Genomic DNA, 72,089 nt, shown 5'->3' on the forward strand with positions numbered 1-72,089 from the left:
TAGGAATCCTTAATCAATAATAGGATTTCTTAAAGGGCAGATGAATATATTCTGATCACAGATAGCATTGTACCTTATGATGGCTTTTGCAAGATCCTTTCTGACAAGTAAGGCCACTCCATTCCCCTTGATTGTATAATTTTATGCATGGAAAATCATATGATTTTTCTGATTCAAAATTGCCAATACCAGTCAAATACCACTAGTACCTAGGATATTGATCTTCATATATTCGGTTTCATTTTTGACCACTTCCAGTTTTCCTAAATCCATACTTCACACATTCCAAGTTCCAATCATAAGAAGATTTTTGTAGCTGTTTCTCTTTACCTTGAGTCATGCCTCATCATCAAATAAAGACTGAAGGTTCCACTCCCATAGGATCTACTAGACTCATGTCATCACTTTCTACACTTCTCTAAGAAATGCCTTCCTCATCAGTCACATTTCAAGTGCCCTTGGACTTAAGGGGCCTCCTACCAGCAGTATCTCTGATAATATTTAGGTTTTAGTAAAGAGAAATTGATCAATGAATAACTTCTTAGAAAAATGAATGGAAAATCACTAACCTTTCTAAATCTCGATGCATCTCAATTCAAGACGGACTTTTAATGTCGACCCTAAAAGACTGCTTGAGTGTGTTGTGAGATGATGAATGTAAAACATCTAACACATTTCCTGGCACGTATGGGCTGGACTATTGATAATGATCTAAAGAGCTGCACCGACTTTCAGAATGCATAACGGAGTCAGACTTGCAAGTGATACACATCTTCCTAAACCCAGTTCCAAGCATCTTTATGTTGACTAGTTTGTGTAATGCAGGAGAAGGAAAGGGAGGAGGAATTGAGTACATAGGGACAGCAAGTATTAATTCAGCTAGTAGCTGATGCTGGCTGTTTTGGATGGCAGTCTTCCAGCTGGTGAATGGAAAATACATAATTTCCAACGTTTGAAAACACCCTGAGACTGATTAATTGCCAGTTGCTGACAGGCAATGAGGAGTGTCTGCCACTTTACACCTTGACCCTACACTCAAAATAACATACCCATTGATTTTCTCCTTCTCCCCCTCAACAGTTTTGTTGATATTGTGATTTTAGTAATGAGCATTTTTAAACACTTTAGAACTTAGAAAGCAAGGACACATATAGTAAGTTATTTGAGTCTCAGTCCTTCAGAATTTAGAAGGAGACTCAAGCCAGAAAATAGATGAATGTTTATTAGTCTAAAATTCTCTCTGTAATAAAGAAGAACAACAATTTTCCCATTTTATATATTTGGACAGAACTGTGTAAAGAAAAGAATACTTTCCTAGAACACATAACTTTGTTGTTGCTAGCTGCATTGCGTCGGCTACTGCTCATGGTCACCTTGAGTCGAACAGAACAGATTTTTTCCCTGGCCTTTGTCATCTTAGTGATAGTTGGTAATTTTGAATTCATTATTGTAGCTATTGTGTCAATCCAGCTCATTTAAAGTTTCCTTCATTTTTACACACTCTATTTTACCAGAGTATAATGTCCTTTTCTAAGAACTCATCTGTCCTTCTGATGTATTCAAAGTAATAAAGACAAAATCTACCCATGCCATTTCCAAAGTACATTTCTTTTGGGGTTTATATGTTTATTTTTTGTGAAAACTCACGATATATTCAATACTCTTTACCAACACAAGTTCAAATGCACTGATTCTTCAGAAGACACTTTGAATAAATTTCCAAAGTTCATCCTTTGGTCTGTATGCCATTGACAAAAATGTTTCCAGAGTATATGGTCTCCTTATTAATTCTTTAGATTAAATTTTTGGTTACATTAAGAGTTTAATTTAGTTAAACCACTAGCGTTTTGTTGTAGGTTGACTTTTCACTGAGGAAGATTGGGAAAACAACCTTTGCTTGTTTCAACCTTAGTATGTCAACCAGCAGCATCAGCATTAACTTGCTTTAAAATCTGATTTTGTCAGGTGTTATTGAGTCTCTTAAAGCTCATCGAGACCCTGTGTACGAGAGACAAAAGAGAAAACATTGATGGGTCATGGGTCATTCTCATATTGTTGTTATGTCTGAGCCGATTTTTGCAGCCTCTGTGTCAATCCATGTGGTTAAAGATCTTCTTTTGCATGGACCCTCTACGTCACCAATCATGGCATCCTCTTCCTGGGACTGTTCTCTCCTTCTGATCACATGTTCAAAGAGCAAGAGATGAAGTCTGATCATCCTTAAGGAGCATTCTACCTGCACTTCGTTCCACACATATTTTTTAATTCTTATGGCAGTCCATGAGATTTTCAATATACTTCACCAACACCATAATTAAAGTCAAAATTCGGCAGCCTTTTTACATTGACTAGCTTCCACATGCATATGAGGCGATTGAAAACACCATGGTTTGGGTCAGGTGCACTCAGTTCTCAAAAGAAGACCTTTACTCTTTAATACTTTGCAGAGGCTCCTGCAGCACATTTGCCCAAATCAATACATCTTTTGGTTTCTTGTCTGCTTTTCCACGAAGGCTGATTGTGGATCAGGGTAAGATAAAATACTTGACAAGTTTGATCTCTTCTTTATTTCTCATCTTATCATCTATTGATTGAGTTGTGAGGATTTTTATTTCTTTACATCAAGTTGCAATCCATATTGGTGGCTGTGGTTCTTGCTTTTCATCAGTATGTGCTTCAAGTCTTCCTCATTTTTGACAAGCAAGATTGTGTCTATGCATTTCGCATCCTTCTTTATATGGTTCAGGTTTTCATCTTCTTTTCTCAGTTTACACGTTGAATAAGTATGGTGAAGAATGTAACCTTGATGTTCACATCTTCTGATTTTACACCATGCAATATTTCCTTGTTCTGTTAGAACAATTTTCTCTTGGCCATGTATGTTTTCTGCAAGAGCACCATTAATTGTTCTGGAACCCCATCCTTTGTCTTACTGTGAAGAGCAAAATTTGGTAAAATACAAAATCTCAAATCCCATTCCAGCCTTCTGAATCAGAATTTGCATTTGAGTAAGAGCTTAGACGATATAGGTTCACATTAAAGTTGAGGTGCACTCTAATCTATGGCATCATATATATCAAATGGCTTGCTACTGTGCTTGATATATTTAAAAAATGCACTTGAAAGTTACTCTTTCACCTGACAAACACTTATTTGAGACCTACTAGGGACCAAGGAACTATCCTTAGCGTTGTGGATACTGTAGTAAAATGAAACTCTCAAGTGTCTAACCTCGTGCAGGTCTAGAGGAGGGAACAGGCAATAAAATGAGCAAATAATATATAAAGTAATTGCAAACATGTTATTATTAATGGAGTGGTATCAAGTAACAGGCAATAATGTTCGATTAAATTAAATAAATGTCTATTAATTAAGCATTATGTACATTGCACCTCATAAGGTATCTATAGGGGGAGGAAAAAGGCCAAATCACCTCCCTCTTAGAACAGAGCTCTTTCCAAACCTCCATGCTGATTTTTTACTTAATGTGACAAGTAAATAGTTTAATAAAGCCAGAAACAACAGGAAATCACTGATCCACTTTATAAATAACATTATAACATTACAATAAGGACACATCTGGAGACTCTGTTCAAGGAACCACAGGTTTACATCCTACCCATCACTGTGCACACCATCATTACTGATAAATGTATTCTTCTCCTCCAAATGTATGGCAATTACATAGTCTCCTAGGATGTGGCAGGATTAATAACAACTATAACTCATTCCCTGAGGGTTAAGCACTGGTAAGAGTCACTGAAGAGCACAAACAATTACTACTCAAAAAAATTGGTTGTTCAAACCCACCCAGAACTATATTGGAAGACAGATCTGGTGATCGACTTGCCAAAGATCACAGTGTTGAGACAGATATGGCGATCGACTTGCAAAAGATCAGTGTTGAAAGCCTATGGAGCTCTTCTACCTGCATATGTGAAAGTCTCTGAGTTCGAATCAACCCAACAGCAATGAACAAGAAGAATAGGGGAGGATTGCTGACCTACAAGTCTTGCTCACAACATTAATATCAAGTTATCCCTAGTGACTCTTGGCTGCATGGAAGTTACTGTGTGTCTGTGCTTTATTGACAAGAAAGATGTTTACCTATATTTTACTGACTGTAAAAAGTCTGACTGTGTAGATCATAACAAATTATGAGTACCCTTACCAAGAGTAGAAATTCTAGAAAATATAATTATGCTTATGCATAAATGGGGAGACAGTAGTTTGAACCGAACAAGGAGACACTCCTGGTTTGAAGTCAGGAAAGTTATGTCAACCTTGCATCCATTCACCGTATTATCAGTCTGCATGTTCAGTAAATCATCTGAGAACCTCGAACGTATATGAAGAAGAACATGGTATTAGATTTGGAAGAAGACTTATTAACAACTTGTGGCATGCAGATGACACAATCTTGTTTGTTGCTGATATCAGAGGAGATTTGAAGCATTTACTGACAAAGATCATAGATTATAGCCTTCAGTGTGGTTTATAACATAAATGAAACAAATTGATCACAATTAGACCAGCAGACATGTTATGGTAAATGTAGGAGTGTTGTAATTTTCAAGGATTTAATTTTACTGAGCTCCTTTGACTACACATATAAAAGCATACACACGCATGCACACATAAAGCACACAAGGAAATGCTCTGCTTTCGGTTATACGTTTAGGAAAAATGCACAAAGTAATTATTTAAAGAGAATCAAAATAAAACTCTTTTAGAAGAGTTTTGTCTTGGAATAAATTTTCAGGGTATGTGCTGATCTAGGAATGGGGAGCTTTGTCATCTTTAGTCTCTCTCTGATCCTATAGCATGGAAACTCACAAGGACTGTTCTGCCCTGTCCTACAGGCTTGCTAGGAGTTGGGACTAAAGTATGGAAACCAATAAGTAGAGGGCAACCATACTTTAACTTGAGAAAGGCAATATAGAAGAAGGAAAGGCAATGTGCCGTAAGAAGGAGGTCAGCACAATGTAACCATATGAAAGGAAGACACCAGGAAGTCCACAAGATTATAAGGCATCCAAAAAACCCAAACCAAATTCTGCCCCCGCCAATTCTATCAAACAAATCCACCCACATATGAATGACTCCAACCCCCAGTGACCCTATGTAATTATTTGAGACTGAAACTGCTTAAGGAATCAGATAGCATCATTTTTCACTTTGAAGTGGCTGGTGGATTTGATCTGTTGACCTTGGTTGCAGCCCAACCTCTAACACAGTTCTAAGTACTATTACATACACAATCCTACAATAACATTAATAACAAGTAGTTTCTATAAGTAGACACATAGATAAGACATGCAAGTTGAACAAAGGTGGAGAGATACGAATAGAAATACAGCCTTAAGTATTTATATTTTTTGGCAAAGGACATTTCTACTTACTTATTTGTATGTGCTGTAAATACATCGATCATATATACTCATGTATAAGCGAAGTTTTTCAGCACATTTTAAATGAAGTTTTTATGGTAAAATTAGGTGCCTGGGCTGATATTCCAATCAGCTTATACTCGAGTATATACAGTATGTTACAGCAGAACCTATAGGGGAAAAATACTCTGGGAGCTTCTTTGCCACAATCCAACACCTTGAAGAATGAGACGATGAGCTCAAAGACCAGACCACAGGGGGACGTATTGGCTAATGAGCATAACATAGTCTGCAGAGAAAATATCCTATGATGTGCTGCTATGGTGATTAGTAACAGGGGCTTACAAGTTTACAAAATCAGAGGTGCAACTGTCACTCTCTGCCGCCTGAATCAAAGAAGACTGAAGATATCCAAAGACTCCAGGGAACTTAGTCCAAAGGTCGAGGGGACCACGCAAATCACAGCTTTTGCTGACACCACAGGAACTGGAAGATACCCACCTACCACTACTGATAGCTCGCCTCAGGATCACACAAGAAAGTCTGGACAGAGAGGGAAGAGACTAAAACCAGAACAAATCTCAAAAGCATAAAGAAGGCTGGATTTCTTAGTGTGACAGAGAGGAGTGGATCCCCTGAAACTGTGGCCCTTGGACACTTCTCAAGGCTAGAACTCAACCCATCCATGTGGATCAGCTTTCAGTCAAATAATAGACAGGCCTATTAAGTGAATAATAACAAAGTGGGAAAATGTACTTCTCAAGATAACCAACCACACAAGACCAAACACCAGCATTTGCTTGAAAACAAAGCTGAGCTAGAAGGCAGGAAGAGGCAGATAAAAAGAACGAATGGAAAAGAGTTGCTCAGAGAGGACATGGGAAGAGTGCTGCTACATTAAGGGAATTGAAACAAATATTGCAAACACAATATGTGTAAATCATTGAATGGAAAACGAAATTGCTCTGTATACATTCACCCAAGCTACAATAAAAACTGTAAAGAAAACCTAATTTCATAGATGTGTAGTCTCACCACCAAATGTGTTTAGTTTGCTAGAGGAGTAGCCACTTTTAATAGCCTGTTTTCTTAGCAAAAGTTCAATGGGATTGAAAAAAATCATGGCTTATAAAGAACGTATCAGACAAACATTGGTAGTTGCACATAGTGTTAACTGCACATTGTATGCTCAAAGCCTGTGGACATTTTCTTGTCCTCCGTTTGTGCTTGTTCTAATGAAATCTCACACATAGTAAGTATTCTGAATAGCCTGTGGGTTTCAAGGTTAGAAGGGAATTTAAAAGTTATTAAATCTAACTCATTATCCATGCTTGGGTCTCTTCTGCAACTTTATTTGCAAGTAGTAGTCTAATTTATGCATGAACACCTTTAATGACAGGGTTTACAACCACCCCATTCTCAGGACTCCTGTTTTCTCTCTTCCCTATTCAAACAATGACACAATACATATCTTTTAAAATCATTTTATTCGGGGCTCATACAACTCTTATCACAATCCATCCATCCATCCATTGTATGTCAAGCACATTTGTACATTTGTTGCCCTCATCATTCCCAAAACATTTGCTTTCTACTTGAGCTCTTGCTATCAGCTCCCCATTTTCCCCTCCCTCCCACCTCCCTTCTCTCTTATGAACCCTTGATAATTTATAAATTATTATTATTTTGTCATATCTTACACTATCCGATGTCTTCCTTCACCCTCTTTTCTATTATCAATCCCCCACAGAGGAGGTTATACGTAGATCCTTATAATTGGTTCCCCCTATCTACCCGACTTTTCCTCCACCCTCCCGGTACCGCCACTCTCAGCACTGGTCCTGAATTCTCTGTGTTTCTGGTTCCTATCTGTACCAGTGTACATCCTCTGGTCTACTCAGATTTGTAAGGTAGAATTGGGATCATGATAGTGGGAAGGGATGAGTTGGGGATTGGGGAGGGAGGCAGCATTTAGGAACTAGAAGAAAGTTGTATGTTTCATCATTGCTACAATGCACCCAGACTGGCTCATCTCCTTCCTGCAACATTTCTGTAAGGAAATGTCCATTTGCCCACAATGGGCTTTGGGTCCCCAATCTGCATTCCCCCTCATTCATGATGATTTGATTTTTTTGTTCTTTGATGCTTGATACCTGATCCCTTTGGCACCTCTTGATCACACAGGCTGGTGTGCTTCTTGCGTGTGGTCTTTGTTACTTCTGAGCTAGATGGCCTCTGTTTACCTTCAAGTCTTCAAGACCCAAGGTGCTATATTTTTTTATAGCCAGGCACCATTAGCTTTTGTCACCACATTTGCTATGTACCCATTTGTCTTCAGCAATCCTATTGGGAAGGTGAGCACACTATGATATGATTTTTTTTTTGTTCTTTGATGCCTGATAAATAATCCCTTCAGCACCTTGTGATCACACAGGCTGGTGTGCTTCTTCCAAGTGGGCTTTGTTGCTTCTGAACTAGATGACCACTTGTTTATCTTCAAGTTTTTAAGACCCTAGATGCTATAACTTTTGATAGCTGGGCTCCATCAGCTTTGTTCATCACATTTGCTTATGCATCTACTTTGTCTTCAGCGATCACCCCACAAACACTTTCATGAAACAAAATATCAAAATGAAGCTATTACTTCTAGGCATATTCTCTTTCCAGATTTATGTACTTCAGAAGGCAATATCCATGTCTTAATCCTTCAACAAAGAATTGTATACTCCAAATATCCAAATGTGAAGCTATTACTTCTTGGCATATTCTCTTTCCAGATTTACGTACTTCAGAAGGCAATATCCATGTCTTAAGCCTACTACAAAAAACTGTATATTCCAATTTATGATCATTTTAACATCCTGGAGGGACTCAAATTGTGTACCTTTTAAATATTTTATTTTAGGAGAACTAAAAGAAGGCTGAAGGGGAAAGCCAGGGATTCAAGGTGGATGGGATAATGTTTCCCAATGAAATTTCTTTGGATATCCCTTGCTACCCTGGACTGAGCAGGTGCATTTGGAAGAAAATATAAACAACTTCGTAAGCACAACTTTCCTGGCTTTGTTTTAACCAATGGAAGTTTCAAATTAAAAAAAAATCTTCATAACAAATTTCTATATTTATTCTGTGTCTTTTGAGAAAATCTATCAACATTAGGAATCTCTCAAAAACAATTGTCAAAGTCTTCTAAACTGACCTTTCTGCCTTGAATTTAATTGGTCCATGTTTTCATTTGACTTTGGTTTCTGAAGGTACCTCATTGAGGCTGAAGATGCCTGATGGGGCTGTATGGAAATTATTGGGAAAGAATTCCAAGGTGGAGGGGTTCAAATCCACCAGTACCACCATGTGGAAAAGATCTGCACCTCTAAAGATTTATAACTAGGAAATGTTATATAGACTCACTATGAATTAGAATCAACTGATGGCAGTGAGTTCGATAACAAGACTAAGTCAAGTGCTTTACTTAGAAAACTTGTCTGTAGCTATCTACAGACTGCATAGATATGTTCAAACACCTTTTGTTTAGAATCAACCTGTGTATGTATGAATTGGGAGTCCCAGTAGCAATATATTCTTAAAATATAAAACACTTTCTGATCCTGCATCATCTTAATGATTATTGGTTTGTTTGAGTCCATTGTTTGAGCTGTATGTAGTGTTATTTAAACTAGAGGATTTATTTTTCAGCACAATATAAGATAATATTATTTTTGGATTGATAGATGTTTCACTGACTGGTTTTCAAAGTAGATTATCAGCCTTTTTTTCTAGGTTGTCTTATGCTGGAAGTTCTGCTGAAAATTTCCACCACAGGTGATCATATTGTATTTAAAATATCAGTGGCATGACTTTCAGAATTATAGAGGCATATGAGTATGTCTCTCAGTATGAAAAACTAGAAAAAATATATTTGTAAGGGTAAAGGATTTTTTCTTTTCTTTTTCAAGTGCTGTTTTTTACCCTTGAATTTCTGCTTAAAAGTCAGACTCCTTCATATATAAGTTATATTCAATAAAATTCACATCCTTTTATGTTGTTCAATTTGATGAATTCTGAGAAATATGAGCAGTACAGGTACAATGACAATATAAATATGGAATGAAAAAAAAATATGGAATGTTTCCATCTCCCTCCAAAAGAACTCTCACATCCTTCCATCTGTAGTTTCATAATTCTACCCAAACACATTAGAAAACTGGAAGCATACACCTTGTTCTTGTTTTTAGGGACCACAGAATTGTTTCCAACCCATAGTGATCCTATGCACCACAGAATGAAGCACTGCCCTGTCCTGAGCCATCCTCACAATTGTTCCTATGCTTGTTGAGCCCATTGTTGCAGCCAGGGTGTCACTACATCTCCTTGAGGGCCTTCCTGTCTTCTCTGCCCTTTTACTTTACCAAGCACGATGTCCTTGTCTAGGAACTATGCTCTGCTGACAATGTTTATAGTCTATAGGAAAACATCTCGCCATCCTTGCTTCTGAGGAGCACTATGACCTACTTCTTCTTAGACAACATGTCTTTTTTGGCAGTCTGTGGTACTTTCAATATTCTTCAATAGCACCACAATTCAGACACATTAATTCTTCTTTGGTCTGCTTTATTCCTGTGTTCAACCAACGCTTATGAAAACAGCAGTTAAGAGATCAATGGGCTTACAGGCCAGTGTGATCACGAGGTGCCCAAGGGACCAGGTATAAGGCATCATGCAAAAAAAAGATATAAGTGTGTGTATGTATGTGTATATATGTGTATAAGTATATATGCATGTATATATATGTATATATATATCATAGTAAATGAAGGGGGAAGTGCAGAGTGGAGACCCAAGGCCCAAGTGTCGACAAATGGAGATCCCCTCATAGAGGGGTTTAGGAGAGGAGATGGGTTAATTAGGGTGTGAGGTAGTATCGATGAAGAACACAGCTTTCCCCCGGATCCTGGATGCTTCCTCCCCCCAACTACCATGATCCTAATTCTACCTTGCAGGGCTGGATAGGACAGAGGCTGTACACTGGTGCATATGAGGGTTGGAGGTACAGGGAATCCAGGGTGGATGATACCTTCAGGACCAAGGGTGTGAGGGAGGATGCTGGGAGAGTGGAGGGTGAGTGGGTTGGAAAGGGGGAACTGATTACAAGGATCCACATGTGACCTCTTCCCTGGGAGAGGGACAGCAGAGAAGGGGGGAAGGGAGACTCCGGATAGGGCAAGATATGACAAAACAACGATGTATAAATTACCAATGGCATATGAGGGAGGGGGGAAGGGGGAGGGAGGAGGGGAAAAAAAAGAGGACCTGATGCAAGGGGCTTAAGTGGAGAGCAAATGCCTTGAGAATGATTGGGGCAGGGAATGTATGGATGTGCTTTATACAATTGATGTATGTATATGTATGGATTGTGGTAAGAGTTGTATGAGTCCCTAATAAAATGTAAAAGAAGAAAAGAGAAAAAAATGATTAGGGCAAAGAATGTACAGATGTGGTTTATACAATTGATGTATGTATATATATGAACTGTGAAAAGAATTGTATGAGCCCCAATAAATTGTTAAAATTAAAAAAAAAAGAGATCAATGGATGCATTGCATTAGATAAATCTGCTGCACATCCTTATTGAAATGCAAAGATGGTACTTTGAGGACTAAGGGTCACTTGATCCAAGCCATGGTATTTTTTTAAGTTATTTTATTTTATTTTTCAAGCCATGGTATTTTTAATTGCTTCATACACATGTGAAAGTTTGACATTTGAGTTTGCTTCATGTTTGGTTCATTATAAGTAAAACTATTTAACAGGTCCTTAAATAAATATTTTCATTTCCTTGAATAAAAATCTAGGAATGGGTCATGGCAAGCAAGTTTGGTGGTTGCTAAAAGGTCAGTGGTATGAACCTACTCAATGTCTCTGCCAGAAATCCTGGCAAGTGACTCCCATAAAGAAAGCAGCATAGGACATGCTATAGGGATGTGTGAAATCAACTCAAGGTAATCTGCCCCAAAACAGCAGCATATTTAACTTGAAAAAGAGAGAATGAAGACAATATGTGCTTGCTTTGTAAACTGGCAGAACCACTTTATATTTTCTCCACCATTCTGGACCCTCTACATCACCAGGAGCACATTATATCCCCCTGTCCCTCATGTTAGTAGATATGAAATGCTACCTCAGTTTGGTTTTCATTTGTGTCTACCTTATGAACATAGCTCACGCTCTTATTAAATGGGGGCAGGAGCTTTGTTTGTTTCATTCATTGATGCAAATTCAGTGATAAAAGCAGCACATATGCTTATTACTATGTAGTTAGAAACATATTTGTTAAAATAATAAATTCATGATCTGGAATTACTTGACCTCAAGAACTTTATAATTTCATCAAAGACACGGGACACGAGGTTGCGATAAATACAACTAAGACCAGGAGTCAGAGCTTGGTTCAAATACAGACATGATACCAACTGTTTTTTGTATGACCAGAGAAAGTACGTTATTCAACTTCTCACCATAATTTATTTTCTTTTTCTGTTGACTGAGAAAAATTACTTAGATGGGCTGTTATAGAAGTTTTAGGAAATAAGTCCGACTGAAAATCTACATGATATAAAAAGTAGTTGTTTTTATTTGGATAATAAAGATGATGATTAAGAGAATAATACCAATTAGACCAAAAGGTAAAACATTCCACAAATTAAAAGTGCATGGTAGTTTAAACAGATAACTTTGTGTGTTGATCAATTACTAATGAAAACTTCCTGGGAATTCAAAATTCATGCTAATTTTATTGAAAGAAAAAACTAGGTAAATTGGTGAAGAGCTTGCAACATGGCAGATTGTTGTGCTTGCTGTTGTGAGGTGCTTCCAAGTCTCTTCTGACTCCTAAGATCCCAGGTGATGTGTTTGACAGCCCCATACATTTTTCTTGGTTATTCTCCTTATGGAAACAGATTGCTAGGTTTTCCTCCATGACTACTATTTAAAAACAAAACACAAACAAAAAAATGCAAGTCAATGCACTAGAGTCAATTCATAGTCTTTCCCACCCTAGAAGTCACCGTAGAACTGTCCTTGTGAGTATAAATCTTTATGGGAGCAGACAGCTTTATCTTTCACTTGCAGAGTCTGGTGGGTTTGAACCCTCCACCTTGTGGTTAGCAGCCCAACATGTAAAAGTGTTATGCCACCAGAGCTCTTTATTCCGCCTTGGAGGTAGTGAAGCAGGATAACATCTTTCAGAGTTTTTTACCCATAAAAAATCAGAAACAAGTTATCTATGAAAACCTCTAAGGAATTCAAGGCTCGGAAACACATTCGAGTAGATCCACTATGTTCAAGGATCCCAGGTGGTGTCATGTATGTACCGTGGGCTGCTCACCACAAGGTCGCAGCTAGAAACACTGGCAGCTCTGGGGACAAAGTGAGGCTTTCTATTCCCTGAAAGATTGACAGGCCTCCAACCCCACAAGGGCAGTTCTACCCTGTCCTACTGGTTCTTCTGAGCTGGAATCAATTCAATGGCAGTGAGTTTTTCTGTTTTGACTTCATTCAAAGAGAAAGCTAATTGCCCCGCCCATCTCCTTCATTTATTTGTTTTTGCTTGAAATCCCAAGGGATTCAAGTGATATACCTCAGATCTCTCTCTTTCCCTTTACAAACAATGAGTGTTCTAATCAACAGAGCCATCTCTTTTTTTGGGTGCTATTTCTATTGGCTATGTGTGATGAAGGTTGTATGTTTATTGCCCTACCAGAATACAGTTCAAATTTTCCATAAGTTTGCTATTTGAGACTCAAGGGAGGCCCCTGTTCTCCTGTGGCAGGATGGTCTGTGTGATCCTAAGTCCCTTCCCTCTCTATACTCTGTTCGACTTCTTGAAAGCTAAAGTAAGTCTTGCCAACATCTGACTCTCCTTCTCTGGGCTTTGAATTTTCTTATCAGTGAAAGTCAGGCAGCAGTGAGATCTTATTCCCTTAACAAACTAACTTCTTCAGCATTTAGCTGTAATAGTCTCCCCGCTCCCCAGCTTTGGTAGTGCCTTTCTCAGAATGTTTAGGGCTATTACAATACGCTGCCACCAGAGAGCCTGAATGGGGAGCTCATTAGCTTTGTGAGCCTGCATATGTCCAAAGAGAGTTTATGTGTAATCCCAACAATTTTCTTTTGTTTCTTCTTTATGCTGCATTCTCTCTGGCTGAAGTTGATTACACTGGCATCATTAACTCACACAGAACTGGAAATAACCCCGTGGGGACTCATCCCAGCCTAGACCTCAGGGAGGAGCAGAGTAATCGCTCCTTTCTACCTCCAATGACTCTGTTTCTAATTAATAATAGTCTTGATGCTGTTTTTAGAGGTTCTTCTTACATCATTACGACATCAGCTCCTCGAGGGGAAAAAGCTACTTAAAACCTTCCTCGTGCGTCTAAGTCTGCATTCTTCTATTTCAGTTCCTACTTAATATTTGGCTGACTTGTGCTCCATGGGTCAGTGTCAGGAACTCTAAGAGTGCCATACCACTTCAATTCCCCTTCACTTTATAAATAGTTTGTTACATGGACTGTAGCTTCCATCTTGAGAGCATCGCGCTGGAGTTTCCTTATTCCATCTCAGATTTTACTCTACGATATTATAGTCTAGTTTTTACTCTATGTTCTCCCTGCAAAAGCACATTACAATTAAATGACACACAGTAGGTTCTCAACAAATGGAAATCTCCTTCTCTCTCTAATGGTAAAATAGATATTACTAGTCTATTATTTGGATTGAATTTTTAGGAAAAAACATTGTAAGCATTCAAAAATTCAAACTACTAGGAAAAACCACATTGTGGGGGGTTGGGGATCATAAATAAAATTTCAAGACTTGAACTCCTGAGAGAGAAAAAAATCACATGTATGATTACTTGTACCTATAATAGTTGTTGCTACTATTACCAGAGGCTCTTTGATTTTTTTCTGTGATAAAAATCTCTGATTTAACTGATTGCTTACAATGAACTGTACACACTGACATATGCTGACTATGTATTGTGTTTTCATTTGTTCTTTCCAATTCTCTAAGGAATACATTTTTATACACCACCTGGTAGTTGGGTTTTGTGTCAACTTGACTGGGCTGATATTTTCAGTTTTCTGGCAGTTAGCACCTAGAAATCCCCCAAGATCTGATCTAACACAATGTAATCATAGTCAATCAACTGTCAACCTCCATAATGGGATATGGTTAGGGCAGAATGCAATGCTCTTACTCAAGTCACAGCCATGAGGAAATCAATTGCCTCATAGGCGTGACCTGTTTCCTATATAAGTGGACATAATTGAAAAACATTTGGGCTTTTTGCTGCTTGAGAATCATGCATATCTGGTTTACCAAGCAACTGTGCTTTGGAATTGAGCCAATGACTTGCCACATTGCCTGCCAATCCTAGGAATTATCAGCGTCCTGTCATCTGGTTTCCCAACCATGCTTTCATCATCTCTGAAGTCATACACCTAACCTGCTGACCTTGGGATCATCCTACTGTACAACACCAGTCTTTTGTCTCCCTATCCATCATCACCCCCCAGAACTATAAGAATCAGGAGAAACCGATATATAATCTAACATCTGATCCATGGAGTTGGTGCTTCCTGGACTTGGACGTATCCAGTCCTAGAACCTTGGGAGTCGGTGTCTTGATTTAAATATCTTTCTATGTTTTGGAGGTAATGGAGCCCTGGAGATGTAGTGTTTAGATGTTAGGCTGCTATCCACAAGGTCAGCAGTTTGAAGCCAACAGCCAGTCTGTAGGAGACAAATTAGGCTTTCTGCTCTTAAAAAGAGTTACAGTCTTGGAAACCTACAAGGGGAAGCTTTACCCTCTCCTATAAAGTTGCTAAGGATTGGAATAGACTAGATGGAATTGATTTTGGTTTTCATGTACACATACATATGTGTTGTTGCTGTTGCTTCTCTAGAGGATCCAGCCTAAAGATCCCACTTTAAGAATGTGGAAAACAGACTTGGTAAATACCTAGTTTCAAAATGATGCTACAACAGAAATATCATAAGTGGGTAGCTTTGAAGAGCACGCATTTATTTTCTCACAGTCCAGGTGGCTAGAAGCCCAGTTTCAGATCTAGGGAAGGTGGTCTCTCTCTGTCAGCTCAGAGTCAACATCCCTGCCTCTTCCAGCTTTGGTCGCCCCAGAGTCCTCCTTATCAGTGGTCCTCACATGGCAGCCCTCTTTTTCCTGTTTGTTCTTTTGTGTCTGTGAGCTCGTCTCCTTTATAATTTAGAAATGAGTAGATTTAGTGCAACCTAATGTGCAACCCTGACTGGTCCTACACCATCCTCATACTTGTTATGTTTGAGACCATTGTTGCAGCCGCTGTGTCCATCCATCTCATCCAGGCTCTTCCTCTTTTTCATTGACCCAAGTAGGGTGTATTTCTCCAGGGACTTGTCCTTTTTGATGGCATATCTAACGTACATGAGAAGTCTTTCCATCCTTGTTCCCTTGAGCTTTCTGGCTGTACTTCTTAGAGGACAATTTGTTTGGTCTTCTTGCAGTTCAGGGCATAGTCACTGTTCTTCATCAACATCATCATTCAACCACATTGATTCTCCTTCACATTTCCTTATTGATTGCATTAATGATTGCATTTTTTTACTGATAATGAAGTAGAAGGTAATGAATGAAGTCAGTATTTGAGCCAAGATAATGCCACTTCAGTGAATGTAAACATTTTTCTCCCTCCCTTGCAACCAGTTATTTCTTCCTTTTACACCTTGACCTAAATACACCATTTGGTTTTCCATTATGCCAGCTTTCCATCTAGGATGGTGTTAACGTAAGAGAGAAGATGATGGTGGTATGACATTATTTAAGGTTGTCCGTAATCAAAGAAAAAAGACTTAGTGGTGAGATTAGGTATATAAGGTCAGAGATAAATGGACCAATAAGGTGACATCTTCACTCTCTACATTTGCTGTAGTGATTTTCACTATCTGCATTTTCTGTGATAATACAAACACGTGCCCAAAGTGACATCTATCTCGTCAAGAATATTATGGCTTTGCAGGGGGAAAAAGAGAAGACCGGTTTAAAGGTTGTACTAATTCAAAAGATCTTGCTATGATAGGTTGGATGGTACTTTGAGAGCTCATAGATGTCCATTTAATTTCATCTTAGGGCTGTGGACAAGTTTCCAGGGAAAATTGAGTCTAGATCAATGCCTGAAGGGTAGGTGTGAGATAAACAAGCCGGAATAATGGTAGACATTAAGGCAAGAGTTCAAGCAAAGGGGACACTATTAGTAATGTCTTAAGAATTTTTTCATGCTCATGTACATGTGGTCATCTGCAAAATGAGGTCAGCAATGGAAAAACCTAATGTCCCTAAAGCCAAGTGCTCTGGAAATTTCTAGGTGTACTGTAAATATCACTGTCCCTGTCTTGAGATAATGACTACTAAACAAGACCTCGAGGACCGTGTTGTGTTGGGATAACCAACAGTAGAATGGGACGAGGCAGATTCTAGTTAGCTGCTGCTGCACAGTGATCCACCTCAAACTCTGTAGCATCAACATCAACCATTTCCTTTTATGGGTAAAGAATTCGGTCAAATACTCATACAATTCAATAAGTTAGCTTAAGAGCTGGTTCAAATACATGGACGTATCAAGGAGAAAGACAACAACTTTTAGGTTCATCTATGAGTGCTACTATACTTTCAACTTTGCTACCCTTTTAATTCAGTCAAATGCCAAAATCTATAAACCTGTGCAATTATTTGTAAACTTTCATTGGGAATGTGAATGTTAACCACTTCTGCGTGGTTATTTAAGTATTGAATATGTAAAGAGCCATTTCACACATTGTCTAGCCGAGTCCAATAAATGTTAGTAACTATTATTCGAAATAACAATAATAATTCAGTGAGAGTAGCTGATGCCTGACCTATGAGGTCTGGATTCTCATCTGGAAAATATCGATGGGTGAGACTTTAGAATCACCTGGAGGCTTCATTTATCACATGGATCGATCTGAGCAGGGGAAACTCAGGCCTGGGTTCAGCTGCAACTGTAGACCAGATGCAGGCATCTCTATATGGCTTAGACAATTCAGAACCAGGCACCTCATTCCAAGAGGTAAACTTCCATCAAGGAGCATGTGGGATAGATACTGCTTTTGTGGCCATCTTTGGAGATGATCATTTGCAAGTCCTTCCCAGATAGAAAGTTTATTTGTCTAGCAAAGGCATAAGATCAGAATAGTTTTATTCTTTCTCTTCCAATATATTAATATAATCATAGGACCATATTTGCTAGACTTTTCTTGAGAACAAGATTTGTGTCTTAGTCTTTATTGTACTTTTGTGTCTATTATAGTGACTGGTTCATAATAAGTGTTCTACAGATATTTGCTTAATAAATAACCAAATTAATGTTTTATTTTTGGTTTGGCAAGAATGCCAAGCTATGAATACATAAGAAAAAGACAACATAGTATCATACCTAGGAATTCTACAACTTGTAGATGTAGTTTTACTCTTAAAAAAGAGAGTCGTTAAAAATAGTGGCATGTCAAATGCTATGACAGAAAGATAGGAAAAGTGAAACATATATAAATAAAATAGTCTTAAAATAATCACCGAAACATAAATACTGTCATTTTCGCTAGGAAGAATTCCCTTGGACCAGGAAACCAAGTTCTGTTCTTGGGAGACAAATTACATAATTAAAAATGCAGAGCCAACATTAGAAACTTATTTGTTAATAACACATTAGTAACCTTGAACTTATGATAGGCCTTTTATATTAGTTTTCCAAAGACAGCAAAAAAGGGGACAAAAACATAAATCTCTTGTCATTGACGATATCAAGAGAACTACAGATATAATGTATAGTGAGCATCATCTCCTAAGCCCTGTGCCTAAATACTCCCCTGACTCTAAGGCAGATTTCCCTGGAAGAAGCAAGATGCATTTATTCTCTGAGACAATAAGAATATATATAGTAATTTGTGCCTTTGGTGCATAGCAGCTGGGAAAATTTGGTGCCAATGAATTTTTTTTGCTGCTAATATCATTTGGCTTTATCCTCAAATGAAATTTAAAATGAAACAGTTTGGCAATCTATATTAGCACCATCTAGCAATAATCCCATGTTGGTTCCACTGCAGTTTGATAATTCACAGACTCATTGAACAAAAAGGGACTTGGCAAGTGTATCTAATCCAATGGTTCGCAACGCTGGCTGGGTGTCAACATTTAATGGGAACATTTAAAATACAGATTCCTGGCCACCAAGCCGTACCGAGCAGTAGATGGGAATCTATACCATGAGACCTGATTTTATTTTTCTTTTTATTTACAAAGTTCCTCAAATAATTCTCAGAGTAAATTTGAGACTTAGTGCTTTAATGTATAGCTAATCTTCACACAAAATCTTAAGAGTTGCTGTGTTTCCTTGTTTGTATTTTTGTTTATTCATTCATTGATTTATTTTAATGAAGAATATCATACAATACATTTTCTGATGGCTATTTCCAGACTTCTCAAAATGAAGTGACCAGAATATACTGTGTTCATTTTTGGAGGCAAGAATATGTTCTTCACAGCATGGATGCTCCCAGGATCTTACCATCAGCAAAATTTCCTCTTCAATAAATTCCTAGTCAGGTCACTTCTAGACTCACTTTGGTTTAGTTATATATTTTCTAATTCCTATTAGAATTTGGTGCTTCTTCTTAAAGCAAAAATTGCATAAACATTTGCTAATGTCCATCTCTTTTACAATCATGTTCTTTTTAGAAGTCAGACATTATAGAAACAATATACATATATCATACTATGCTATGTCCATGTTTAAAATTTCTTCAATATTATTAGCTGAAGAATAAAAACTAAATTTCTTATCATGTCTTGTTCCCTTGTGTAATTTTTCTCCTCTGTCCTTTGTGATAGCCCCATATTCTGTCCTCCTCCATATTTTATGGCCACAAAACTATGTAAACAGTCTCCTGCCTCTGGATTTAAACTCTTCTTTTTTCCCTTTCTTAAATATTTTTTCTTATAGAATCTTTAATTCAGTATTCAGATCCGTCTTAGTAATCTCTTTTATGGAGAACTTCCATGACCCACTTATTGTATGTCTTCCTCAACATGTTATCTGTCTTCAGCTCGTTACTCAATTTATTTTCATTTTAGAACTTATTGGACAGCTACTTGACCAACCTACTGAAAGAGATCCATATTTTTACCCATTCCAAAGAAAGGTGACCCAACAGAATGTAGAAATTATGAATCAATACCATTGATATCATATGTAAATAAACATTTACTGAAGATCATCCAAAGATGGTTTCAGCAGCACATCGACGGGAAGTTGCTATAGGTTCATGCTGGATTCAGAAGAGGATATGGAACAAAGATACCATTGCTGATGTCAACTGGATCTTGGCTGAAAGTAAGGAATACCAGAAATAAGTTTACTTATGTTTGATTGACTATGCAAAGCCATTCAAGTGTAGATATCCTTGAGAATGGGAAATTCAGAACATCCAGATTGCAGCACCAGGTTTAGGGGAAAGCTTATTAACAATCTTTGATATACAGATGACACACTTTTTTTGATGAATATGAGGAGGATTTGAAGTGAAAATGAAGATCAAGGATTGTAGCCATCAATATGGACAACAACCAATGTAAAGAATACCAAATTTTTCACAAATGGATCAACAAGTAACATCATCATAAATGAAGAAAAAAAGATTGATGTTGTGAAAGCTTTCATCTTGCTTTGATCTACAATCAGTGCTAATGGATGCAGCAGTCACGAGATGAAAGGATGTATTACATTGGGTAAACTGGATGCACAGGTGTTGAAAAACAAGGATGTCATTTTGAGGATGAAGGTGGGCCTTACACAAGCATTGGTATTTTCAATAGTCTCATATGACTCTGATAGTTGGACATTGAGTAAGGAAGACTGAAGAAAAAATGATATATTTGAATTATGGTGTTGGCAAAGAATATTGAAAATATCTTGGACTGCCAAAAGAACAAACAAATTTGTCTTGGAAGAAGTGCGGCCAGTATGTTCCTTGGAGACAGGAATGGGTCACATTTTGTCTCACATACTTTGGACATAATCTCCAGAAAGCCAATCCCTGAAGAACAGTAGCATGCTTGGTGAAGTGGAGGGACAACAGAAAAAGGGGAATGCTCATGATGAATTCGATGGACACAGTGGTTGTTTCAATGGGCTCAAGTAGAACATGTTTCAGGCCTAAGTGAAGTTTTGCTCTGTTGTACCTTGATAGGGTTGCTACGAGTCAGAGCCAACCCCAGAACCAACTACGAGTCAGAACCAACAATTATGGGAAGCTATTGTACTCTTGCTTAGTGGTTACTCCCATAGACCAGGTGGATGTCACCAGGCAGAGGGCAACACAAAGGACAGGGGGCAACAGAATCAAACAACTTAATCAATGGGAAGATTTGACGAAGTAACTCAAGATCAGCAGCCAAAATAAGGTCAGAGACTGATTATGGAACAGATGATCAATTGCTAATATGAAAGATCATATTAAAGCTGAAGAAAAGCATAACTAGTCGATGAGAGTCAAAAGACCACCTAGATTTTGAGAACGTCTCAAGAACAAATTTGATGTATTGAGAATGAATGATAGAAGAACTGATCAGCTGTGCCATGCATCAAGAACATCATATATGAATAAAGAAAAAAGGGCATTTAAAAGAAAGAAAGAACTCAAATTGGATGTCAGAAGATACTTGGAAAGTTGCTATTGAATATAGAGTGGATAAAGCAAATCCATGAAATGATAAAGTCAAAGAACTGAAAAGAGTGTTTCAAAGGGCCCCTCCAAAAGATAAAGCAAAATAGTATAATGAAATAGGAAAAAACTAGAGTTAGAAATCCAAGAAAGGACATGCATAGTATATCAGCAGCTGAAAGAACTAATGAAAAATATTTAAATCTCAAGTTGTGATATTTGAAGATTCTTTGGGCAAAATGTTGACTGATGGAGGAAGCATCAAAAGAAGATGGACAAAATAAAGGGTCACTGTACCCCAAATAACATGTCAACATTCAATAGGTAGTGAATGATTAAGGATGGATAATACTAATGGAAAAATTCCAAGCTGCACTGACAGCATTAGGGTAAAACAGGGCTTGGGAATTCACAGAATGCCGACTGGCAAGTTTCTACAAGTTGAGGTAACACTGGAAGAATTTATCTATGCCAAGAAAACTGGAAGACATTCACCTGAACCTCCATTCCAAAGAAAGGGGCCTAAGACAATTCAGAATTTATCAAATGATATCATTAATAGAATATGCAAGCACATGGTTACAGCAGTCCAATGAGCAGCAGCCACCACAAATTCAAGCTGGATTCAGGAGAATATGTGGCATGAAGGATAATCATTACTGACATCAGCTGGACCTTGAATGAAATAGAAAATACTTGAAAGATGCTTACTTCTGTTTCCTTGACTACATAAAGGCATTTGAATGTGTGCAGCATAACAAACTACGGATTATATTGAGAAGAATGGGCTTCCAGAACACTTCATTGTACTCAGACAGAATCTGGATATGGACCAAAAAAGAAGTACTTCTGCCAAATAGTAGAATATTATCTGGCTTAAAATCAGGAAAGGTATGTGCAAGAGTTGTATCCTTCACACTTATTCAGACTATACTGTGCAAATTACCTGCATAGCTGGACTCTCTAAAGAAGAGCATGGCCTCCGGTTTGGAGAAAGGCAGTCTTCAAATGATATAACACGGCTTACTGAAAGAAAGGAGGAATTGAAGCAACTTGATGCAGTTCAAAATGGTAGCCTTCAATGTGGATTACAACTCAATGTAAAGAAAATGAAAAACCTCACAACTGGACAAATTACATCATGATTGATGAGAAAAAGATTAAGCATTTCATTTTGCTTGTTTCTCCAATCGATGCTGATGGAAGCCACAGTCAAGAAATCAAACAATATATTGTATTGGGGACACCATCTCTGCAATTTTTTTTAATGAGCAAGGAAGACACTTTGAGGATTAAGATGCTCCTAATCCAAGTCATGGTAATTTCAATTTCCTCATATGCATGTGCAATTGAACAATGCATAAGAAAGGACTCAGTATAGTTGATGCATTTGAATTATGATGCTAGTGAAGAATATTGAAATACCATTGCCTACCATTAAAACAAATAAATATATGTGGAAAAAATAAAAGCAGAATGCTCCTTAGAATCAAGGATGGCTTGTGGCACATTGTTTCATGAGCTGTGGACCTAGTGTAAAGAGAAACTAGTCTCTGGACCTGTAAAGTAAAAGGTCAGCAAAAGAAATAAAAAAGAGGAAGATCCTCCACGAGATGGACTGACACACTGGCTGCAATAATGAGCCCACATTTGTCATTTGTGAAGATTGTACAGGACTGGGCAGTGTTTCCTTCTGTTGTTTGTTCCATCACTGTCCATCAGAATCCACTCTTGAACACTTAATAACAATAATGAAACATATCCTTGACCTTGAAAATCAAGGTCATCACAGCTATTGGCCTAGCAACCTAATAGAGATGTATTATACTTTCATTGTTTTTTTTACAAAATAAACATATTATTTTTATAAAATCATTTTACTGGGGATTTGCACAATTCTTATCACAATCCATATATACATCCATTTTTTCAAGCACATTTGCACATTTCTTGCCATCATCATTCTCAAAACATTTGCTTTCTACTTGAGCCCTTAATATCAGCTCCTCATTTCCCCCCTCCCTCCTCTCTTCCCCTCCCTCATGAACCCTTGATAATTTATAAATTATTATCTTGTCATATCTTACACTATTTGACATCTCCCTTCACCCACTAATAAACATATTCTTATAAGAGTTTGCTTGCTTTTTCATATTGATATATTTTTAAACATTTTATTAGGGGCTCATACAACTCTTATCACAATCCATACATATACAAAAATCAATTGTATAAAGCACATCTGTACATTCTTTGCCCTAATCATTTTCAAAGCATTTGATCTCCACTTAAGCCCTCCGCATCAGGTCCTCTTTTTTTCCCTCCCTCCCCGCTCCCCCCTCCCTCATGAGCCCTTGATAATTTATAGATTATTATTTTGTCATATCTTGCCCTATCCAGAGTCTCTCTTACCCCCTTTCTCTGCCATCCATCTCCCAGGGAGGAGGTCACATGTGGATCCTTGTAATCAGTTCCCCCTTTCCAACCCACTCATCCTCCACTCTCCCAGCATCGCCCCTCACACCCCTGGTCCTGAAGGTATCGTCCACCCTGGATTCCCTGTGCCTCCAGTTCCCATATGCACCAGTGTACCACCTCTGCCCTAGCCAGTTCTGCAACATATTGACATTTATATAACATTAAACTTGGAGCATGACATTAAGGAATACCAGTGAGTCTTAAGTCCTGGCATGGAATAATTATGTCACTCTTTGTGTGATCTTAAAATATAATGCCATGTATCTGAACTAAAGCTAATAGCCATTAATTTTAAAACCACTTATTTGAGACTGTAAATGTCGATTTAATGCGTCAACTTGGCTATATCATGTTGCCTAGTTTAAATCAAATGCTAATCTAAATTTTGTTATGATGTATTTATGTATTATTAAATCAGTAGACCTTACGCATGTTATATGCTATAATTAGTCTCGTCTAATCAGTTGAAGGCCTTCAAAACAAAGCAAGATATTTTCCTATTGTGTAGTCTGCCTCTAAACTACAAATAGACGCATTTCAAGCATGCTTCACTTTCTCTCCATCAACGCAATGTACTTGGCATCACAACAATGCTAGAACCTCCCAAATGTTGTCTAATCTACGTATTTTGGACTTGCAAACTACCCCCACCTCCACACAAAATTTCATGACAATGCATTAAGATCTGTATCTGTCCCTCCCTCCTACACACACACACACACACACACACACACACACACACACAATTGGATAACCACATGTAAAAGAATGAAGCTGGACACATCCTACATAGAAATTATCTCAAAATGAACTGAGAACCTACATGTAAGAGCTAAAAGCATAAAACTCCCAGAAGACAGCATAGGAGTATTGCTTTAGGATGGAATTTTCCGCAGTGGATTTTTAAGGACAATGTCAAATCCGTAGCAACACAAGATAAAATAGATACATTTTATTTCATCAAAGTGGAGAACATTTGTTTGATAAAAACTTTAACAACAAAGTGAAGGATAATTATAGATTTAGATAATGTGTTTTGAAACCATAAAGCAGATTGTTTTAATATCCAGAATGTAAAGAATCATATCATTTATGATATCTTTGTTACATCAGCCCTGGAAAACTAAGTAAAAATAAAGAATGTGCAATTTCATGCTAAATATTAGAGATGCCAAAGTAGATAATCCACATCTTCATGGTCCTTTGGTCAAATGACAAGAGACAGGTGTTGAATGCTCATTTAGGAATATGTAATCATTGATTTTGATAAGTGTTATAAAAGAATAATGGTTGATGTTATCAAAGACTTAGCATTGATTTACTCCTTAATAAGTTATAGCACAGTTTTAAAGTTGACATTGTCCAAAGAAAATTCCCTACTACCCTCAAATTATTGATTAGATAATATATCAAATTACCTATCACATTTCTCATTCTCAGTGGAAATGCAGGGAAGTATTAGATGTGCATCATAAATGTTCTAATATTCCAAGTCAAGATTAAATCAGTCTTTGGGACTGTCTTATAATCCTGATACTTTGTACAAAACAACCTTGGAATTTATCCCAATGAATCTCTACTCAAAATTTGTCTTCTTTTGTAACAACATCTATTTCTGGAGATTTCATACAAACTTATTTCCTTAGCATTGCAATGGTCTTTACCACTATCAATGTTCTTGTACTTATTATCTAACACATGCCTGAATTTCTAATACCTTTTATTCCAATCCACATGATATTTGATATATATATCTGTGTTGATCAACATAGATAATTTTAATTGCTTGATCAATAACAATTAAAGAAAGGTAAATAATTAAAACATTGGAAAAGCCACTGCATCATACTTACACAAAAGACAAAAATCCTTGCAAGTAATCTAGAGTTAAAAGAGTTATATTCACAAGTACATATTACAGAGAGAGGGCTGATTTTATTAATATTTAAAGAGCTTGAAAAAATCAATAAGAGAAAGATAAATGACCTAATAGAAAAATGGGCAAAGACAATGAACAGGCATTTCACAGAAGGACTCATACAAATAGCCAATAAACATAAAAAAGAGCACAATCTCACTCAGAATTGAAGAAATGCACATTTAAATTGTAATGAGATACCATTTGTCACCTGGTATAGATCAGAGTTTGAGAATAATGCTTAGTGGGAATGGTTGATGAAACCAGTTCTTGGATAAACAATTGATGAGATTGTAAATTTATTTTTTTTAAGGTTAAGAAAATAGGTCAATTTGGACCTGTCAAACTTTTAAAAAGTAGTTCTTCATAAAGTAGTTCTACTTTTTAAAAATTATACACCACAAAATACTATCATTTACTTATAAAAATATATTGCAACCTTGTGCTGGATACATTTTTAATTAAAGCATGTAAACCGCATAAATGTCCATCAGCACAAGACAGGTTAATTAAATTTTCAACATTGATATGTATTGGGTTGTTGAACTGAGTGCACAATAAATAGCTACACTTCTCCATCTGAATTTCAGAAACCATTGAGAAGGAACAAAGCAAGGAATAGCACAAGAGGAAACTAAAATGTTCCCTGTAAATCCTGTCTTAGAGTGTGACATATAACTGAAGGCAGATTTATTTCTAGAACACCCACAGTAGTCTCAAAGCTTCACGGCATTCCTCCAGGGCACAGGGAGCCCCACGAAGGACTCGGCACTGCACATTCCTGAAAGAGAGGAAAGGAAGACGTACAAGCATGCCCACTCCATTCTGCCAAAGTGACCCATCAGATAAATCACTTTGTCCCAACACTGTGGACTAAGCAGTGAGACCAGAGAGGAACCAGAACTAAGTAAGAATCCATCTCATTGTTCAGTGCTATTGATTCAACTCCTACTCATAGGACATCAGCATGAAACACTGAGCCGTCCTGTACCATCCTCGTCATCGCTGCTATATTGAAACCCATGGGATTATCATTGTGCCACTATGTCAATCCATCTCTGTGACGATCTTCCCTTTCTCTGCCCTCTATCAAACATGATGCTCTTTTTTTAGGAACTGATCTCTTCATCTGGAAAGTAGGAAAACTAAAAACTTACCTGAAGCTTCTCATTTCTTATAAAAATGCAGATATAAACAGGCGTGTGACCAAAAATCACAATTTCACAAAATATAGTCATTATAAAAGACAAAATGCAGCTCAGTAGGTGATCGCCTTCATGCAAAAAGAAAAGAAAAACATCTAAATTAACGTATCCATATAGGGTAACCAAATCTTTCTGCAAAGATGAATCCAAGTGCCATTAATTGGTTCCAGCTGTATAAGGGGACTGGATCCCGGATTTCAGTAAATGGTTTCTCTCTGATTTATTTCCCTCATATTATTTAGATGTGTTTTTGTTATATGCATACTTTTAATAATGATAACAATAATGAAACAATTTAAAGCCCTCGACAGTGCCTGATTGTTACCATAGAATGATAAAAAAGAAAGCAAATTTATTTCTTGAGTTATTTTCTCCACAAAACTTCCAGCTCTGCTTCCAGCTATCACTAGGAAGTGAAGCCTCCCTAGCTTATCCTTCATATTTATATTACCGCAACTATAGTGACCAGCTAACAAAACACTTTCCACCAACTCTGACTGCCCAAATCCTGTGAGTCTAGGAAGTCAAATGGTTCTGTCACTGTTGGACAAGAAGGTTGCTAGATTGTCTTTCAACGATGATACACCCGAATTTAATAACAATTTTAGATATGTGTGGCAAAGTGAAAGTTCTTAATATGACTCTTCTATCCGTGTCTCTTAATTCCCACCCAATTATGGTCTGGGGCCATGCAAATAAGGTGCAGAGAATGCTAACTCATTGATTGATCAGTTTTGCCATTTCTTGGATGTAGAAATGAGGTATCTCAGAAGCAGAAGCAGGGAGAATTCCTAATACCATCAATGAAGAAGAAGAAGCACCAGGCTTGAATCAGAGCTACTTTGAAATCCCTTCCTGGAGCGGCAGAGGGAGCAGAGGCCATGCCATATCCACCACTGGAGGAGGCAAGGAGACCCCGAGACAGAGCAGAGGAGCAGAGCTGAGATTATGAGACCTTGAGACACGGTAGTCAGTCAGGCCTCCTGGTCCTTGGACAAAGGCAGAAAATAAGGGGTCATGTAGCTGAGAGACTGAGGACTAGAGAGAAAGAGCAGGCTTTTGTCTGAGGAGATTTGCTGCTATGAACCAGTGATTGTACATTTAATGTTTTCTGATCCTGGCTTATGGTAGCCCATTTAATTTCCTAATTGACTTCATAATTGTGAGTATGTTTGTATGTTCTATGTGGCCACGGCAATGAATTGTTGAATTCAGCAAAGGTAGAGTGATGTGGGAGGAACTGTTGGTATCAGAATAGGGCAAACAAGGGTGAAGATGGAGGCAGGTCTGACCTCTGGTCTGTGGGACTCAGCCTTGGACTGGTGTGGAAATGGATATTGCTTCTCCCTTGTGGAGCTGAAGAAGGCCAGATTTAACTGAACACTGGTTCTTCAACATGCCTTTAATCTGACAATTCTAGTTTCAGGGTTTTAACCTAAAGCAAAAAAAAAAAAAGGACATGAGTGGTCACACTTTCTAAAATGTTCATTGGAATATTATTTTTGGTTAGGATGACATTGTTAATTGAAGATACTTCAGATACTTGATGTTCAGGTTTTTTAAACAAACAAACAAACAAACAACACAACACAACAAAAGAAGCACCACAGAATGATAGAGAATACAATGGCAATAAAAGATATTCACATAACATTGTTGTTTGGAAAGCTAACATATAGGCTCAAAATACAATGTAAAGCACTCTTATTTGTAAATGAAGTTTAAATAGTAAATGGTGTAAGAGTATATATGCTGAAATATTAATGATGGATATCTCTATATAATAGGATAATAGCCCAGTTTTAAAATCCTTTTAATTTTCTACATAAGTATATTTCTCTACTGAACATGTATTACTATTATAAAAAAGGAATTGTAAACAACAACAAAAGAAATAGAGCAGAAGAATATTATGCATCTCAAGACTCAGCTAACGCTTCTTGCAGTCAGGGAGCCTTCCGTGTGTGTGTTGTAACGATTTTCCCTTTCCTAGGCCCTCCCTGATGTGTTTGAAATTTACTATATGTGTGACACCTATAAGTCAGACTTGACTTGACGGCAGTGAGTTTTGTGCTAGGGAATAGACTTTTGAGTGGCATGGATCATGCCATATTCTACTCTGAAATTTACATATTTCCCAAGTGCAATGCAAGCAACAGGTGTTCAAAATAATTGCTTTCTGGTAGGAAATTGAATGGTCTGTATTTGGTTTGCTTTAAGAAAAATATAATAAAAGTATTGATGGGAAGCCAAAAGACAAAAGCTAGGTTACAAACTGAAACAACGCATTTAAAAAAACAGGACAAAACCTTGAAAATTGTTCCGTTTCTGAATGTAATTTCATTCCAGTGAATTTTTGTGTGGGTATTTAAGGATTGCCAACCACAAGTGCAAAAGGACACCCAAAAGGGCTCTCCACACAGTTAACCGAAGTAGTTGGACGCCACAGTTGAAACCAGAAGTCAATAAGGGAGTGTTCCCTATTTAGAAAGTTCTGAGTGCCCTATCAATCCAGTCCTTGTACAAGTCTGGAGTTATTAATAAAAAGCCCAGTAATATAGCACCTGCTCTCAATCTTGCTTTTTTGAGGGAATAAAAGCTGCAAGATAAGTCTTGGCAGTTTTGTGCCTCTCTAGGACTTGTTAAATTTCTCTTTCCCTCTTCTCCTATCTCCTGAAATCTTAAGCGCTGATGCTTTATGTTCTGGCTTGTAAATGAAGCCTGTTATTATCATTGAGATAGTGTTTTTATGGCATAAATAATGAGCTCAAACAGGGAAAGTGGCGTTGGGTGGAATTACTGCCTGAGCTGAGATGGAAATAATCAATATGTCCTCACTTACAAATCTCATCTGCATGTCAACTCCATCCTGCTGGCTGTCTCCCTACAGATTCATTTTGCAAGATGTCCAATAAAGCATGTGGGTGGCATTGATCTGTTTTATTCATAGCCAGAGATAGAAATGCATCATTTGAAATTAATAGGAGGGCTTGTGTTTACAGCCCAATCCAGAATGAGTAGGCTGCAAGGCAGACCACTAAGAGAGGACATATCTAACCCAATAAGAGAGGGCTTTCCCAACCCAGAGATCCGGGATCCATGTTTAAAACCCCTTATGATGCTAGCTACCTGTCTTGTCTGTCATCATGATCCAGGATTTTGCTATCAGAATGTTATGGCGATTTCCTAATCTAACCCAAGATGATGTGTCCAAAAATTTCCTCAAATTTTGCGAGACATTCTTTCCTTTAATCCTTTGCAAAGTGAACAATAAAATCTGCAACCCTGCATCCAATTCACAATAAAAAGTTTTTTTTAATAGCACTAAGATATAATTTTAGAGAAATGAAGGAGAAAAATTTTAAATATCTATGTCTGTTATATTCCTAATAGTCAACCATGCCCTATGTTATGATGGTTAACCAGTGTTTGATTGAAAGTTTCCAAATAGTAATTCATTATTTTATATGATAAACCCATATGAAAGACAGTTTGGAAAAGTGTTTAGTTTTAGAAAATCCTTGTAAAATCATCTTACTGGAATTTTGAAGTGTTTGGGATTTCAAGTGGGGGTAAGTCGCTGACCCAGAGTTACCCATTTGGAGTAACCTAAGGTCTTCCTTGAATAACAGCATTTTAATAATACACACAGTAAAGGACCAGTCTTCATAATGGCCTAAAATGTCTTGAATAATAGAGGGAAGCATTGCCTTTTCAGTTTCTCATTCAATGTTTTTGCTGCACTACGTAGAGGACTTCACGCCCTTTCCCAACTATAGCCGTTATGTTAGTCTGGGTTGAATAGAGAAACAAACCCAAGGACGCTCACATGTGTGTAAGAAAGAGCTTTATGTACAAGAGCAATTGAATATTGAGAAAACATCCCAGTCCCGTCCAGATCAAGTCCATAAGTCCGATATCAACCCATATGTCCAATAACAATCTATAAAGTCCTCTTCAGACTCATGACAACCATGCAATGATGCCAAATGCAGGAAGATCACAGGCCAGTGAGTGGTCAAGCTGCAACCTGATTGAAAGGCTGAACTGCACCCCTTCACTCTTAAGACTCAAACTAACAACAGATTATGTATCTACCACAGCCCTCCATGTAGCACACACACACACACAATATTTTTTTTGAAAATGTATGATGTATCCTTCAAGCCTCAGAAAAACTTTCCCTTCTATAAGAGAGACTGTCCTGGTGCTCACACTTAAAATTATACCAAATCCTTTACTGAATGCCTTCAAATATAGTTTTCTATATCTCATTCAGGACATTGAATTGCTAATTTTGGAATCATTGCAAATCCATAAGTAGCTACAAGAAACAATAAAGAGAAATCCCATGTATACTTTACCCATACTCTTTCAATGGTCATTTCCGATAAAACTATATATACTCTAACACAGCCCAGCAACTGAAATGTGTTTACTTGATGTCTTGACGCTTATTCTTGGGTTATTTGGGTGCATATTCATTGCATTGTGTAAACAACATCAGCTCCAGGTCCTTCTACATGATTGACATTATAAGATTTTAGTCTGCTCTTTATAGGATCTCCTCTGAAGAATCAGGATGTCATAATAAGCTTTCTTATTTGAATGGGATCTGTATGACATGTATTACATTTTCCACCCTTTTGAGTTTCTAGTGACCTATGTTTCACAACTATTCATCTACTTTCTTTCCTGAAATGCATACTGTTTCACACCAGGATTTTGCCCCTATTCCTCATTTCCATGTCTGATATCAGACAAAGTGAAGAAAGTGAGGACAGCAAGAGTGATTTTCAGACAACAGTAAACAGATTGACCAGAATGAATTGAGTGATCTGATAAGGAACTTAATTCCTTCCAAGGAGTCTCTTGAATTGCTTGCCTCCAAAACAAAGGAAAAGAAGGTTCTTCAACCCAGAACAAGAATTACATTTTATCAAAGGAAAGAAAATAATTTTCTGGCATTTTCTACACAAGACAACAACTTAATATTCTGCAATGACATCAAAACCTTCTGAAGACAATTGATCCTTCTGAACACATCCTAAGTGAGTGACATCTTTTCATTAATTGTTGACAATGTAGTTTGAAATATGTTCCTTTTTAATAAGGACAACAGATCTGGCTCTATTCCAGTTAGTCACACCACCAGGATGAAAGAAGAATACAAGTTCATCTCTTTAGTCTTGGAAAAGACTAATTGCCAAGAGCATCAATGGATGGTTTGTGGACTTGAAGATGGTTAATTTTCTTCTTGGTCAAAAGAGTGGTTGCACAAAGGATTCTTGCTTTTTATGCCTTTGAGATAGACGAGCCAAATATGAACGTTGGGAAAGAGAAGATTGGTCTCTTGGGGATATATGGTGGTGGGAAGACCAAATGTAATCTACGAGGCCCTGGTAACACAAGATACAATTATACTGCCACCACTACATAAAAGATAGGCCTGATGAAACATTTGGTAAGGCTTTGAACAAAAACGGTTCATGCATCGAATAGATAGCACATAACTCACCATTGAAAAACTGAAAGCAGACATTTTTGATGGCCTACAGATCAGACAACTTGTAAATGACCCATATTTCATAAAATCAATGAATGATATTGATTCATGTGCCTGGTTGTCATTTGTTCCTATTGTGAAAAACCTTCTAGGCAACAAGAAGGCAGACACATGCACAGAAAAACTCACAGACAATGGACATCAGAAGCCAAGGTTGCTGAAAATGGGATGCATACCCGGCCACAGACTATTGGAATTCTGTTTCTCCCACTAGATCCCACTCTTCTCATTCTTACAAAGGAAGTTGCTGTGTGTCCAATGATTGGAGACTTTGTATCAGCAGCTGTTATTTTCCCAGTTTGCAAAAGGCTGGGAATGACAGAAGCAGCCCGAAATCCATTAGCAGTGTCCACACAGGGAATCCCCTCTGCACACAGTCCAGAGGGAGGTGAACGGCTTGCTATCAGACACGGATCACTGTAAGGTCCATTATGGCAGATGTAGTTAGGCTCAAATGTAACCATTTATCATTTGATCTCCCCTGTGACCCATTCTAAATTTGTTTCAATTTTTAATATTTTCTACTTTATTTTAGATTAAGGTTTTTCTCTGTTTTGTCTAGTCATTGTTGCTGTTTAGTTTGTTCATTTGTTTGCTTGCTTGCTTCCTGCCTGTATTTTAGATGATTTTCTGTGTATGAATCTAGGGTAGATTGATCGAGAGACAGGACCTGGGTTGCTAATTGCCTAGGGGCATGGCAGGGAAGAATGGGGAGCTGACAACAACGAGTCGGAGAAGAAAATACTCCGAAATTTATGGTGGTTATGATTGCACAGATCTCCTAAATATGATTGAAAGATCAAATTGTATGAAATATGAGTATGCCAATAAAACGACTTTAAAAATAAGTAGAATCTGTGCTTTTAGTATAAAATAAGTAGATTTCATATAGTATGCATTTTATAAAAATTTTAATATGTTTAATTCATGCTGAAAATATATTAATTTAATCACTATATTAAAATAAATCCAACATTTGAGGCACCAAAATGTGTATTTGCCATTGTAATATCGCAACCGTGATATTGAAATTGATGTACTCGCATGATCTTATTTATATTTCCTGAGGTCTACATTAACACATTTTATGTGTGTATAGTCCTATGAAATTTTATCACATGTGAGCTCAATTAGCAACCATTATCAAAATACAGAACAACTCCTTTCCACAGGCTCCCACTTCTCCACCTTATATTGTCACATTTACCTCTACTTCCCCCGCTGTTCTCAAAGCTCTTCTAGCCCTTCCTCACCTCTGGGAACTACTAATTTATACTATATTTCTATGTGTTTGTCATTTTTAAATTATTAAATAAATAGGAATGTAAACCAGAAGCTTTTGGGCTTATATATTTTTTCTTTTGTTGAATATAATTCCCTTTTAATCCACCCAAGTTGTCCATATATCAAAAGTTCATTCATTTTGTAGCTGAGGAGCATTCTCTGGTCGGGTGTACCATGGATTTTCAGGCATTCACCTGCTGAGTGACACCTGGCTTTCCTCCAGACTTTGACATTTGTAAATAAGGTTTCTGGGAATGTTTGGTCCAAGTTTTTGTAAGGAAAATATATTTTTTAATTCTCCTCAGTAAATACTGAAAAGGGAAATTGCTAGGTAACCTTCTAACTGTATTTTATTCTTATATCATCGGAGTGGTTTTTCCACTAACAATAGTATTACTCAGTTGGTTGTAGGATCCATCCCGGCAAGGATAGATCTGCCTGTATCCTGGACACCTAACACAATCTTGGGTACCGGATTGTTGTATATAATTAATAGTTGTACAGATGAAAATTTTTACAGTAGACAAAGAATTTTTTTTAACATTCTCTTATCTGGTAATACAGGACGGAGCCAATTCTTTTCCAATCCACAAAGCCCTATCCAGTCCCCAGACTGCACTTTCCTTTCCTAGGACCTCTGAATGCCCTGAGCTTTTGCAGAGGTGCTAAAGAGGAAGATTTTTCGCTCCAGGTCCCTTTATCTTTTCGTCATCACGTCCTATTGAAACAATGCATCTTGGGTCCTCTAGGATCTAGGAAATTCCATTTATACAACTATGGAAGGTCATTGTCTCAATTCCAAAGAACGCAAGGTTGAGAAGAGAGATGCAGGATCCAGACACAGCAGAAAGGAGGAAAGTTCTGGCACCGTACATACTTAACCTAGGGAGGAGGTCACACCTCCAAAGAAACATCTTTTAATTTGCACTAGGACTATGACCTGAAGAAGGGGGTTATAAGCCATTCTGGTCTTACACCTGAGTGGTTGTTCACAGTGTATCTCATTATGGACTTGATTATATCATGTTACCTCACCCCATAGGGGATCAGTAGGATGATCTACTACCATTTAGAGAAGTAGCATATGAAGAACAAGAAACAATGGTACTGAAAGAAGACATTCAAAGTACATGGAAAGAATTAACCAAAAGCAAGGCTCCAGGAATTTATTTAACACCAACTGAAATGTTTGCACAAGCTGATGAAGTGCTGGAAGCACCCATTCATCTATGTCAGGAAATTTGGAAGACAGCTACTTGGCTAACTGACTAGAAGAGATCCATATTTGTATTTATTTCAAAGAAAGGTAACCCAACAGAATGCGCAAATCATAGAACAAACTCATTAGTATTGTTCAGCAAGTAAACTTTTGCTGAAGATCTTTCAACAACAGTTGCAGCAATATATTGACCAGAGGTTCAGGCTGGATGCAAATGAGAAAATGGAATAAGGGATATCATTGTTGATGTCAGATGGATCTTGGCTGAAAGCTGCGAATACCAGAAAGACATTCACTTGTGTTTTGCTGACTATTCTAAAGAATTCAAATATGTGGACCATAACAAACTTTGGATAGCTGTGTAAAAAATAGGAATTCCAGAACACTATTCCATGCTCATGCAGAACTTGTCCACGCATCAAGAGGCAGTTGTGAAAACAGAACAGGGACATACGGCATGGTGTAAAATCAGGAAGTGTGTCAGGGTTCCTTTACCATACTCATTCAATTTATATGCTGAGTAAATCATCAGAGAAGTTGAATTGTATGAAGAATGTGGTATCAGGGTTGGGGAAAGCTTATAAATAAACTGTGGTATGTTGATGGCACAACCTGGCTTGCAGAGAGGGAGGAGGACTTGAAGCACTTGCTGATGGAGATCAAGGATGCAGCCTGGAATATGCAGTACAGCTTAAAAGGGGAGACTGATCCCAAGGAGTACAAAAGAAGAAAATATTTTGAAACTCATGGTATTAGTGATTGTAGAACACTGGTTGATTTGATTAAGCCATGGAATGTTTTTTTCTCCTAAACTTGCTACAGTTCTGTTGCTTGGAAGATCAAAAGCCATGGCAGTTTCATCCATATTCCCAATATCTGCCAGGTCATAATTATAAATCCTCCTTTGTTTTATAATAAATGACTGGAATGACATAATTTTTTTTTCCTTCAAGGTCTTGGGGCAATTTCTAGGAGATCTTTGTTCTTTGTCTCAAACATAGCAGGTCAAACCTATTCATGTAGCTGGTACACCATCCTGCTGACGCAGCAAATTTCTCAATGCCCAGTGCTTTAAATTTGTCATTCTTAGCCATTTGTAGAGCATGTATGTGGATTCCCATGCGTGTTACGCAGTAACCACTTTGACAACACTCCATAACCCATTTATGCAATTCACTCTCTAGAGCCCCATAAAAAGACACTAAACCACGACGAGCTATTTTAGCTTTTGGAATCTGTTCCAAGTCAGACTTCATTTTCCGCCCACTCCCTCACTTGTTTTTCGTCAACACAGAATTCCCTACTTGCAATACTGTTATTGCTCCCTTCTGTTCTTGACAAAACCTTCATTTTGAAACCAGCCTCATATGACCGGCGTTTTTGTTTTGATTCAAGAGTATCCATTTCTAATAGCATAAAACAACAAGACTTTGAAAAACAGTTTTCATGGTAATGCCCCCTCCACCCCCACGATGTGTTATCTGGGAGGAGGCAGGGGGAGGGGGGTGTCCATGTGGGCAGGGGATGCAGGATGTGAATTAACACAGAAACCAGAGGGGAGAGATGGAGCACAGTCACAGACACATCCTTACCAGTTCAGATGCCAGCGTAAAGTGAATCACTATGGGTCCTTCTGTGAATTGGAGCCGTCCACCTCATAGGATGGCTCTGATTGCTTATATGCGAGTAAACAAACATTCAAAGCCCTGCAGTTCACTGGGGCTTTGAATGAACAGCAGAGAAACAGCAATCACCCACGAGATAACGGGCACTTGTACCATTACCTCGGGGGGGGGGGGCCCAGTGAGATGTTACACCTCACTGGGGTACCACTGACCCGTGTATAAGCCAAACCACAGTTTTTCAGCACTCGGCTTATACACAAGTATATACGGTATATTCATAGAGAAATATCTGTCGCAGGTTTATCAGAATAATATATATCTTAATGCAGGATATAGTGCATTGATGAAGCAAGAACGTGTTTGTCCGCCTACCAACAGCTCATCTTGTTGCAGCTGACTTCTACTTCCTCAGACACCATGAATCTTCAGTCTTAAGTCCTCAGGTTACAAGCATGTCTAAGAGTCCATTTCACCCAGTAGAGTTGCTACATAGAATTTCAGCAATGCAAACTCTGGACCCTGAAGATCTAGGATTCAATGCCCCACCATTCCACAACACCCAGCCTGGTCTCCATATTGTGCCTAGAAACTCGGTCACTGTGCCCTATGAGAAGCTTATCACCAAGAACACTCCCCCCACTGGGTCCCAAAAGCATTTCCAATGAGTCTTTCCCCCACTTGGAGACAGGTCCTCCCGCTTTTCTTATGAACCGTCATGCATTGATGCTTCACGGAGACATGTTTACTCCCTTTCCCCTCTCGTGACTTGACTTTCCCATCAGTATTCTTCATTCCTCTGATAGGACTGTCTACCTGTCAAAGGGGGCCTCATCCCAGCTTTGCAGTAGATAATTCCCCCTTCCCCTGCCTTAGCAATGTGATCCCAGCTGATGTGAGGCGCCCTCCGGCAAAGTGACCTTCAAGATACATACCTAGAGAGGGTTATGTAGGGTTCATTGGCACCAGTCAGGAATTTGCCACTCTGGCTAGAAGACTGGATTCCCTGCCAGGCTCAGCTTGTGCCCTTCCTGTTGTTTGTTCCTATAGCGGTGGACTCATGTCGTGTTTGTCCTTGTCTGGACTAACCTCAATCAGCTCAATCCCTCTCAGATCCCTCCAGGCCATGAGGTGTCTCATGGCATCTCTGGAGCCATTCTCATTCTCCATTGCTGATGTGTTTTGCCCCTATTGAGATGAAATCCATACTCCCTTCACTGCCTATATAGCGTATCAGGTTTGGTTCCATTTATTAGTTCTTTAAAACAGAACAAAACTCACAATAGCCTTTTTTTTAAAATTAGGCTGTTGTTTAGTTTAAAGAAGACTTCAGGGGATATTTTCCTTTTAAGGTTTCAGAGTTTAATATTATCTCAGGGCAAGAGTCCAGAGGTTCATCCAACTTTAATGACTCCAGAAATTCTGGATTATTGAGTATTTGAAATTCTGTTTTTCATTGTTCCCACTTTTGATCAAGCTTAATTTATGTGATATTTATTCCAATCATTTAGCTAGGGTGTAGCCTCAGCCATGCTCTACATGGAGATCCTCTTCCCACCCCCTTATTCTTTTACATTTACTAGTAGCCCAAGGAATTCTCTGGCTTAAAAATGCAGGAACTTTTGCATCCCCCATCACTTGGTGTTCTTGTGTGTCTAATTTTTATGAAGATATCACTAATGTGGAGTTAAGATCCACTCAAGACCAAGATGAGCCCAAGTTATCTTATATTCAAACATTTTCAACAATGTATGTACAAACAAGTTATCATTCACAGTTGTGGTGTGTTAGAACTTCAATATGTCCCTATGGAAGACAGTCTAATCCATAAGAAGCCTGTCTTGTTGTGAAAATAGGCATTCATGTCTGCTGAGTGTATTCTTAAAGAGTTCAGTTGTTCAGTATGTATTTCTTCAGATTCAGCTGACTAGCATTTTTTTCTTTTTTAATCATTTTATGGGGGCTCATACAATTCTTATCACCATCCATACATCCATCCATTGAGTCAAGATCATATGTACATTTGTTGCCATCATCATTCTCAAAACATTTGCCTTCTACTTGAGCCCTTAATATTGGCTGCTCATTTCCCCCTCCCTCCCCACTGCCCCTACCTCATGAACCCTCCATCATTCATATATTATTATTGTTTTGTCATATATTACACTGTCCTATGTCTCCCCCAACCCGCCTTCTTCTCTGCTATCGCTCCCCCAGGGAGGAGGCTATACATCTTAAGAGTTGTTTATCTTAGGATGTTGATTGTTAGATACCCTCACCAACACTTGATTATTTTCTCTTTTTAAAAGTTTAAACCTTGTGTGCCTTAAAGAGTTTAAACCTCAAAACCCATGGGGGAAAAGTCTACTCTATCCTATAGAGTCACTGTGAGCTTGAATTAATTCGATGGCCTTGAGTGAGTGACTGACAGTAAGGAAAAATGTGGCAGTGAGTTAGACTAACTCTGGTTAAGTTGGGGAATATTCGGTCCAGATGTATGTTGTGTAATCTGGGTTTTTCATGCTTGTGTTTTAGTTTTCTAGACATTGGATTCCTAACCACACTTTAGCAGCCGAAGCTACCAGGGGCGCTGCAAGAGAAAGATGAGGCTTTCGACTTCCATAAAGGTTGAGAGAGAAAAAGAGAAATGTATTTTCAGAAATCTCAGACTACCCACAGGGTGATTTCTTCGCTGTCCTGTAGGCTTGCTGTGGGTCAGAATTGACTCGATGGAAGTTAGTTTGCTTTCTTTGGTTTCTTTAATGAATGTGTAAGGCTGTGGAGAGACACTTTTTTTATACACGTAAGTATTGCTAATGTCTTTTCCAGTCCAGGCTCTGAGTTGTTACTTTTTAAGCGTTTCTTTTGATGAACAGAAATATATCATTGGATTACAGTTAAAATAGCTTCTTTTCTCCCCCTTTGTGCTTTAAATCATCTTTACCTCTTTTAAGATTTAAAGAAAGACAAAGAGCTTTTCCAACATTGCTCTTAAATCCTGTTTCCTTTAGCCTTCATCAGCAAACCATTTGGAATTGTGTAAAGTGTGTAGTAAGGACTTAGGTTTTTGTTTGTTTTTTCATGAAGATATATCAATTGTTTCTGCACCCACTTTATTAGCTAGAGTGTATTTCTTTCTATGTAATTCCTCTCTTATTATAACACAGATGATAATATTATGTGTGGAATTCCATTCTATTCCATTAACTTAAAATCACCACTATTGTGCATGTTTGTAGAAACTGAAGCCTTCGGAAGGAGTGGTGTGGTATGTGTTGTTTGTGACTCAAGGACTGTTCCCAGTTTGCAGCAAAGTTGACTTTGAATACAACTTAAAATGGAAGCAACTTCCATTTTTAAAACATTCTTGGAATGAGTTTTGCTTGGAAGCACCGTGCAAATGGTTGTAATTTCATTTGTCAAATGTGTGAAAAATGGGCACCTTCACAATTTTCGGAGAAAACATAGGTGAACTCATTCATTGCATGGATCATTAAACGTAACATGTTTGTTTGAAGTTTCCTGGAAACCAAACGCAGCCTCATTGATGGAGTTGGTTTTCTGTGGTGGTTTACCTCACTTCTTGCTTCTCAATGCTGAAAGAATCCACACTGCATAAGCACTTTTTGTAACTTCAAGTTAGTTTTATGAGGGAAAGGAAGTTTTAGGTATTACAGTCTCAAAAGTACCCAATATTTCTGGAAAGCACGCAAGGTCATGTGGGGACTGTGCAAGTGTTTGAGACCAAAAAGAGGCCACTTCAGGGGAGTGAAGAAAACATGTGAAAAGAAAGTCAGAAGTGGAGTGTGAAACAACCAATCATGTAGAACCAGACACACAGGTGTGCGCACACCTGCATATGGGAGGAATCTCAACCTCCAACCAGACCAAGAGGGAGTGGCTTGCTCTCAGTCCGATGTTTCTCCCCTCCTCTCCCCACTGACCAGGGAGACGTGGTTGAGGGTATTGTCTGATCTTATTGGCTGCGTTTAGGCAAATCTGCATGATGTTATATAGCTGGTGCCTAGTTTGTGTGCCCAGGTGGATCTTCCACCTTGGTCTAGGTGGCCTTAGTCTGCACATGCTCTGTTCTGGATTTTCTCATATGTGTTTAACTATTGTGCCTGATTCCTATCCAACCCCTCTATTGCAGCCCTGCTAGCTGATTTCCAGTAGCACAGGCATTCAGGGAAGGCAACTCCCCTTTACTCCTAATCTAGCTACCTTCCATTTCCCACTGAAACAGTATGGACCCAAATTATTGAGGGGAACTGAGCGGAGGCCGTCTTCTGGTGTGGTTTTGGAACTACACCCTTCCAACTCTCTTAGTGTCGCTGGCATCCACTTAGGGACCCATGGTGGATGGGGCTGATGTGATGCAGGCCTTGGTGATCCTGGGATTGGAAATCTTGACTCTGTGTCGTTGGTAGTTTGATGACTTCTGGAAGAGACACAGCAGGTGAACCGTTTAGGAGAGCCTAGGGCAAGAGCTGTGGGATAGCAATGCCCATGGGCGTGTGGATTAGTCTCATACTGGAATATTTCAAAGGAAATCTCAGAAGGTATTAACACTGGATTGACAGACATGGCCTGCAAGCTTACTTTAAACACGGGCATTGTGTTATAGTATTTACTAGCTTAAAGATTGTTGTGGATTTAAGGTAAAGTTTTATTTATAGCACTTAGCTGTCTTAGGGCACCAATGCAACATCATCTTAAGGCCACCTAATGTTTCACATGTCACATGTGTGCTTATCTTGTTCCATTTGATATGACTCTGCAGGATCTGGTTCCAATAACTTCCACAGCTTTGACCTGTGAATGGGGGATCCATGTTCTCTGTCCTGAAAGTTTAATGACAGTAGGGTAGAGAGAGTTACTGTGACTTTTCCAGACTAGGTGGAGCTGGGAATTGGGTATATCCTTCCAAGTTTTTATATGAGCTAGATTTTCAGGAAGGCACAAGGGGGTGGAAGTAGTTATAAGTGTTGGTTAATTCTCTCTACTTGCTCTGTGGAGTGTGTTCTCTAAGCACAGAGGAGATGATAGACAAGTTATTCCTAAGTGCCAAGCTGCTGCTTCAAGTCTGAGAAAGGATGCTTGGAGAGAGTAGATAGCACCACGTAGGGGAAAAATGTACTGGTCTACCTAGCAACATTCATGCACAACCAGGGGCCAGACCAGTAATAGCAGTCTTTTGCTGCTTGGTCATCCGACTGAGCCGCTTCAGTTTAGTTAGCAGTTATAGTCTTGCCAGCAGACCACTCTCCCCTTGGGTCTTCCCCATAGGACAGAGAACTGCCAGTGGCCAGTTTGTTTACAACGGTGGCACGGCCCTCCTGGAGGCCTATTTCTATAAGGACATTCCTTTGTCCAGGGCCCACATGGCGACACACCTGGAACTTTGCACCCTGTGCAGGGGTCTTGGAACCAGGAGACAGTAGATAGGTGCTGATTAGCAAGGTCAGCCAACACTTTGGCATGCCTAGCTTCTTTCCCTTCTCTGCTCCTGAGCCCAAGCCTCTTGGTCCTTGTCTATATTGTAAATGGTTGTATTGGCAATGGTTAAACATCTATGGTCTTTGGTCCATTTGGAACAAAAGTCTTTACTGTTTCTCATGAGGAGAAATGCCTGAACATAAGTGAATTCCGCCCACTTTCCCATCCCCTTGCAAAAAATAAGTCTCAGCTGTCACAGAGAAGGTGAGAGAGAGTGTGCCTTGTTTTGGCCAGGATTCCCCGTCACCTAGACTGTACTAGGACAAGGCAGTTTCAGAAGACCACTGGTTTGTGCTTCTTTAGGATCTATGTGTCAAATCTAGACCAATTAGACACGAGGCCATACAAAAGAGTTCCCCTGGAAACTGACTCCAGTTTGCCCATCTAGAAAAACACAGTGAAAAGGTTAGATTGCCAGTGTCCCAAGGACCATCACTGGATGGTCTCACCAGGACCTTGGAAGAGGAGGGGGACCCGTCTAATGGCTAATCGGAATGCAGCCAACTCTAGGGAAACTGGAATCCTTGGCTGTGTGTACATTAACTCAGAACAATTGTCCTAGGGATTTGGTGAGCCTGGGGTGTGGGCCCGTCCATTGTGTGGAGGCAGGAGGCACAGCTCTTCTCAAGGGAACTCTTGAGTGGTCTCAGAATGACAGGATTAGCCATTCATTCGATGACCTTACTTCCAAATGCCTTTTTGGCCAAAGCTTGGCAAACAGTCAGAAAACCAAAGATCGAACACCAAAAACAAAACAGAGAAAACAAGGTACTCCCTTGCACCTGGCTTATCAAGGGATGCTTGGAGAAACCAGGAGGGGCCATAGGAACTAACCAGAATTGACCGAGCTGGGGTGGTGGTGGGGTGTAGGGGAGACACATGGTTAGACCAGTGGGTGGAGTGAGAGACACCATCTTGAGGTGCCTAGAAGTTTCAGGTTTTATCTTCTCAAAAGTACACACTATCTCTGGAAAGCATGTAAGGTCGGCAGGTCTGCACAATTGTTTGTGACTGAATATGACCACTTCAAGAGAGCACGAAAACTGCGTGAAACAAAACAAGGATCCTCAAACTTTTTAAACAGGGTGCCAATTCACTGTCCCTTTGACCGTTGGAGGGCCAAACTAGTTAAAAAGAAAAACCATGAATAAATTCCTATGCACACTGCACATATCTTATTTTGAAGTAAAAAAAGTGGGGCAAAAACACCGGGCGGGCCGGATAAATGTCCTCGGGCTGCATGTGGCCCGTGGGCCATAGTTTGAGGACCCCTGGTAGGGAACCTGCAGTGAAAGCAAGCATGCGGAACCAAGAGCAGGAAACCTCAAGAGAGTGAGTGGACTGCAAGCATGCACACAGGCACGTGTGCACCCTCACAGGACAGGAATCTCACCCTCTCACCTGCAGGAGCGCACAGGATCAAGAGGGAGTGGCTTGCCCTCAGTCTGCTATTTATCTCCCCTCGCCCACTGGCTGGGGAGGCATGGTTGAAGGTATTGTCTGATCTTATTGGCTGAGTTCAGGTGTACCTGTGTGATATCATGTGGCTGGTGCCCAGGTGGCCCTTCTACCTGGGCCTAGGTGGCCTTAATCTGTGCATGCTCTGTCCTGGATTTTCTTATAAGTGTCTAATTAGTGTGCCTAATTTCTATACAAACACTGGCCCTGTCAGTCGATTTCCACTAGTGCCAGCATTCGGGGGAGACTGTCCACCTTTAGCTCTAATCTAGCTACCTTTCAATGGCAGAGGAATGGCCAAGGTCATGCTTCTTCTGGGGGAATCGGTCCCAACTTCAGTGCTCCCCATGTTCAGTGTGGGAAAAATGGCAGAATCCCCTAAATGATCTGCTGCTTGTTTTCCTCAGAGAAAAATGAAACTAATGAAGAACCAACTTGTTTCCCTTAAATAATTACTATAAGAGGAAAATGGGAAATAGGTATAATTGCACATTAAAATTTAAAAATCTGTTGCATAAATATATTATTCTTGTGTGCTGCTTCCCTCCTGGGTTCTATTTTATCCTGTGTGTATAAAGCATTGAACTATTTTATCCTGTGTGTATAAAGCTTGCTCTTCAGGGATATTAAAGAGCAAGGTGGAGAAAAAATGACAGCTATCTCCACTTCATTCTTACATTTCAAAGGAATCCATTCTAAGTTGGCCAAATGCTTCCTTGGCATGGGAGATTCCTTTTGCCTTCTGGCTGCTTTCCTGTGGTGCATGAACCAAAGGAAGGTGTGATTGAAAGAATCACTTTTACCTTTGAATTGTTTCTGCTGTGATGTTTGCATCTCTCTCCCCAGAGTCAAATTTTTGGATTAGTAAAATACCATTTTCTGATGTGTTCACTGAAGGAAAGAGACATGAGATTCCATATGGACACTTAGCCTCCGGTCTTTCGTTAACTGAACTCTCATCAAGTCTGAAAGTCTGTGCTTACTAAAGCAAACATAACTCGTAGCATTTAATTAGCAGGAGGGGTGGGGATCACTTCTCCCTCTGTCTTAACTTTTTATGTTAAAAGAATTATGGACTCAAAAGGGGTCCCCAAAATAATACATAGAATTTGAAAACCCTTCCCCCAGATCGTCCAGAGGGACATCTTACCAAATTCTAGCACTGCATCAATACCTAGAAAGCACCTTTGTTACGATGCTGTGAGGTATATGCGTTACCTTACGTGGCTTTCCAAGTTTTTACCTACTCAAGTTTATACAGGTTCATTTTCAAGAAGCACATCACAATCACAGGCATCTTTATTCCATCAGCAAAAGGAAGTCCCACACGCTGCTCCATTGTCATTGTTGCACAGTGGGGATGAAAAGTCTGTGGATGTGTAAACTCCTTATTTGGTTAAAGAAACAAAATTAATTCCTGCTCATTCTAACCCATGACAGCCCCCTTGCTGCAAAGGAGAACTATGCCATGGGGTTTTCCTGGGAGTTACCTTTACAGAAGGAGTTGATTCTGATTCCTTGTTACCCCATGTGTGCGGCAGTGGAACAGTGCTCCACAGAGTCTCGGTAGCTCATTTTCAGAAATACGTTGCCAAACTTCCTTTTGAGCCATTGCTGGGTGAAATCAAATCTCCAACCATCAGGGAGTAGAAACTCTGAGAGTAGAAACTGTACACCTTTCGAGGACTTCTGAATTAGGGGCTATCATTGCTGTTAGGTGCTGTCCAATCTCATAGAGGGGAATCATGTTTTCTCGTGTTGTTTACATCCAGGCATTGGTTGAGCCTCCAACAAAGAGGCAAAGTACACCCCGATTAATTTTCCTGCGTGCTCTCTGATGGGCCCATGAGGAGGCTTTATCCTGCCTCTACTAAAAGAAAGGAAAACAATATTCAACTTCGTCTACACTCCGAACCTCCTCGATTTTCCAGGCGTGTCGTTAGTGTCTGGAGGCTTGTGGTGGACAAAATTAGCAGGGCCTTTGCTCAGAGAGCTTACTCTAATGGCGAAATTCTTTCTTTCTTTCTTTTTTAACTATGAAGACATTTGTTATGTTAAAATTGCATGTTTTTTTTATGTATCTAGAAGCATTAGAAACAAAAACAAAAAAAATCCCTTCCTGACAACCTGGTAGAGTGCCTGGCGCAATCGTCTCTAGGAATGTATGTTCAAGGTCACGTTGGTGGAGAGCTCCTCAGTTCTGCAGGAGAAATCCTTCAGGGCAGCACTTACATCATATTTATTTCAACATAGTAGTGTCTAGTGCAAAGTACTATAAGCCCCATAAAAGCAAACCCACTGTCATCCAACACAAGGACCCTAAATGGAATTTCTGAGACTTCCTCGGCTCAGTGACCCTCGTCTTTCTCATGTGGAGCAGCCAGTGGGTTTGAACCACACACTTGAAGCTGTCAGTCTAATGCTTTACCCTCCGCACCACCAGATACTGACAATGTATCACATACATAGTGAATACTAATTTTACATCAAATGCATGGATTCACAGTATATGGGAGAATGAATATAGAGATATTAATTTTTTTAAAGTTTTATTCTTTTTCCCCCCTTTTGTACCGTTTGGACCTCAGTTATGAAAATGTTCCCCGATTTGTGATATGGAAACCTGAAGCCAAAGACTGAATTTTTTTTTAGCAGTTTTTGTGTTACTTTCCAAATGACCTTCTTTGGAAGAGTGTATCCAGATGCAAATCTTTGGTCATGCTTTCCTTCTTGTAATTTACAGTGTAACAGATTCAAATAAAATTCACAAAAAGCTCTGCTGAAAATAATACCTATTATCAATTAGCATACAAAAGTGGGATTGCACAAGCCCTTCCTGAGTACGAGGGCCTGTGAGGGTTCAATAGCGCCTGTCCTGCAACAATGCTAACACTTACGTTGACCACTCCTTTGGGGAGTTTGAGCCAAGAAAACGTACTTCCTATTAGTGATCCTGAAGAAAACGTATTTGGAAAACTGCATGATTCGAGAGGAAACTCCTTGCGTTTGTTAGGAAAAACTCTGCAGAGTCCATCCTGAGAAAACGTTAATTGTGGGCAGGTCATTTGTTCAAAGATCAAAGTGAATTCTCCAGTCAAGGCAAATGGGACTTAATCATCTTTAAGGAAGTGATTATGCGCTCTAGTTTGGGATGGATGTGTATTTTCAGCCAAAGGCCACTTCCTTCAGCAGCACACATTGATTTTATTCCTTGAACTCTTCCTTGTTTCTTTCTTCCCTCTTCCCTCCTTTCCTCCCTCCTCCCTCTCTTCCTTCCTCCCATCTTTCCCCCTTCCTTCTCTTTCTTTTCTTGTAGGCCAAGTTCAGAATACTAACTTCTCCTTCCTAAGATTCACCTGGATTCTCACGATAACCATGCAATCTGCATTATTCAGAAGTTGCAGTGTGAGTTGGGGAGGGCCAGCCCCCCACCACTAATCATGGGTTCAGTAAGTACAATTGTATGGGTGATATATATATATATTTATAAAGTCACTTAGAGCATAAGAGATCCAAGAGAGAGTCAAATAATGGATTAAGACACATTTTATGGTAGCAATGCTCACCTCAGCCCTGCTTCGTGGTCCACGTGGAGAGAGGAGGAAGGGAAAGAGGGCAAGGGGAAAAGGAACAGGGGAGGAGATGGAACTGAGGAGTGGGGAGGAGCCGAGAGAGTGAGTGCTGATCTCTATTGCTAACCCAGGCCTATATACCTTTGGGGGTGTGCTAGCCCATTAATTACAGGTAAAGACATACGTCACAGGAAGGGGTTGCATTATAGGTTATACAACAATGAGAGGAATATACACACAACAGAAAGAGGAGGGATTGGGGTATACATGTGATAAGATGGGCAGATCCTAGATTTAATATGGCAGCTTAACTTTGACCTGTTCTCTGGATCTCCATAGGGACCATTATCAGTAGGGTGTAAATCCCACCTACAGGAACCAAAAAGATGACTTCCAGCCTGTCCATTGTCCTTAACAGCAGGGAGCAGGGGCCCACTGCAGACTGCCCCTCAAGGAGCATGCTTACAGGAAGTACTTGTGTATATATTTGCAGATAAACAGCCCTTTAGCCTCATCTATAAGATCCTTTGCAAACAGAACCCTTTTTATAGCACAAGTTCTATGTGTAATTGTACCCTTCTTACACACTATATTTCAACAAATCCAAGCAAACTGAGATGTCCCACACATATCATGCCAGCCATGCCACCTGTGCTTCCTTTAGCATGGGTGTCCTGCCTCACCTTCTCCCATCAATATACTACCCATTCTTAAAACGCTTTTACATGCTCCTATGTAAGCACTTTTCAGTTTTATGATTTGTTCCATCCCATGGATACTCATTTAGTATTGCATCTAGGCATCAACATTGTTGCATTAAAAAATCGCTATACCATATATATAGATAGATAGATATAGATATAGATGAAATAGATATAGGTATAGGTATAGATAGAGATAGATCACTGACTAGGAGTAATGCACAGTCATTCCTTTAGAACCTTTGGAAAGTGACATAAATGTGCTGAACCTCAGTTTTCTCATTTGAGGAACATGATGAAATAAATGAATGTATTGAAGTGTAAAGGAGCTGTCATGTATAAGTTTTCAATACTCACTAACTCCTTTGTCTTTGCTCCAACCTTGAGTTGTTATTACTAAAGTAAAAAGTGCATTAAATAAGGCTAATTTGTATTATTGGCAAGGAGTGAGTGGAAAGCAGAGACTGTGATTAAGTGTTCGGCTGCTGAAAGATTAGTAGCCTGAACCCACCAGTTATGCCACTGAAGAAAGCTGTGGCAATCTGCTTCGGTAATGATTCTAACCCTTTAAACCCTATGAAGGTGGTTCCACTCTGTTCTTTGGTGTTGCTGTGACTCCCAACCAACTAATGGCAATGAGTTTTATTTGGGTGCAGGATTAAGGCGCCAAGTACTGTGTGTGTATGCGTGTGTGTGTTTGTCATTGTTGATGATGATGATTGATAATTGTTGAATGAGAGAAAAAGTCAAATAGCTGATTTTAGAGGAATCATTTATGGTTGAGGTATATATTTTCTTCATTGGAGAAACTAAAAATATCTAGATAAACAAACAAAAAGTTGTCTTCTTGGGCTCCCAGGATCATTAAGTTGTGCCTTTTACAAATAATGATGCAATGCCTTTGAAGGTGTCTAGCATGCTCAGAAGGAACTGGTGCTGCTGAGAATTTTCTTCCTGTGTCTACTCTCTGACCCACCACCATTGACATTGTAGACAGGACTTAACCTGAGCCAAGTTGAGTCATAATCCCTCTTCCATTATTGGATCAGGGCTGAGATTAAAACTAAACAAAATAAAACTTATTCTATGTTCTAAAAGAAAAAGACATAAACCCTGTAAGACAGAAGTGCCCCTGTTTTCAAACATTCTTACGGGAACAAAGAAATCCAATCTGTATGTCATGGGCCATTACTTTCAAAGAATGTGAAAGGAAGTTATGAGTAAGTTTAAAAAATAGACTGGAATGAGTTATGTGTGGTACATTCTAGTTTAAGCAATATAGATCTTAACCAGTTTCCTTACACCAGAATTTCTCAAAGCCCATAAATTTATAACATACCTTTCAATTCTCAGAGGTACTTATACTATATACATATAATTATTTCTCTTTTTAGATCATGGTACAGCATTAGGACTAGTATTCTATGCAGCATAAATAGGAATTATGAGGTACATAGGGTCTAAAGTAGATTGGATTTAATCCTAATTTTATTGACTCCAAGTATGGCTTTGGGTGAAACACTTGACCTCCTGAAGCCTCTATGCTCCTGGGAGGAGTATAGAGATATGTACTATGTAGTATGTACTATAGTAGATAAACATGAATGTGAATGAAATCTCTATGCATTACATAAACTGAAATTTTTTAGTCTGACTGGTGCTGAAAGTTCATAATGAATAGGTGTTTTACAATGAGACCATGATCTCTTCCTTTTTTGTGTATGTCACAAAAGGAAGGCAAGAGCTAGATACCTACTGTGTTCTTGATATTTTTAAGTGCTAGTTAGAGGCATATGGTTTTGAAATGACTGTTTTCCCTTATAGTCTTATAGAATGTATATGACTTGTCATATAAGATTAGCCCAAATTCAAATTTACACATATCTAATGTCAAAACCATTATAGTTTCATTCAAATTTGAGTATCTTTGCTGCCGAAGAAAGCACCTTTGCATTTTCATATGCCTGAATATTCCCTATCCTTATATCTTTCTGGTCATGGTCCTAATAGAGGGAAAGTGGTACAATCAAAAGGGGTGTCTGAGGAGAGTATAGTGCCAGGACTATTAACAATCAGATGGAAAGAGTTAAGGTGACCAAAGAGCATTGAGAAAGTAACCCAATGACAACAGCAGCGGGGTGCTGTCACCACACACGGGTCTGGAGGGTCAAGGTGATAGTGTGGTCACAACACTTAAATAAAATAGCAGCAGGAACAGTGGCATCATTTGGAGTGATGTAGCTAACTCATACATAGCCAGGAGGAAGAGGCATACACCTAAAATTTTCCGCTGATCTCCATATCTATTACTGATAAACTCCTTGATGGAAACCACGAGAAGCTATTGAGCGAAGGAGTTCATTGATGTAAATGATGGAACTTAGAGAAGTTGGGATCAGACAGGTAGATACAAATAGTGGACAAGTTGGCAACCAATACATTTCCTAGATAGGATACAAGAAGCAGAAAAGAAATGAGAAGACAGATAGTGGGAGAAGTTTGGAAGGATGCTGCTGAAGACAACATAAAAAGCAGATTCCTTCTGCCTTTCAAAGCGTAGTTACATGACTAAATGTTTCAGAGGGTTTTTCCTAATTTGGAGAATCCAAATATTTAAAAGCAGACCCACTTCGAAGTCTCCCAGCCAGCAGCAAATCTGGGTCTTGATAGATCTAGTTATTAAGAGTCAGGCCATCTGAGCAATCTGTTTGCCTGCCTTTCTTGCTGTGTTGGTAATTTTGCAAAATCTGCTGAACTTGCTCTTCTCCCCACAACAGATTGTAGACAGAGTAACGAATATTGGTTGGTTGTCTCTCACCCCTTAGAAAGAAACTTCCCTCTGAGCTACTCCCAACCTTCTCACTCTGGAAATTTAGAAAAGAGACAATGGGGAGCATACCTATTAAGTAATCGTGTCTGTGTATATATTTCATGTTGATTCACACAGAAAATAGGCGTATCCCGCCCACTTCCTGCTCTCTACCACAGAGATGTGCTTTGGTCAGCCTCTCCAGACCGAGAACTCTGCATGGCAGAGACAGCTCAAGTCGCCATGAGATGAAGAAAGAGAATAGAAAGCTAAAGGAAGGAGCTCATAGATTGACAGAAAAGTGGGGGTGGGGTGGGGGAGAGGTGAGGGGGAAATAGACAAGGACAAAGAGAGAGTGACGGGGAAAATACAGAGCCAATTTCAAAAGGAAAACTGTTTCATATCTGTTCGTGTCTGAATTATTATTGAACTGTTGGGCACAATTAATTGTGAATTACACCCAAGAAATGCTTCCTATCACCAGCACTGAAGAGAATGCTCACCATATGCCAGGTCATAAATGTCTCTTTCCCACAGGAGTGACTTACCTCCTCAGCAAGAATCTATTCATCCTGTTCATAATGATGATGGGGCGATTTTCCAAATAAGATGCAATTTGAAACAAAAAATGTGGAAAACTAACGTTAGGAGTCTTCTGAATCTATCTGAATTGCAAACAAGCTTGACCAATTTGAAAGACACACCTATTATGAAATTTAAATATTTAATCGTAAGGAACATTTTATAGTGGATGACCTAAAAAGTGTCCCAATTAACTGTGGATTAGGCCTGACTGTGTGCAAACCTTCAACAGAAAAATCTAATCAACTAAATAAATATTATGCAACAAAAAATAAAACAAAAAAAACCTCACTACCATGGAGTCGATTATGTTTCATAGTGACCTTCTAGGATATAGTAGAACTGTCCCTTTGGGCTCAGGAACTATAAATCTTTATGAGAGTAGACAGCTTTATCTTCTTCCATCAGAGCCATTGGTGGATTCAAACTTTTAGCCTTGCAGTTAGCAGGCCAACTCTTAAACCACTATACCAGCAGAGATATTTGAGTACAAAGGTGTTTAAGAAGAAAGGATTTAATAAACTAATACCCTTTAAGTTCAAAGCCACTCGTGCATTATATTAGATATGGTATAAGACCCACAAACTCACACAAATGATTAACAGTTTAAAAATTTCAAATAATTCATATAAAAAGTTATGGGCTTCAAATCGAACAAGAAGTGAATTATTTCAAAGAATTCCAAGAATCAAACATTCTCAAGCCTGCTCTCCATTATAGTTTCATTGGCTCCCCTGCCTCCATGCTCTGGACATTACCTGCTTTCCTGTATCTGAGTTGACCTCACTGGATATGACCGTGTGGTCGACCAAAACTGGTGGCTTCAATCAGGCATACCCTACTAGCTGGGCCTGTTCTGCTTTCATTGTCTCAATAATTTGAAATATAAGAGAAGAATAAATTCCTACCACCAATATATTTTTAATTATAACAGTGTACCTTGGACCCTAGAATAGGGAGATAAAATGATAACATATGATATAGTATCCATTAAGTACAATAGAGTATAAAAGATTAAGGAACAATTACTCCAAATAAAAACTCTCTACCAAATCCCAAGAGACCCAGAAGATTATCTTGTCAAATCCATTTCTCTCCATTAGTAAGGGTATTTAAAACATTTGTCATAAAAAAAGAGAAAAGTTAGTTGATCAATCTCTCAATCTCTTTGCATGAATGCTCTTAATGTATGCAGACATTCCTGGTGACCAAGATGTCCTTCATTAAAGATTGAGCTCCTAGTTAGCCCTATATTGAATATTCTCTGAATATTCCAGATTATAATTTCTCATGGATGCCTGATTCTTAACAGGTGTTTTAAAAAATACTTGATCAAATATATAGCGATAGACAATTATTTCTCACCAATAATGATTAACTATATGAGCTTGTACCCATTCTCAGCACACCACAGCAACTAAGTCAGAAAATAATCACAAGTGGTAGCTAAAATAATATATCTGGAGTTGTTTCTAACAGTGCTGTGATAGATTTATTGGGCCAACCTGGCCAATAAACACATGTGGGATTAATACATTTGCAGTGTAATTGAAGGGCAAAGAGACAAATGGCTTGCCAAGTCTCACCTTTCTGTCTCTTGCTCTCTGATGATCGGAACAGTGTGCTACTGCCTTAGCTAGTTCTCTGCCTTAACTTGTGAGCTATACTACCTGTGGGACACCCAACTTGTGGACTGTGTCACTATAGTTTTGAGGTTCCTTTGAGACCTGCTTCGCCACACTGATGGTGTATACATCACTTGAACTGGGGACTCTCAGACCCTGTCATATGGCTATTGGTGACCTGTCTTGCCATTTGCTGCCTGTTGCTAGACTGCTTGTATTGTTCTACAGAAGACGTAGAGCTGTCTGCTTCCTTGACTTGCACACAAGCAGCCCTTATGAGTCGAAGGACTGCAAATGTATTAACTGTCTCAGGGAAGTGATTTGAGCTGAGCCCTCTGTACTGCTCTGTGGACTAATTAGCTGTATGTTTCTTCCTGTGAGATAGATATAGATACAGATACAGATATAGAGATATATTCATAAGTGTCCCGGTTTTGTTTCTCTAGTGAACCCTGTCTAACACAAGTGCCTATATGCAAACCAAAATGTCAGCAGTTCGAGGCCACAGGAAGAAGATGAGATTTTCTACTCCTATAAAGAGTTATAGTCTCAGAAACTAACAGGGAATGTTCTAGCCTGTACTGCAGTGTAAGATTTGACTTGAAAGTAGTGAGTTTAGTTTGGTATTTCAAATTTCATTATTTCCAAGGACTTAGTCTCCAATTAGTTTCCCTATATTTAATATCACTCCTTTTATGAATAAACATTATTCCTTGGTTTGAATCATAGGTGATGCATTTTATAAATTATGAGGATATTTGCAATAATGAGAGCATTTTCTTTGGCACAGAAACTACAATGCACAGAGGCTAACAGATATCATGATCTGTAAGACTTCTGGAACCTTTAAGCACAAAGAGTTTGGTACCCTAGATTCAAATTATGGCATTGCCTTAGGCACTGATTATGCCAGGGAAATATTTCTCAGGTCTGGTGTGCTAGAATACCAGCTATTGCATAGGACAGACTCACAACTAGATACAAGTTGCATCCTTATAATCATTAAAGTTCCTTTAACTGAAGAAGTAGAGATAATCTGCTTCATAGAATTTTGTGAGGATTTGTTGCATTCCTACCTTCTAAGTTTTAAGTGTCATTCCAAACAAAGAGTACACACTTTTAATTTCAATTTTTTTATTTAAAGCTATTTATAGATAATTTAAAAGCAACCATAAAACTTGTATTAGTCTGGTTAACCTAGGGAAACAAATCCACAGAAAGTCACATATGTATAAGAGAGAGTTTTATATATAGGGTAAGTGAACATTCAGAAAGCATCCCAACCAGTCTGGTCCAAGCCCATAAGTCCAACTTAGCCCATATGTCTGACACCAATCTACAAAGTCCTCCTCAAACTCACAAAACACACTCAATGACGCCGAATGCAGGAGGATCACAGGCCAGTGGGTAGAAAGTCTTTGAATCCAGTGGAGGTGTAAGCCTCTCAGCGCTGGCAGGGGTCTCCACAGGGCTGCTCCAGCACCCAGGACTGCATCAGGCTAAGTCCTTGTGGCTTCTCATCAGGGATGTCTCACAGGAAGTGAGCCTTGCCAGCTGAGGCAGAGAACTGGCTAAGGCAGCTGCACCCTGGTCCGACCACCAGAGAGCAAGAGACCCGAAAACTAGAAAGGTTTGGCTCACTGAGTCATTTATCTCTGCCTTTCAATTAACCCCACATGAGTTTATCAGTCAGGTTGGCATAATAAACCTTAACTATCACAAAACTGATGAAAATAGGGTCTTTCAAAAAGTTTATCATCACTCCCTAGAAATTATAATAAATAATACTAGTGGTGAAAAACTCCACAATGTGGTATCTATTCCTCCATTCTCTAACTTCATCTCCAATGCAATCTTGTAACATGAGGTCTAAGAGATATTATAGGCATTGAAATTATAATGATTTATTTTACATCTTTCGATCACTCACTCTACTAAGAGCTAAGTTAAATATATCAAATATTATGTTGTTAAATATGTAGGTTTAACCGTCAAAGTCGCTTTAAAAAAGATTAACTGAAGCATTAAAAATCACAAAGCATGCGGCAAATCTGGATTTAAACCTAGAAACTGACTCCAGAGTCAATGTAGTTTTCTTCTGGAATTCTTTAAGCACAAATATCTGTTGTCTTCACCATTTTTTTCAGTGTTGTGGCTGATTTTTTAAAATCATTTTATTGGGGGCTCGTACAACTCTTATCACAGTCCATCAGAGTCAATGTTTTAAAACAGTCTCCTTCCTGACTTACTGGAAGAACCCGTTTCTACCTTCTTCCTTCCTAAACATGGTGAGAAAAAGGGGAAATATCTTGCATGCTGATCATGTGCCTCCATCTGTAGCCTGCAACACTCCAACCTGATCTCAGCGCCTGTCATTCTTCATGTCCTGTTCACACGGCCCCTCTGTCTGGATCTCACTCATTTGGTGATTTATGGAGCATGTCAGCGTAATTTGGTGTCCTAATGCTCCCAGTCAAGGACCATCGAATGTCTTCTGAAGCCCCTGACGTCCTTGAGTGGAAAAGAAGCAGGACACAAAGGTTATCAACTTTCGCGATCTTTAGGTGAAAGGACAGGCGTATTGGGCAAAAAGCCAACAAGCCAGGGCTCCGAACTCTACCATTTATGAGCTGTGTGACTGTGGATAGGAGGTCAATTCCCTTTGTTGACGTCTAGAGCATGACAGCAAGTGCCATTCTGCTTCACTTTTACTTGTTTTCAGATGTGTCTTTTCTGGGCTCTGAGCCCATCCAGTAATAAGACACAATCTTAAATAAAGAACTGACCCATTTGTCTTCTTTCTTATAATTAGGCAAGTGTATGACTAATGATTGATAGACTGCAAAAATTTAGTGAATTGATTCCCTAGTGAATGGAGTGAACTTTTTTTTGAAGGAAGACAGAGTATGAGTGGACTTCTTGGAATATGAAGTAACAAACCAGAGACCGTGTATAGATATCTCTGGGCGACCCACTCACCGTTTCATGTTCCTTTAAGAATCATTCTCTCAAAAAGGTGTGTGTGGATCTATATTTCATATTAAAGGGACTAGTGGCCTGAGGTAAAGGAAGACTGTGATTTAAATGAATTTTTCACAAAAGAATGGTTTAACATAAAATAGTAAAAAGAAAATTTCTCCCCAGAAAGCACACTCTAAATGAAAAGTAAGCATGCATTTCTTTTGCATTCAAGGGGGTTTCATCAGCTTCATCCCAGATTTGAATGTAGACGGAACCCTCACATTTTATCTAAGTTGTTTCTCGATATTTAGGAAAGGAAACTGTAGCCCACAGGAGAGAAGAAAGGGACTTCGCAAAAATGGCATAGATAATTAAGTTCAAATATTCCATTAGGCTCAAATGTTCTGACTCTTTTTCCAACATACCAATTCTTTCTAGAAATTATTGATAATCAGAATAAAGGAAGTCTATTTTAATGAACTATAGTATTGGGTCGCAATATGTATATTGAAATAATCAAATTGTTCTCATTGATGCAGGTCTTGGGACTCTCATTTTGGGAAACAAATTCACCAAAGCCTAATGTCTGAAAAGCCCCGTTGGAAGTACATGGTGTCATAGTATTTCAATGCACGTTAACATGCAGATGAGTTCAGAAAATCTCTCATGATTATTGAATAAGCAAGTTGCTGTAGAAGAAGCGAAACTTAAGGAGGTCTCATGGCTAAAGCTCACCTTTACGGACACAGAAGCTTGAATTGCCCCTGCCCCCAACTCCCAAGCCTTGCAGCCATATGTCCTTGGTCTAAGCATAAACTGTCAAGAGCAGACAATTGTCTGGATAGATGATGGATGATAGGTCTTAGATTTTTACTTACCCTCAGTGGTCTTTGGCATGAAATATAAACTATCTATTTCTAGGTACCAGCCTCAGTCTTTTCTGCCTGCTTAGGTAAGTCAAGAAGTGTGTCACTTGGGGATTATTATTGTTCAGAGTTGCCTCTTCCTCGGTCTTCCCAGTAAGATCACCTGACTACTGACGAAAAGGCAGGGCTGAGTCCAGAGCCATTGTTGTTTTTAGCAGAACCCAGGGCATCAGATAGAACCAGCCTTCCAAGAGATGCTTCTTTCACAATGACACTTGTTAGGATCGATTTCCATAGCGCTAGATACAGGATCAGAGAGGAAGATGCATTTCATTAGTTTATACCACATGAACAGATTTGTTCAAAATAATTTTTAAACATTATCATAGTTAATATTGCAAAAAGACCCTTATTCAGACCCTTCCAATTCTCCGAATGAAGTCTAAGTTCCTTAAGATCTATTGAAGGGCCCCTCTAGCTTTTCTGCCTGACAACGACTCTGACATCATTCTAGGCTACCTTTGTCTTTTCTCCAAGCCATGAATAATTTTCTTCTCTGCTTTTAATTCATTGGTTATCTTTTATTTCTAGTTGTGAAGATGCGCTTGTTTTTACTACTCGAACGCCTCTTTTGGCTTCCCCTCCATCTCCCTGACCTTCAGTCTCGCATTAAATATCAGCCTCAGGGCGCCTCGTGATCTTGGAAGAGTACATTGAGGACCTCTTGTTTGTGCCCCTTGAAGAAGATTGCTTTCCACACTAACAGGTTGTCTCATTTTTCTATCTTTCCTCTTAGACTGTAGGGGAGAAAATATGCTAACCTTACTCACAGAGACATTCTAGGATGCCCCCTTAAAGTCCAGAAGAATCAATGTCTATATAAAAATAAAGGAACTCACTGCCATAGTTAATTACAACTCACAGTGACTCTATAGGACAAGGTAGAACTACTTCTGTGGGTTTCTGATATTGTAATTGTTCACAGAAATAGAAATTCTCGTCTTTCTTTCACAGAGAGAACAATCTAAATCTTGATTTACCTGTTTATGAAAATGGATTGATGTTATTGGGTGTGAACCTTAAACAAAGGTAAGGTAGAAACATTCTAGTCACGAGATAAATAGCTAAATGATAGCTACAGACTATGATCTGAAACTCCTTAGAGTCATTGGACGAGAAGTTGTCTACAAGTTAGAGCAGTACGTGGCAAAGATTCTCTGTGAAATCAAGAGATCAGACTAGAGAGCCAGACAGGGCAATGAAGACTGGAGGACAAATCTAAGGAAAAGCCACATGTAATGTCTGGGTAATTGTACCTCACTGCGTCTTTGCTATCTGGACATTTGGGTTAATTAAACATTTCTCCCAATAACTGATCATAGCACAGATGATTTCAGTTTAATTATGACCAATCAAAGCTTAGATGCCCACAATCCTACTGGCCTCAACAATTTCACTTCATTCTGTCCTTGCGTGGTCTGCTTTTCTACATTCAATAGCCCGAGGATGACCAAGAACAATGGAATGGCTTGAATTATAATAGACTTACCCTTTGCCAGCTAGACATCTGATGGCTGCCAAATTGATACTGTTTTGAATTTGAGATAATTTAAGGAATAGTATTGATTTATCATGTTATTATTTAATTTTCAATTATGCAAATAAATATATATAATGTTATGCTAGACCATATAGTTTTGTTTCATATGTGTCTCATATGCTTCATTGAAATATCTTTCCATAAAGTAGAAATTTGAGGAAATAATCTGATAATTTGTTGCCTTCATATATCCAGGATATGTTTATTGCTTTATTTTAATTATCATAATAATTCATATACAATGCTATTTCCAGATTTTAGATTCAATGTTTCCATGATTCTGAACTAAATGCTTTCCATGCCAATACAAGGTTTATGAAATGACTGGTTTTCTGAGCATGTGTCTGCAAAACTCTTAGGAGCTATTAAACCAAGCCTTTTCCTTTTCATTTTAAAAACGCACGTTTCTCCAAGGAAAATTCAATCCACTTAATCCTCATTGATTGGCATTTAGTGTAGCTAGATGATGTTTTGTGAGAACTCTGGGTGTCTGACCAGCAGTTTGATCAATTTGTTATGCTTCTTGCCATGCTAATCTTATTTTGCTCCTGGGAGCCATGTTTCCCTGAAATGCTCTAAATTCATTTAAACCAATGCCATTGCTAACTTGACAATGGAGAAACTGAGGCATGAACTATTCACTGCCTTAGTTTACTCCATGTTATGAAAAATACCTGTGTTACCTGAATTCCTACATACCCAGGCTTCATCTTTTTATTGTTTTCTTTATTTTTATTTAAAACCTTCATATTTGTACCCTTGGTACTCATTTAGAGAATAAAAATCTGTGGGTCTTTGTCCCCTTTTCTTTAAAATGGGGGAAATAATATCTCTAAATTTTTACTATTATTTATATAAGTGTATGAAAACTGATTACGGGAAAGTACCTAGCATAGTATCAGGAGTATACAGTAATAAATATTCAACAAATACAGCCTGAAGGTGAGACTAGAAAACAAAAAGGCAAAGGGTAGTCAAGACACTGAACTGAATCTCTAAGTCGAGGACGGGTTCCATGTGAATCAAGATTATCTGTGATGTTTGTGAAACTTACTGTTACTATCTATTGCAGATAAATGGAATCAAGGAACCTTGGAATCATGAGTTTATCAAGCTCTCCTAAAAGATGCATCCTTGGATGACCGGTGCGTGGAACTTGGTGAATGATGCTGAATCTCTTAATCAAGTCGGACAAACGTTTAGGTAGAGTCTAAGCATTGAAAATGAATAGAGAATTCACAATATTGTGTAGCTAAAAGGACAGGAGGTGCACCCTGAAACCCTACCTAGATTGACTCTGGGAGTAAGTCCACATGATGGGAAACATCAGATGTGCAATGCACTTGTCCACAACCTGCTCCTGGATCCACAGTTGTCTTCTCAATGGGAGAGAAATATGTTGGATCTGGAAAAATATTGTTATCAGTGACCATTTTAAGAGGTGAGATTTTTTTTTAACTCCAGTGAAGATTTACTGCCTAGGAAACCCTCCGGAGCAGTTACAGTCGACCGTGTATGCTGGTACCAATTCTACGGCAACGTGTTTTGGTTTTAGACTATCCATGGTTTATCGTGATCCACAGAGCCGAAGACATTTGCCTAGCCCTTGAAGCACTACAGTCTCCGTAGACTCTTGCTACACATGTGTCCATTTTATTTCTATGGATTCCATCTGACAATATCCATGTGTGTAGTCACATTTTGTTTGGTTGAAAAGAGATATTTTCGCAGAAGTAGTTGTTGGTATTGTAAAATTCTGTCTTGAAATCTCCAGATTCACTGCTATCACCACATCCATATTTCCAAACAACTTCTCCTTCCTCTTTGTTTCTCCTTTCTCTTTGATTCATCCCAATCGCCCGTAGTTATAAAGGTATTTTGATTACACACTTGATTAATTACACATTACATAATTTGGTGAAATTATTCAGTTTCTCAGTCATTAGTTTTAGTTGTTGATGTCTACATCTGTGTATTAATTGTATTGACTGGATTTCCTTGCATGATGATAGATATTTTTCTACCAGAGACAGCTTTGTACCTCAGGTCCAACTTGAAATGTACTTTATAAATATTATCATTCCAGGTACAGTAAGCCAATACTGGTCCCTGTTAACTCACATGCCTAGGATATTCATTGTGAAGTGTTCCATTTCACTATTTGGAAATTTCTGATATTCCTAGACTCATATTTTGTACATTCCAAGTAACAATGATTAATTGATGTTTACAGTGGATTCTTCTCATTTTGAATCATGACCTGTCCGCCAAGACCCCATCAGTAAAGCCACAACCAAAGACTTGGGTCCATCCGTGTCATTATGCTTTACTCCCTTCATGACTTTGTCTGCATTGTCTTTTCTTCACGTAAACCTAATGCAGGTAGGGGATGTCTGCATTATATGGCCTTTAAGGAATTTGATTGCTTTTGACATAAAGAAATATAATTGAGTAATCTTACAGATGAATGCACAGAATATGAGTAACAGATGTATGATTTATATTCATTTCTGATTCACCATATTATCAATTCTATATTGTAACATTTTATATATTTTTGAATGTAACATTTGTTTTCTTTGTTTCTTGTTTTCATTTGGTAATAGGTAAGTATAAATGAAAAATTGAATGAATACTTAAATCCTGCCCCCTTTTACCTGAGTTTGTGCAATTTTATTTTCATATAAATTCTTATCTTGGGCAATTACATAATTTCCAAGTCCTTCCTTAAATAGAGTCTTCTTTTGATATTATTTCAGCTAAAAATATTAAGAGAGTAAAAATCAGGAAATTTGTTACAGGAGTATAAACATGATTCATATAAATCAATTCTGTAAATGGATCATCAGCAAGGCTTAGAACAATGGTTCTCAAATATGCATGCCCATTAGAATCCACCAGGGATATTGACAAACACAATGATGATACCTATGATTCATCCCCAGTGACTGTAATTTAGTTGGTCAGGTGTATGATTTGAACTTGGAAATTTTAAAGTGCTCAGGTGGTTTTCATTGGTAGAATCTTTAACATCATCATGACACTCTCCTTATTTTATTACCGCATTTATGCTTTTTAAAAAATTATTTCAGAACAGAATCCTGTACTTTGTGGTGGAAAAAACAACCATACCCCAAATTAAAACTTTCAAAATGTTGGGGATCCCAACTAAGAGCCTCTCTGTCCCAATTCGACATTGCAATGCAAGTGACTGGATTGCCCGCTCCTGAATCTCATAGTTGTATCACATGTAATTAAGGTATGTAATTGTGAGCATGATCATTGTACAGAGATAGTGCTTCATATATCAGAGAAAGGACCAATTTCCCGAGAAGCTGGGATTACTGAGCAAGACAGATACAAATGAAATGCATGTTTTATATATAAAGGAGGCCTGTTAAAATTTAAGACATCACCCTGAAATTGACTGAATTTCTCACCTGACTTGAGTACTCCCGGGGTTCCATCTTTCTGTTGGGATAGCTCTAGACAAGAGTCTCTGTCAATGAGAATTTAAATGATCACAACAAGCATTTCCTTGGTGGTTATTAAAGAACACATAATTCACCAAACACTTTAAGTAAGTATTATTCTAAATCCTTACAGAATCCCTATAAAATTGTCCTAATGTTACTATATATGAGCGAGGAAACTCAAGTTTCCAAGAGACCTTATTAGTCAAAGACTGGCAGGTCATGAAATGGTGATGCCCATTTTGGAAAGAGGTTGACAGACACCGGTTCTGTGTCTGTTAATGACTAAAGTGCAGTATAAACAAATGCCACCTCCCCCGAAGGAACTCCAGGAATATCCAGTCACATGGTAGTGATCCCTGAGTTCCCCAGGTATCCTAGTCGGCTATATCATGGAAAACCTGAACCAGAGCTTTGGCTGAAGTGTGTTTGACCAGCACTTTGAGCGGTTTCTAAAAACAAATTGTCTTACTCTATCAAAAACATTCTAAATTGAAAAGATTATATTCTGGAGAGTCTATATTGGAGAGATTATATTCCTTAATGGAGCCTTGATAGATTTGAAAGTATTTAAGTCTGTTCACTACCCCATTCACTACATGGCATATCTGTATCTATTTTACAGAATGAAGGCACAGGGACTCAGTGAGTTTTAGGGACGTATCCAGCCATGCAGTTTAGGTTCTTAAACTTTAGTAGAAAGGCATCATGTATGTGATAAAGGAAGTTCCACTTCATAAATCACCTGGAGTGTTGGCAATGATGCTAAGATGTAATGGTAGGTTTTTGCCTTTAAATTAGCAGGAACAGAATGCTCATCACTCTTATTTGTGGAAACAAATCCCCAAAGAGCCCCATAAGGCTAATGATTATCCTTGGCAGAATTTACACTCAAGTCTTGAGACGTTTCCCCTCTCTGCTTGTTAAACCACTGCAGTATTTAGCTCTCTCTTGCAATGTTTGGTAATTAAATGCTAATTCATTGCTGTGCTCTTTCATTTACTTTATGGTTGTTTTCTTATAAATATTGTTATTGCTTTCATTAATATTTAAAAATTTCCCAGCAGTTCCTAAAAAGTGTTTTTTTTATTTGAAAAAAAAGCAATTGAGAAATAAAAAGTAAATTTTATCATTGTGAAATAGATACTTTCCTCTCTGTGTGTCAATCTTATAACTCTAAAACTTAATGGAAGAAACTCTGATGTCTCCATCATATAAATTCTGTATCATTTCTTATTATTTTATAGTCTATTTGCTATTGTCCCATTAATCTTAAAGCCTCTAACCAGAGAGAATATGTACCCTCCAATATGAAAGCATTAGTCACTCACTTCTCTTTAATTAGGGAACTTTCCTTGCTGTCTAACTAAAGTACTTTTATTTATTTTTAATTACCCATCAGTAATATAATTTTATGAAGCAGTAGCTTGTAGGTTATTAGAGGCATATATGGGAGTCCAGCAACATTGGGAGTTCCTCATCCCCTGTATGTTACTAAAGGGTTAAAAATAGACTAAAAGTATGTGGCACCATCTGCGTTGACTCCATACCTTTAAGTCGCAGTTCTACTTGTTTACTGAGAGTACAACAAAGGCCCACAAGTAGCATCTTCAAATAGTTTGATAATTTATACTCACTGAGAATAATGAACTGCACTGACAAGAGTGTGCAACGTTTATCTACCTACATGGAAACTGTCTGTCAGACTCATGTCAAGTTTTCATGCCTTGAAGATTTCTGGTATTTGCAATACCATCTCATTTTCCTTTACATCCCATGTTCCACTCCCTTAAGCAGTTGCCATACAGTCACTTTTGACGCGGTCTGACTCCATGTGCTACTCGGTATTAATACGCTTTATGGAGTTTTCATGACTGACCTTATAAAAAGCAGGTTTCCAGGCCTTTCTTCTGAGGTACCTCTGAGTGGGTTTGAACTGCCAACCTTTCCACTGGCAGCTAACAGCTTAAGCACCTGCGCCACCAGGGATTCTTTCTTTTCTTTACAATTATGGGATCCAAACTGAGCCCATGGCTACTCAGGGAGGGATTCTTTAATCCAGTGTTTTGTAGCCAGTGTGGCCATGAAAATTCCTACTGATAGAATGTGGACAGAAGTGATGCGTATGCTTTTTACCTGGCTTGATTTAAATAAGGCACTTTAACTTGGCTTACTGTCTTCCCTCTTCTGCCAGTTGGAATATGGATGAGCTTGTGGATCAACTCCAATGGGCAGGACTAATGAATGAGCAAGAACGTGGTAGGAACCTGGGCCTCTGTACAGCTGCCTGCAACAGAGGCTGTCCCAAACTAAATGTTGTCTCAAACTAAAATGATATCTTCATGTCTTGATGCCATTTTTATTTGGGGTTCAACATTTACCTTTACCCAAATTTCTTTCCTTAAAACAGTATCTTGGACCATTGATCTTTTATACTATTATAATTATATATATATATATATATATGTATATATATATATATATATATATCTTACACTGTACTCATTTTCTATGCAGTGTAACAAGCAGTTAAGTACTTTTCAATCACTCTCTAAGACTGAAAACTCTTATTTTACCTTTGCAAACTCTACTGTATCTTAGCATTTTTTACAAAGCAGAGATTATGTAGTCCATTAGAAAGATTTTTCAGTTGATGTGACATGTGGCTACCAAGGAGAGTTTATTAAATGTGTGTTTTGTTTGTTTTAATGCTGAGAATTTGCACATGACATTGGATATACTTAGACCTTGAGAAAGATGTGGTTTTTAATTCTATCTCCAAGGGATACTGGTAATGTGATTGACTTTGGACAAGTGGCTTCCCTCTCTCAAAGCCTTTTTATTGTGACCTGCAAAATGGGAATACTACAACCTACCGAGATAATTGTTGTTAGGCATTGTCCATGGCTAGTCAAGGCAACTCTACTTACAGTACACAGGAAGACCCAATGGTCCCGCAGCATCCTCTTAGTAGGCCATGATGTCTGAAACCATTCTTGCAGCCTTTGTGCTCATCCATCTAACTTACGGTCTTCTCCATTTTTGTTGACCCTATGCTTTACCAAGCATGGTGTCCTTCTTCAAAAGTGCACCTTTCCTAACAGAATACATGACTTGGAGTCTTCCCCATTCTTCCTTCTGTGAAACACTGTGGCTATGCTTCTTCCAAGACAGACAATTCCACATTCTGGCTCCTGTGGTATAGTCACAGAGATGTCAATGTTCTCTTGGGTCATTGTTCAGTTTGCTAGGCAGATGAGGTGATTACAAATATCATTGCTTAAATCAGGTACACCTTAGTCTTTGAAGGGACATCTTTATTGATTGATCCATTAAAGAAGTCTTTCACAGTGGATTTGGCCAATTCAAATAATTGTTTGTTTTCTTAATCACTGTTTCTATGGGGGAATAATTGTGGGTTCTAGTAAAATAAAATAACTGATAGCATCAATTATTTCTCCATTCATCACTCTGTTGCTTATTGGTCAAGTCATAAGGATTTTTGTTTCTTTCACGTTGTGGTGTAATCCATATGGTAGTCTATAGTCTTTGGTTTTCCTCAGTAAGTGATTCAAGTCTTCTGCACTGTCAGCAGGTCAATGCATCACTCACAGGCTTTTAATTAGTCTGTCTCTAATCCCGAGGCTGTATTCTTCCACATATTATCCAGATTTCTGGATTATTTATACAGCATTCATTGAATTTTAAGCCTAAAGTTTTAATTCTAATTTGAAACCATATACTCTGTTCAAATAGCTTCCTCTTGGTCTACGTACAGATCCTGCATGAGCAAAATGAAGTATTTTGAAATTTACATTTTTTTGCAAAATTATCGAACGTGTTTTATGATCTCACAGTCAGATATCTTTGCATAATCAATAAAACATAGTTAGAAATCTTTTTGGTATTCTCTGTTTTGAGCCAAGATGCATTTTAAGGTAGCAATGCGCTCATCCCATGTCCTTTCCTGTATCAGGCTTGAATTTCTGGCTGCTTCCTGACAATGCTCTATTGCAACACTTTTTAAATTATGTTCAGCAAAATTTTATTCCAGTGTAATATTACTGATTATTATTTCATAAATGCTCCATTCTATTTGAATAAACTCTCCTTGGAATGGGAACAAATATGGATCTCTTCCAGGCAGTTATAGAGGTGGCTGTGTTCCAGATATCTTGGTATTATGAGTGAGCACTTCTACCACTGCATCCATTTCTTTTATTTTTTCAAAAGTTTTTTTTTAAATAATTTTATTAGGGGCTCATACAACTCATCACAATCCATACATACATCAATTGTGTAAAGCACATTTGTATATTCATTATCCTCATCATTTTCAAAACACTTGCTCTCCGCTTAAGCCCCTGGCATCAGGTCTTCATTTTTCCCCTTCCTCCCCACTGCCCCCTCCCTCATGAACCCTTGATAATTTATAAATTATTATTTTGTCATATCTTTCTCTGCCCTTCCCCCACTTTTCTGTTGTCTGTCCCCCAGGGAGGAGGTCAGGTATAGATCCTTGAAATCGGTTCCCCCTTTCCAAACCACCCTCCCTATTCCCTCTCAGTATCACCACTCACACCACTGGTCCTGAGGGGATCATCCACCCTATATTCCCTGTGTTTCCAATTCCCATCTGTACCCAGACTTGCAAGGTAGGATTCAGATCATGATGGTGGGGGGAGGAGAGGGAGAAAAAATTTAAGAACTAGAGGAAAGTTATATTTTTCATCGTTGCTACATCGTACCCTAACTGGCTCATCTCCTCCCCAAGACCCTTCTATAAGGGGATGTCAAGTGGCCTACAAATGGGCTTTGGATCTCCATACTGCACTGTCCCCCTCATGCACTATGGTAAGATATTTTTGTCCTGATGATGCCCGATACCTGATCCCTTCGACACCTTGTGATCACACAGACTGGTGTGCTTCTTCTATGTGGGCTTTGTTGCTTCTGAGCTAGATGGTGCTTGTTTACCTTCAAGCCATTAAGACCCCAGATGCTATATCTTTTGATAGCCGGGCACCCTCAGCTTTCTTCGCCACATTTGCTTATGCACCCATTTGTCTTCAACGGTCGTATCAGGGAGGTGAGCACACAATAATATGATTTTTTGTTCTTTGATGCCTGATAACTGATTCCTTTGGTACCTCAGGATCACACAGGCTGGTGTGCTTCCTCCATGTGGGCTTTTTTGCTTCTGAGCCAGATGGCCGCTTCTTTACCTTCAAGCATTTAAGACCCCAGATGCTATATCTTTTGACAGCCGGGCTTTTCCAAAAGTTTTATGGGCACATAATTTACCTGTCACACAATTGAATAATTAAATAATTCAACCATATCAAGGGGAATTGCACAATCACCACCACATCTATTGTAGAGCACCCCTCGAGCCCCATAATGGTTAAATCACCTTTAAAATGAGTTGCGCAATCATAACTTGTTCTTGAAACATCTCAATCAATGCTCAGTTAATGCTCTGCGTGTTTGTTTGTGCCAATGCCTTCGGTCCAGCGTACATATTTTTTTCATCACCATTGGTTCTTGAACATGGGCTACCTCTTCAAATGGCTTAAACTTGGCCTTTCTGTTTGTTTGTTTGTTTGTTTAGACTGTGCTTTCTTTCTTTCTTCTTCACTTAATTTTTTCTTTAGTTCTTTTAGTTTGGGTGATTCTGAGCATGCTCTTCTCTTTTGATTTTCTAAATGCAGGATTTTGAAAATTTTATTAAAATATTTGTCTTTTCAAGTCTCCCTGTGAAATCTTCTGTGTAACTTTTACTTCTTGGATTCATCCATTCACTTCACCCACACAACATTCAAGAGCTAGTTTCTGTCGCTCCTGTCATTCATTGTGGACTTTTTTTCAACTTTTTAATGTCTTTTTTATTTCTTCGTGACAATTCCTTAGATGTTACTTCACTAGGAGGTTGTTTTCTGGTTATTTCATAATATTCAAAGAGTCTAATATATTTTTGAGATAGTCTCTAAATCCAAATGGGATATCATTAATATTGTACATTGCCTTTTTAAAGATTTTTTTCACCTTCAACTTAAGCTTGCATCTGAATAATTGCAGTTGGCTCCGATCTTTATCTGAATAATAATGGTGAACTTTTCTCAGTACTTTCCACATATTTAGTCTCTCTGAATCCTGTGTTGTCCATCCATCAAAATCCATGCGTATAGTCACCATTTATGATGTTGAAAAAGATATTTGCAATGAGTAAGTTATTGGTCTTGCCAAATTTAATCATGTGCTTTCCATCTTTATTTCTATTGCCAAGACTTTTTTCCATGTGCTTACCCTTCTTCTTCTCTCAAGCTTTCCCATTCCAGTCACTAGTAATTATCAGTGCATGTTTGATCAACTTCAGGCATAGAAGTAGTAAAAACATCATATTCTTTGTTATTAAATGTTCTACATGAATTTGATTGATAATTCTATTAATGGATCTTCTTTGTAGGCATATGGATATTATCCTACCACTGACTCCAGAATACATGTCTAAATATTGTTTTCACAATGAATGTAATGCCATTCATTTTGATTTGTCATTCACGATCTAGTAGACCATAGCATTGTTGGATTTGAATGACCAATACCTGTCCATATCAGTTCACATGCCTAGAGTATTGACACTGATACGTTCCCTATCACTTAAACAAATTCATGTTTTCCTTGCATCATGCTCTATGCTTCAAATTTCTAGATATTTCTATCCAGAGCTGATTCTTCTTATTGTCATCATCATCCTGCCCTCATTTTCAAATGCAAATCAACTGGTATTTTCTTTCTCATGTTTTTTTCATTTTTGTAGGGTCTTTGGTTTTAACTTTTGTCTTGCTGCTATCATCATCATTACCATATCTATTTCCTGACTAAACTACAGAAAATTGTTCACAATCTCTATATTTTACATGATACTTTAATGTGAAACGGGATTATATCCTTCTTTGTGCTGAGTTGGAAGAGTATTTGGCAATCATATTCACAGCCAATTTTATGACCCACTCCCCAAATGTCATTTTCATTTATGCTAATGTTTGGATTTCTTTTATAAGCTAAAGTAATGCCTTTTTTTGCTGTGACATGTTCAGGCCAGTGAGTGGTAACATACAGTGATGTGTTTGTGATGAATCTGAGAGACCACATTGTCCAGATGCTTAAATAGTCAGAAGAGAAGGCACGAAACCATATAAGATTAGATGTAGCCTGCCTTCATTTTGATTAAAATAAATTTTCTGTGCATTCCCTGTCATTTGTGCATTGTTTTCAGGAAGTACATTATTCCCAGTCACTGTATTGAAAGAATTTAGGAGAAGATTATTTTAGATTAGATTGTGAGCATTCCAAAATTCTTCTGCCATTATAGTTTTTTTAAGTCAATGAAAGAAAACAATGATATTAGATGTAATTTAATTGTACCTCCTGAACTCTTCTTGGAAAAACTTCTAGCAGTGATTCTTAAAAGTTTTGATTTATGCATTCTATTGAGAAATTAAAATGTATACCTAAAACATAATGAAAACCATTTCAGGGTGTTCATTGATTTTTTTTCCCCACAAGAAGCTATAGGAGATCTAAATTATAGAGGTCTAAATACAGGCATGTATATATGTAAATACATTTATCGACAATCACAGGGGAATATATTTATAAAGCATTAAGGTGGCAGATGAACATTGGGCCTCCACTCAAGTACTCCCTCAGCACAAGAACAATTTATTCTACTAACACAGTACTATGTGATGCTCACCTTCCCTGACACGATTGCAGAAGACAAAACAGGTGCATAAGCAAATGTGTGGAAGAAAGCTGATATTGCCCATCTATCAAGAGATAGAACATCTGGTATCTTAAAAGCTCGAAGATAAAAAATGTGGCCATTGTGTTAGTCTGGGTACTTTAGAGAAACAAATCCACAGAAACTCAGGTATAAGAGAGAGTGTTATATAAAGGTTAAGTGTGCATCAAGAAAACATCCCAAACCAGTGCTGCCCAAGCCCACAAGTCCAACATTAACCCATTAACCCATATCTCCAACACCAGTCTAGAAAGTCCTCCTCCATCTCACAAAACACATGCAATGATGCCGACTTCAGGAGGAAATCAGAGTCAGTGAATGTGTAAGCATCTCAGCATTTGACCAGGGTCTCCACACGGCTGCTCCAGCACCCAGGCCTGCATCAATATAGATCCATGTGGCCTCTTCTCAAGGATGTCTCCCAGGAAGTGAGCCCTGCAAGCTGAAGCAGAGAACTGGCTAAGGCAGCTTCACCCTGGTCCGACCATCAGAAAGCAAGAGCCCCGAGAACTAGAAAGGCGAGGCTCAGCGAGCCATTTATTCCTCCACCCTTTAAAACCACATATGTGTTTATTGGCCAGCTTGGCACAATAAACTAACTACCTCAGCCATCTAGCTGAGAAGCAACAAAGCCCACATGGAAGAAACACACCAGCCTGTGTGATCATGAGGTGTCTATGGGATAAGGTATAAGGCATCAAAGACCCCAAACAAAACAAACAAACAAATAAAAAAGCATATCAGTGGGAATGAGGGGGAGGACAGAGTGGGTACACAAAGCCCATCAGTAGTCAATTGGATACCCCCTGTTAGAAAAAGAAGAGCCAGTCAGGGTGTAGTATAGCACCAATGAAACACACAACTTTCTTCTAGTTCGTTAATGCCCCCCCACCCACTACCATTACCCTAATTCTACCTTACAAATCTGGCTAGACCAGACTTGTATACTGGTACAATGTAAGAGCTTGCAACACAGGGAATTCAGAATAGATAAACCCCTCAGGACCAATAAGGGTAGCAATGGTACTAGGAGGGTGAGGGGGGCAGGGGGAGCAAGGGGGAACTGATCACAATGATCAATTTATGGTCCCCATCCCTTGGGGATGGACAGCAGAAAAGTGGGTAAAATGAGACAGCAGTCAATGTAAGACATGAAAAAAATTATAAATGATCAAGGAGGCATGTGGGACAGAGGGGAAAAATGTGGAGGTGATACCAGGGGCTCAAGTAGAAATAAAATGTTTTGAAAAAGATGATGACAACATATGTACAGATATGTTTGACAAAATGGATATATGTATGGATTGTTGTAGAGCTGTAAGAAGCCCCAATAAAATAATATTGTTTTAAAAAGAAAGAAACAAAATGTATTCTTTGCCTTGATCTGCAATTATGGAATTGTGATATCTTGGAGCTTTTCCAATTGACTGTATTTTGTTTTATGGACTAAACAATTTTGGGGGGCATTTTAGTACTGCTATTCTATGAAGGAAAGGCATAGTGCTTGAAAGGTCTGCTAGGTTTCTACCTGCAAGGTCGGTGGTTTGAACCGCCAGCTGCTCCATTGGGAGCAAGACTTTCTATTCCTGTAAAGAATTGCAGTCTGAGAAAATCACAAGGGCCCTTCGACCCTGTCCTGTAGGGTTACTATAAGTTGCAATTAACTTGATGGCGTTGAGTTTGGTATTTGATTTTTTCCATGAAGCGAGTTAAGGTAAATGATAAATGCATAAAACTGGCTAGACAGCAAATAAATGCATTATACATCCCCAAACTTTCGGAAATTTAGATATTTACAATTGCCTGGGTATTCAATCTTTCCAGTTTCTTTAATGTTGTTATTTTCTTCTTTGTTATGTTTACCATTTCATTTCTCAGTGTTATTAGTAGTCATGTCTTTTCTTTGGGAGAGCAAGGCTAGAGACGCTCTGCAGCCCCTAGCATGGCATTTTAAGAATTCCACAATGAATGTCTTTCACATTTCATTTTCTGCATCATCTTCCACCACGAGTACCCCGACCCCTTACATTGACATCTCATCAGGACAGCTTTGTCACATCTCTGTCCCGTTTTTCATCTTCATGTCCCTTAGACCTTGTTCTTGAGTCTGCTCTGTAGCCTTTTTTCCTGTCAGGAGATTAGCAAACTATTCACTTCCTACTCTTCTGATAATAACTTCAAATTTATCATTCCTATTTCTTTCTGCATAGTTTGCTCAATGAAGAAGGTGTGATTTGAGCAGGATGTCTGGGTAAATGTGTAACATTCAAAAAAGCTTACCTACATGGCTACGAGTGGTTGTATAGGGAATCCAAGTGGAACGTCAACATGGTCAAAACTAGACAGGAAGCAGTTTTCTATGGACAATCAGTACTGATAATGGTGCAGTTGAGATGTATTATTCTTAATTATAATGTTATCATTTATTGACTGTCCTTTATTGAACACTGACACAAACCAATAACTCTCTCGATCTTTGACAACTTCCTTACCTTTCTGTGTTAGTCTGGGTACATTAGAGAAACAAATCCACTAGAAACTCATGTAAAAGACAGAGTTTTGTATAAAGGTTATGTGGCAAATGGATTGTGATAAGAGTTGTATGAGCCCTTAATAAAAAGTCAAAATAAATAAATAAATAAAGGTTAAGTGTACATCAAGAAAACAT

Source organism: Tenrec ecaudatus, chromosome 10 (assembly GCF_050624435.1).
Source record: "Tenrec ecaudatus isolate mTenEca1 chromosome 10, mTenEca1.hap1, whole genome shotgun sequence".
In the NCBI taxonomy this organism is placed as follows: Eukaryota; Metazoa; Chordata; class Mammalia; order Afrosoricida; family Tenrecidae; genus Tenrec; species Tenrec ecaudatus.